This window comes from Euprymna scolopes, chromosome 3 (genome assembly GCF_053919585.1).
Source record: "Euprymna scolopes isolate OS-2025 chromosome 3, ASM5391958v1, whole genome shotgun sequence".
Taxonomy (NCBI): Eukaryota; Metazoa; Mollusca; class Cephalopoda; order Sepiida; family Sepiolidae; genus Euprymna; species Euprymna scolopes.
Window position 1 is genome coordinate 178,036,300 of NC_136484.1, and position 72,089 is coordinate 178,108,388.

Here is a 72,089-nt window from a genome sequence, read left to right on the forward strand (position 1 = left end):
TATTAGCAATGTATAAATGTATTTATAATTACATATAATAAATTTATATAGTTAAAAAAAAAAAGAAAAAAAAAAAATGTATATATGTAAAAAATAAAATATTTTTAACCTTTATATATCTAATTTTAAATAAATAAGAATGTAAATATACAAACTACTAACTATAGTTAGTGGGGGTGATAAGTAGTTAAATGGATTAATCCAAATCTTATAAATACAAGACTGATAAATTAAAAAATTAAAAAATGTATCCATTTTAAATGTGGAAATTGATGAATCGCACAGGTAAGAAATTCATTTTTATACTATGAAAAGGTTAGTAATTACAATTAAGAATAGGAAATTGGGAAAAAAAAGTTTTTGTAACTTGTCTTCTTCCTAAGATTAAGGGTGGTGGTGTTTGATCAACACTGCTGGGGAGCCATGATGTAATACACTGTTTTGTTTTTAAATCCCCGAAACAGTGTTTCATGGTAAACAACTGATGATCCCTTAAAAAATATAAAAATTGGTATTATAGTAAATTTGAGAGTTGATGCAGTGATTGCAGGTGATTAAATGACTTACTGACTAGATGTTTTTTTTTTATGAATGATAAAAAATAATTTTTTGTGTGGTTTCAAATGTTAAAAACTTCAAAGACTATATATATATATATATATACATATATATATATATATATGGGGGGGTGCGTGTATTTTAGGGGTGTATAAAGGAAAATAAAAGATATATAATACAATATACAGCAAACATATTAATCCTAATAAAAATATATTTTGTAATATCAGATGAACAGAGAATAATATGTATCTATTTTCAGCCGCAATGAAGCAAAAGAAAATGAAATACGTGATTATCTCCATGAAACGTAATTGTAATTTAAATTTTTTTTATAAAACCACTCTTAAGGAAAGATTACGAATGTTATTAAAAAAAAGACTAGAGACTAGTATATATATATATATATATTTGTACTGAAGAACCCAGATATACAGGTGCCCTAAGATACGGTTTTTTCCAATTTACGATTTGAAAAAATGCTATTTTTTGCGGCCCCAATGTTATGTTGTTTATCTCTCTCAGTCTTACGGTGTTCTGTATAATGTTATTCATTTTATGCATATGACTAGTATACTCTACTATATTGTCTTACTAAGTGCGGCGTTCTAATATATATATATATATATATATATATATATATTAGTAAAGGGAGAAAATGAATTTAGAAAACGAATGTAGTCACATATATAGATTTATTCTTTTATTTAATAAGGGTAAACATCCATTAGGGGTTGGGGTTGTAAAACACACTTTATACCATGAAATTTCTAAGCTTTATGCTATTGAAATCTCTTATTTCTTTCCTCCTGTTTTCCTTCATTTTAAGGCGTCGAGAAACTCACTACATGAATTAAAGGAAAACACAAGGAACTAAATAAGAAAGTCAAATTGCAAGCCAAAGATGCTGCTATCCCCCAAGAACAATGTTTTAGAAAGAGTTTTAATATGCGAAGCTAAAAATGGAGAATATTTCAAAGGCATTTTTTCACGCATAAATGTTGTTCGAATATTACATTTTTACAAACGGTATAAAATTTTAAAATAAATGTTGAAAACTCAGCAATATTTCTCGCGGCTAATGGTAGCAGAATGGATATGGTCCTTGCTAATCGATTCAGAGATTGTTTTGTTGCCGGAAATTAATCACTAAGCCGGTGTTATTCGTGACACCCTTCATTGATGATTACCGAAAGAAAGACATACTAGTATCTCTAGGTAGTTAATAATTATTATATAAATTACTATATACATATATATATATATATATATATGTATATATATATACATATATATATACATATATGTATATATATATATATATATATACTAGTAAAAGTACCCGTCATTGACTGTGTTCAAAAATAGCCTACAGAAAATGGACTCTGATATAGGAAAGTATGACAGGTTATGAAAAGGTTATGAAAAGAAATGGGTGTAAAGAGATAGCTTCGAATTTGGGGGTATCAAAACAAAAGCAATATATCATGAAAGTAAAAATAAAATAGATAAACCCCATAATTTATTATACCATACCTGTTCACACTGAAAAACCTATCACAATATTTTCTGGATCTATATTAAAAGGCCTTGTTAAACTTTGCAACATATTTCCATTCTATGGAGGTCAGGCGCGAACGAACACCCAATAATTTTTTTTATACCATATTTCTTCAAACTGAAACATAATTATCAAAGTATACTTACGCAAATAGATATGAAAAGTCTTTATTAAAGTATGTGCCTATTTCCATTCTATGGAGGCCAGGTGCGAACGCAGACTCCACAAGTTTATTATACCATGCCTAGTTAAGTTAAAACATACTTATCAAAGTATTCTCATGTACATCTATATTAAAAAAACACTTGTAAAGTTTTTTTGGTATTTCTTATGTCCATACCTTTGGGGACAGGAGCGAACACATACACCACAATTTTTATGAACCACTATTCTGCAAGATCAAACATACCTATTATTGATCGTCGATATATCTTCTATCATTATATGTAATCAGTTTTTGTTTAAATAGTCAACCATATAGGAGCTTATTCGTGACCAGACACACCCCCGCATATACACACACAGACGTTCAATATATATATATATATATATATATATATATCTATATATATATATATATATATATATATATCTATATATATATATATATATATATATATATATATATAGATATATATATATGTATATATATATATATATATATACATATTCTACATGATAGATACTTGCGTAATATTTGCGTATAAATATATATTAAGCAAACATTGCTCTCTCTCTCTCTCTCTCTCTGCCTATATATATATATATGTATATGTATATATACATAATATATAAATATATATATATATATATATATATATATATATATATATGATGAAATTAATGGAAATAGTATTCCGACAAAATAGAAATAAAAAGGACCAAATCATATGTGTTCATCAACGGTTCTTCTTTATTTCGAAATTTAATTTGGATGAATGAGATTTAGAAAACAAAAAAATACCAGTACAAAATATTTAAAACTGTTTCACGTGCAAAGCGTGATCCAGTTCTATTTCAGAAAAACGGAAAACACGTTGGAAATTCAAAAAGGAGGGGGAGGGCAGCCGATGTTAAAGAGAGGTAAATTTTAGTGACGTTATATAGTCGTTAATGTAATTTAAAGAATATTAACGCAATTAATATTATTACTGGAAAAAGATCTATCTGTTGAAATTCAAATATAGGTTTGTAACAGAAATGAAATGAGTGTTTTTTATGTTATTTATTGATTGAGATTATGTGTTAACTATTACAGGGGATGTGAATGGTGTGAAAAGGTTTACGTCTGTCTACAGTTAAATAATGTTCTTTTAATAAAATAATTATTCTCTTATTAAAAGAACATTATTTAAATGTAGACACAGGTAAAACCTCTCGCACCATTCAAACACCCCCTGTAATAATTGGTATTTTTTGTTTCTTAATCTCATTCATCCAGAGGAAGTCTCGAAATAAAGACGAAACGTTATAATAATACATAATACGTTTTATATATATATATATATATATATATATATATATATATATATATATATATATATATATATATGGGAATATGTATATTTAAAAAAAAAACTGACTTCCAAACTCCTCTGTCGAGCTTTATTCAACATACAAGATATAATATATAGGCTATTTGTACCTATGCAACATTTATGTGTTGATTATCACCGGGAAAAATCAATGCAAAATTGCAAAAGTTTAAAATAAAAGCATTTGCCAGAGGAAGGTCGAACGAAGGATTTACAAAAATGCATCCATAACGTAATCCATGATTGATTCGATTTTAATTGTTAGCCTTTATTGAAACATATATTCATAACCCAAGCATAAACGGCAAAAGAAGAAATAACTCGTAAGCTAAATATTTTAAGTTCGATTTTCGGTTACATTTTGAGCCATTACTTAACGTTCGCTCCAATATGACATAATGATAATATAAGATCTACATTACTTCAACTGGCACATTAAGCGTATTTTACAACTAGGCAATGCCAGCCGGCCTGCTTGCGAATATATATATATATATATATATATATATATATATATATATATATATATATATATATATATATATATATATATATACAACAAAAAAAAACGAAAAAAACGGTCAATATTTTTTAAAAAGTTTGACCCCTATTATGACCTATTACCATTTATTTTTTGGGATCAAATCAAGTTATTGAGTAAGATCGTTGTCCAAGGAACTTATATCTAAAATTTCCAGTGTTTTTCGGAGGAGTTTTGTAGAGTTTTTAAAGGTCATATCGTTGAACGTTGACATCTTAACAGCCAAATTTTGGGCCGACAACCGATCGCATAGATGTTCCCAAATCTCAGTACACTGTATATTTATTTCGAGTCTGTAGACTTAAAATTGACAAAGTTATTGCGTAGGGAAATATACACAAACAGATACACCCACAGACAGACACTCAGACACACAGGCATGTTCCTTATATATATATATATATATATATATATATATATATATATATATATATATATATATATATATATATATATACACGTTTTTTTAGGAGTTTTACATCGACCAATCATTATAACAACGCCGGCCGCACAGAAACAAAATTCTTCAACGTACTGATTATCGACATGAAGCTAAAACTATATTAATACGTGTATTGTGATGCAACAACATATGAAATGTTGTTAACATTATTAGCTGCCGAATTTTTATAAACATATATAGTTTTATGCATGAAATTGACTGTTAATTCTAAGTATGCTTATGAAACAATCTTTTTATAAATGTATTTCTTAAACAAAATTCTTAGAGATGAATTGACTAAATAGCAAAGTATACTCCCTACCAAAGGGGTAAATCATGATAACATCAGTACGAATATTCGATTGTCTCCATAGTAATACCGTAGTAATGTAAACATACGTATGTATGTGTATCACGGTTTTCGGATTATAAATTACTAGCATATGTGCCCGGCGTTACCTGGGTTTTTGGAGGCGTCTTTTGAGCCAAGAAAAGTGGTAGTAGGAAGGAGGACTCGAACCCGTACCGCTAAGGAGGAAAAAACGTGAAAAAAACGTTACATCTTTGATGTTACGGCCACCGCAAAACCGGAAATGACAATCGAAAAGAGGGTTGACTTTCGAAAATATCGACGGAAAAAAAGCGACCCCTCCTTGTCGAAAAGTGCCTAGTTACGGGTGAAAAAATAAATGTTTTTAGCCAATTTTTCGGAATTTGTCGTCTAAAGGGTCGGGCTCCAAACGATACTAATCTTGTGATGATCTATTGCCTTTCTCGAATTTTTTAGGCAGACATGCAAACATACATACATTTATATATTCCGAGCTCAAATTTTCGACCCAACATGATTAAAAAGAGTGTTCTATCTCTGAATACACTTTATGGAAGATGTCAAATGTTTAGAGCAGAAATTGTCTTTAGTAATTTGGAAGAGACCGGAGAGGGTAATCTTTTAAAAACTTTGACCCCTATTATGACTATGTCCAAGGAACCGATATCTAAAATCTCAATTGTTTATACCCAAAATTAGCGGATGAGTTTGGTAGTGTCCTCAAAGGTAAAATTGTTGGGTTTTGACACCGTAACAGCCAAATTTCTGACCGAAATCTGTAACACATATTTTCCTAATTCTCACTACCCTTTATATAAAATTTCGAGTCTGTAGACTTGAAATTGACAGAGACATTGTGTAGGAAAATCTACACATACAGACACAGAAACTCGTTCGTCTTTATATATAATTGGATCGGGGTATCATATGTATTTAAAACAGTGATATTTGATAAAATACTACGAGCATTAAAAATCTATAGAAACGCAAATGTAATCTTTGTAGCATGTTATCTCCTTCTATCCTCCTTTTTATTATATAAAACCGTCGAAGTCGCTACGGAAAAAAAATCAAGGGTGTCGCTTTTTCGTTGTACCTGAAGTTAAAATATATCTTCTCAGTCTTCTGACTAAGATCCAAATGTAATATATATATTACTTTAAAGAAAAAAACTTAACAGCCAGCCGTGGTTTTGTCCAGGGTGTTCTGCTGCTATTGCGCACAGAAATCACTTTTGCCACTGGTTCCAACGTAATAGATGTATGGAAACTAAAGCCGCTTTCAACACTGCTAGCAACAATTGTAAGAAAGTAATAAAGAACGCAAGAAAGTTATATGCTCAGTCCGTCAAGCAGCAGCTTGGTTCCCACCAGTTTTGGCAAATAGCAAACAGAATCCTTAGCAGAAGCGTGTGCTCTAGCCCAACTATCACCAATGGACCTGAGTTAATCTCATGAACATCCGAGAAAGGAAAACTCTTTACCATGAACTTTGCAGCTAATTCTACCCTCTGCGACCAAGGCCGCCAACACCCAATATTTGATCCTGTATCAGAAAACACGCTATTTATATACAAATATATGCACCTGATGTTGCCAAGATAATCAAAAACCTTGATTCCAGTAAAGCAACCGGTCCTGACGGTATTCCAGTTATACTACTCAAATATCTTCAACCTGAACCAGCGCCTATACTTGCAAACGTTGTCTTAAGGAGAATTGCTTCTCATCACCCTGGAAAATCTCATCAGTATGCCTTGTATTTAATAATTCAGGTGATCGTCAATCCCCCTCTCAGTACAGGCCAATAAGTCTCCTGTGCCTCATGAGTAAGTTGCTGGAATCTGTGTTAAATAGAGAAGTAATCAACCATCTCAGCAACAATAACATTCTTAGTGACACTCCATATGGTTTCCGTTCTGCTAGTTCTACAGCAGATGTGCTTACAGTTATATCTCATAGGATTAGCGAGACCCCCTCATTTCAATTTATATCCTCGTACGTTTTCCATCGAGTATTATTAATTTCCAGTTTTTTTGCTACTTGTAGTTATGGAAATATTGCGATGACTCATACTTGATGACTATTGACATATCTGTCTTATAATTCCCATGCATTCAATATTATCTTTTATTATTTAAACTTGCTTATATTCCCATGTATTCAATATAATGTTGTCTTAGTTTAAATTGAAGTGAGTTGCTTTTAACCAAACGGATACACTACAAAATCACGCGTGTTTAACTAATATTCTGTCTTAGTAGAGATGGACTTATGGTATTTTCGGTAAGAATCCCGCGCATTCTTGTACAATCGGACAAATATTTTATGAGGATTTCTCTTTAGATTCCCCTTATGTTTATCAATATTTTTTTGCATTTGATTATATATATATTCAGTCATCATAATACACGTTTGACAATATACTGCGTGCATATTGAGCTTTGACTATTATATATCAAATTCTGTTATTACAGCATGGAAAGGGCGAACATATATGAGCTTACATAGTACTTCATGGTACAGTCATGATGCATCTAATTATTTTATTTTATCTTTAAAAATTAAATTATAGTAGATTTCAAAAGCCGTTCTTATTTTAAAAAAATATTCTTGAAACATATCTAATGTGAAAAACATGCTAAAATGATTTCTGGGAATAAGTTAGTTCTGAGTTTTTTCAAATTCTAGCTTGCTCCGTAAAAGTGTTTCTGGTTCCTTATAAATCAAAATGTATCTATTTGTAGTTTAGTAATAGAAATTGAAATATACATACACATATTATCTCTCTATATATTAAAATAAGCAAAATAAGTTAATTATAATAAGATTTATAAGTTTATAATATATATATATATATATATACATATACGTATATATATATATATGTATATATACGTACATATATTATTTTATTATATATTATTCATGCGCATAAAAGTATACTTATCAACTTGCATGTTTTAAACATTTAGCCTTCGTAAATATAGGTTATGGTAAAACTCATGAAACCAATGTCCGCAGTTTTATACTGTACAACGTTGTACCCTCGATCATCACTTGATCGATTTTATATATCCCATTCTTTTACATCTGTTTTACATATCACATAATGTTACATCGATTTTACATATCACATAATTTTACATATCATATCATTCAACTAGGACCTAAGATACTAAAGGAATAGGACGTAAAGCGTCGTGACACCTTGCTTCAAATACAAACATATTTATGTTTACACCAAAAATAATAAAAACGGTAAAAGGTATAATTAAACAAAATCGATGATATAATTAACAAGTTTGCTTTGTATGTTTGTATATATATATATATATATATATATATATATATATATATATATATATATATATATGTATGTATATGCATATATATATAATATAATATAATTATTGTAAACATTAATTTGAGAAATATATATTGGCATAAACCGATTTAACAAACACACACGCACACACACACACACACACACACATATATATATATATATATATATATATATATATTAGCATGAAGGGAGATTTTAGCTCTTCAAACACACAAGGGTAACAGAACAAATCATAACAACGTTTCGAAATTGTTGTTTTCAAGAAAATATAATAACACATACTAAATTTAAAAGCAATAAACCACCATATGGTAAGGTTGTCAGTGCCTCAGTTTGCCTTTGATTGTGTCATGATTTGGATCCTGGTCTAAAAAAATGCTTATAAGGGATGGGAACTAGAAACCTGCATGCTCATGAGTATACATTTACATTTTGTTATGTTATAATAATAAAAATAATAATAATAATAATAATAATAATAATATATATATATATATATATATATATATATATATATATATATATATATATATATATATATATAGCAAAGATGCCCGCGCATCGCACGAGACTTGTCTGCACACTAAGGTACGCGATTTGTGGGCACCTTTCCAGTAAGTGGATCTTGTAAGAGGGAAGTAAATTTCAACTCGATGCTTAAATCTTATCTAAAACATTGAATACTGAAAACATACCACAATCAGATCATATCAGTTTTTCATCATATCCTTTTATAGAACTTTTCATTGAAGAGCCTCGTGGTAAACTACATGTCTGCTTCTTTAATTTGGAGGTAGAATATAGAGTTTTTTCTGGACTTTCTGGTCAGCTGATAGAGACGTAGAACATACCGTGACTGAAGCAGTCTGATATCAGGTTTACGCCAATGGTTTTAAACGTCTGAGTTCTCTTTTATTTATGCTCATTGCAAAACACATATTCACAGGAAACATTTCTAGATAGTACAATTACAACAACGCCCGAACATCTCCCCAGGCGCCGCCGACACCCCCCTCCAATATATAGTAACTGTTTTTTTTTTGGGGGGGCAACGTGTGGGTGCTCATCTTAATCTAAATTATCATAGAAAAGTTATCCCTCACTTTATTGAAACCAACATTTCTTTAAAAAGTCGCAGGGTCCAGGAGTTCATACCATGCGAACCGTAAATTTGCGACGGGTTTGATCATCAGATTTGGTGTCAGAAGAAAAAAATCGGTTTGTGTAAAAAAACGAAATTAAATGTCAATTTTTATCATACAAATAATAATTTGCCCAATTATGAGAATGTGAAAGGAGGCCCGGGGTCATTTTATGGCTTGTGTGGCTCTTTTGGTGTTTATTAGTAAATGCACGGGCGGCCATCTTGCTTGCCCAACTGTAGTGATTACGTTGGATACTAAATGTCTTCAAATATGAATAACTTCTCGTTTGCGCAAGACATAATGCAATATTCGTTCTCAGCGTCCCCCAAAATGTATAAAAGTCGACAATTCAAAGGTGAATGCCCAGGGGTCGGTAAACTAAAAAAAATCCCGATTCATGGTAATAATTATACCATAGCGATGTATGTGATATTATGTATGGTTAAAAGTATATATTTTATATTAAATCTATATAATTATAAAACTCAAATTACCTTGTAATGGGTATTGTAACCTAACATCCGGTTTACGACTTTCGGTTGCGTATGCGTACATAAACATAAACCCATAACAGCGTAAACAAATAAACATAAATCGTTACTTTTGCGCACTAAAATATAAATGCTAATATTTAGAAATTATTATTTTACATGGGAAGGGGAGTGTTTTGCAACTATTCTGCATTACTGTTATACTGTCACAATTTTCTTACAAATAAATCAACTTTAACCCGTTGACAACGAATTGTTTTACTGTGTACGTTTAAAGCGTCCCCATTTTTTTTCGCGTTTACATTATCCAAATAAAAAATTGTTAATACTTTCTGAGTTTTTTTTTACATCGTTCATTTCCGTATTACGTTTAAGTTATTTTAACGCAATTTTATTACAAATAAATCTACATTAATCCGTTGACAACCATAAAAGCATTTTACAACGTATTGTGTTACTGCGCACTTTTTCAGAGTCCCAATTGTTTTTCTTTTTCGCGTTAAAATTAAAATTTGAATTTTACTTTAAGTATTATAATATCTGTTCAGTACACATTTACCTATATGTATTGCGAGCAAACCACTTATAGTTCAATTATAAACAGAACGATGAATTATATCGGCGAAAACTACTAAATATAGTGAAAAAAAACAGATAACTCTACACTAACAAATAAAAATGGTTTGTACTTATGCAGAGAGTTATCCAGACGTAACTCAGCGCACGCCCGGCTTTCTCCGGAACACGACGTCAACAGCCGGGGAAAGCTTAGCGTTGTCGAGAAAATTAAGCGGTCTGACGAAACATAAAGCTGAACCAATACCAATGTAGCGCGATGGTTTTCAACGCAACGCGCGAGTTGAAAATTCAAAGCAGCAGACGACAATTGGGAACAGGGAAAAAATAGTAAAAGAAGGCACCCCAGTTCTTACTTGCACGCCAGAAAAAACACACACAAAAAGACATGAATTTTACAGCCTTAAGTGAGCAGCTGGAAACACCATCTCGAGTCCCCGACTTTTGTCAAGAAAAAATACTAGCACGGACGAAATCTTGTGCATCATGTGGACAAGGAAAGGTAAGCGATGGCTATGCCTGGAGGGGTCAGGCTACCACATGCCGAACCTTTACATCATCCAGACTGGTACATCTCCCAGTCTATACCTACAATTGCCATTGTGGGCGTTTGAGCGAGCAACACAGAAAGCTCTCCAGCAAAATATGGAATACAGTTTACGTACAAACACCATTAATAAAACAACGGTTTGAAGAAACAAGAACCCTACCTGTTTTAATAGTGAAAAAAATCTATCCCCCAATTTTTGTTTCATTTTTTCTAGTTATAAGGTTTTTCCTTTAGACAAAAAGTAAAAATGACAACCCAAAAACAAACATATTTTTTTTTCAATTTTTCTTGAAAAAATCTTTACAAACAAAAAAGAGTACCTTATAACCTTTTCTCGAGCAAAAAAATCGGGCAATGCCAAGTTTCTTTTCAACTCCTCACATAAAATGTGTATAGGTTATCGGTGGTGCTGATTACGAATATCACATAAAATTTGGGCCAGATTAGTAGTTTTCATGTTTTGAAGAATTTTTTTCAAAAAGTTGGGGATCACTTTCCTATATAAATTTAACGTAAAATGATCACCCACCTTCTTGCCACGTAGTAATTTCTTCATATCAAAACAAATTTAACTGATATTCGTTTTCAGCATCTCCGAAAACCGGCGTTGCTTTTTTTTTTTTTCTCACTAAGATCCGTTCATTTTTTCATCTCATAATTTAGGACGCTTATTATGCTGTCAGTAAGTTTACAAAAAATTCTTTTTTTTCATTATACAACTTGTATAGTTGTTAACAGGTGCTTCAGCAGTTAAATATTTCACAAATATTATGTTTACATTAAAGGGCTGTGGAGCATCCTAAACAGCATTTATGTGAAATATAAAACGATTCTGCTTTAATGGTGTAATCGTTACTGTCGGCACGTTACTTACCGAAAAACGGTGTAACGCACTAGAGAAGTACTTGTTAAAAACTATACAAGATCTTTAATTGAATACCCACCTAAAAAAAACCCTCTCAGGTAAGCTTCCTGGCGGCATTATTAGCGTCCTAACTTATAAAAAAAAATGAACGAATCTCTTAGTAAAAAAAAACAAAACAAAACAAAAAAAAACAGCGCCGGTTATCTGGAGTGCTAAAAACGACAAGCGTAGTAAAATTTGTTTTATGATATGAAGAAACTTTTATATGACCAGTAAATGGGTGCTCATTTTATGTCAAATTTATATAGGACAGTGATCCCCCACTTTTTGAAAAAGTAATTTCTTCATATCATGCCCCAAATTTAAATGTGATATCCGTTTTCAGCACCACAGGGAGACTTGGGAGCCTTGGTTTTATCGTTACTTCAATGACAGGTTTTTGTCTTAGCTCCAATCCCTGGACCTTCCTCGCCGATCTTTCACGAAAAACACCCGTCTAGCTTAAACCACTGTCAAAAATGTTCCCCACTTTTTATCTGTGCCCAAACCAAAACATAGATTCCATTAACAAACTTCTTTCTTAGAAGTGCACGCTTGTGGAACTCTGTTCCGTCTGCGTGTTTCCCACCTGACTACAACTTGGATGTCTTCAAATCCAACATAAAAAAATTCCTAATAGACCGCCCCCTTAAATAGACACTGTATCAACTCACAACATAAACGTACTGTACACGCAATAGCCCTTATCCCCGAGTGGCTTGCGCGCCTTAATAAGTTGTGACCACCTTGTATAAAAAAGAAAACACACCGAAATCCTATAAAAGTCGTCATTTTAAAGTTTTGAGAGGAGTTGGAAAGAAACTTGACATTCACCAAAAAATCTTTAACGTTATTTATCTAAAAAATGTATGGTGCTAATGCAGAGAGTGATCCGCGCTATTTTTTTTAAAACGTATGTCCACGTTTAATTAAAGTTTCATCATGTTTTTTTTTTATTCCATTGTAAGGTTTAATTACAAAATAGCTACAAAACACCCTTCTCTCCCCATGTTTAGAATGTTTTTTTTTAAATACAAACGTGATTATCTCAGCACGGCTCACTCTCTACGTGAGTAGCAAATATATATATATATATATATATATATATATATATATATATATATATATATATATATATATATAACAACACAACAACAACAAAAAATATTATTATCGATTTTTTCTTTACAGTTAAAAATATTTAAATTTAAGGTAGATTTTCTTTTCTTGTTATGCTTTTATCTGCGACGCTCGGCTTAATTTTCTCAGCGACGCTCAGTTTATTCCGACTGTTGACGTCATGTTCCGGAGAAAGCCGGGAGGAATCTGAGTTCACTCTCTGCATGAGTACCAAAAGGTTACTTAAAAATTAAGAATAAGCGAAAAAAATTTACCACCGAATTAAAAATAAAAATAATAATTCAACTTAGAAGAATATTTCGAAATGAAAACAAACCTATTATAGAAAATATTTAATAACGTGCTCAAAGAATTAAACTATCACAGTTATCCCCCTTGGTTTTCTGGTTTGAAAATTTTCAGGTTTCAGATTTACAATAATAATAAGTAAATTTAAGTTCAATAAAATATAAATTGAAATAAAAATAAACTAAATAATTACATTTTAAATTATATTTTTAAATATAACAGTATTAACGAAGCTATTATGTCGAATAAGTCATATAATAAAGCTAATTATTTAAAATGATTTGATGTAATGTGATATGCTAATAACCATAACTCAGTTGATTTATATGTTATGTGAAGAATGCTATATCTAGAAGTTACACAAAAATAAATGGTTTCTTTGACAGAAGTATCCTACAATGAGTATTACTATTTCTTGACCAGGGTCTACAAATACACACACACCCACATACATATACATGTATATATATATATATATATATATATATATATATATATATCACGTTATTGATATTGATAAATATAACCATTAACAACATGATTTTATGTTTTTGAAAGCTGACCTTGATTGATTTATCATTAGAGATAATTAGTAGTGTTATAAAAATGAAAATATATAAAATAATTTCATTTAACACTAAACACGTTCACTTTTCAATAACTGTTGAATAGACTGTTATATGATTGCTTATGCTGTAAAATATTCGATGCATGTATAAGTCACTGTGTATTGCAAATGAACTGAGTACTGACCCCCGAGCGTTGACAGCAAATTTCATAATGGGAATGAATTCTCATTGCTATTAAATTTATTCGGTTCAATACAATAGCCAACGTCGAGGAAAAAGAACGAAAGCTTAATTAAATTTACAGAACGAAAATATTAGCCAGGATCGTGTTTGTTACGTCGCAAACGCAAAAAAATGTAGTAATAATAAAATATGGAAGCGATAATATCTCAAAATCACGCTTGAATAAATTGATGATATGGTTTCAGTACATACTCATGTTAATAAAAACATCTTTTAGCAGAAATATGGCTATTCTTTATTTTTTTAGATGGGTATTGATAATCTGTAGTTTCCCTATTCTTCGGACCACTGGTACTACCTTTAATGTCATTATTACAAAGATTCGGTCGATATCGGTATACTTTTTATCGAAGTTGGTAACGTTTACTAAATTTCGACCCTAATCATTTATATATTCTACAAATCTAGAAGGATCTCGTTTCACCGAGAATCACTTGCGAAAAGTTTCAAGCATTCCGAAATTATATAGTTCCTGTTGTCTGCAACCTAGAGAGGAGTGTAGCTTTATTAACTAGGCTATATTTTACGCAAATTACATAATATTTTTCTAAACTTATATCTCAGAAGAAAATGGCTAGCTTTGTTTTGATAAAATTTATGATAATTTACTAAGATGACGATGTTGTTACACTAAGTATGTTGAAATTGGTTAAAGAGCTAAAATTCCAGATCAAGTCCAACGTGAAGTTGGGTAGTCGAGTAGTAAGATTCCTATATACATGTCATTAAAACGTCTGCATGAGAGGGTAGCAGGAATATGAGACAGGGAGTGGACTCCACTGTGTCGCTCTCCGAGAAAAAATATTAGTAGAGGTCATTCATGAATTTTGAGATTTTACAATAAGGAAATAGGATGTTGCTGCTTTTTATGGTTATTTTGGGGTAGTTTAATTAAGTTGTGGTTCCAGATGGTATGATTTTATCAAACCAGATATTGGTAAAGTATTTGAAAGACATGCACATGGTTAAAAGATTTCGAGGATCGGACAAAAATCGGAGCTGGTCTTATAGATAGAAATATGTTATAGTTCGAAACTACTTTTTGATTCAATCTAATGCCGTTTAATTAGTGAGAGAAACGTCAACTTATATTAATCAATTAAACCCAATGCAATATCAAAATGTTAGGTTTGTGGATGTATGATATAAATTACGATGTCTAATTTTCTTGCACTTTACAGAAATTCCTCACTTTGTATCACCATTGACAATTGGCTCAATACATTTTTTAAATTCATGTTGTACATTAGAGGATTGGAATAATAGTTTGAGCGATGAGCTTTCATGTAAGGTCACATTGGAGAGGTTGATCCTTGGGTTAAAGGCTTTTATGGAATTCTTATTAGACAGAGATATAATAAGCGCCCCATTCCACGAATTGTGTATCGTTTTCTAAGTGTTTTGCAATTTCTTTGGATATATGGTTTATTTCTATGTTTACGATAGACTGAAGTGCAACAGGAAGTTGATCTATCTTAGAATTTATTAAATGCGGAACGATATATTCCAAAAATACGTATCCTGAGACACATTCTAATTAGCAACCGTTGTTAGATTTATGACTGCTGTACAACCAGAAAATGTATCTGATTTTGCTAAGCATTTGTCCTGAACTATCGTATAATTTCATTTTCCTCTTTTAACGCTATATTTATTTATGCCACACAAATATCCGCCAAATTGAGTATGTAATTGGTGGGGCAATTGCTCAGCAATTATGCCAAAAATATTGAAAGCTAGTACGCTGAGGCAATTCCCCAGCTATCAAGAAACAGGGACTGCCCAACCATTTGTTTAAGTGTTAGGATATGACTATTGCTTGCTCAGCGGAGCATTCCTCATTAGTATAGTGGGGATATCATACTGTCTACAGGTTATGAATGGAATTTCGTTTAAATCTAGAATTTAATAAAACATGCACTATTGCAATAAATTGGTTTTTCGACAGAGTGCAAATTAAAACAAAATATTATCACTCTTTTTAGTGACTTTAACAATACACATGGGGGAAGAATACAATGTGGAACAGTAACAGTTAGAAGATAAATAATAGTAGCCCCGTCATGTGACACGAGATAAATCAAGAGAGGAGTGTGTAACAAATATGATGTCGCCATTCCACTAAAATCTAATCAGTAAAAAACTTGCTTTGTATTTTTTATGTAAGAGAAATTCTATATAAAATAATGCTTTCGAACACGCAAGGGTACATTTCCAAGAAAAACAAGATTTTCACATTTTCCCCAGATGTTTCACGAAAATATTAGCTTTTTTTAATAAAAGTATCAGTAAAAACATCACGCTGCAACATTGGCTGAATTTTACAAACTTAGACATTTGCCCATCTACGTGTAAATGCGTACGCTATAATATAGTAAGTTTATAAATTTATTTAAAACTTACAATTATCATTTAGAAAAAATATACCGTAATTTGCCATCATTACTATTACATTCATCAATATAACTACTGTTATTGTTGTAGTTTTAAGTTTTTTATATAATTTATTTTTTTTATATTTGCACTTGTTAGTTTTTACAACATATTAATAATTCAATCACATCATTCACATTAACATTATAATGTAGAATATTTTGTGAACCGAGTTAAAGTATTCGTTAAGAATTATATATATATATATATGTATATATGTATAATATATATGTACACACATACATATATCTATATCTATCTATCTATATATATATATATATATATAGATAGATAGATATTATTCATTAATGATATCCTGTTTTAACTAACGAAGAAAATCAGCTCCTCCTGCCAAGGTCAATAAAGATTTCCCGATTCCAATCATCTAAACTCCATTTAAACATACTAAAAAGATATTGCAGATATTATGAACTATAATTGTTGTGGTGGCAACCACTTATTTGCATATGCGAATAACATAACACTATAAATGGCAAGCCTAGGTTGGCCTTGGTGTGTCTTACTCAAATGCCACCAGAAGTGACGCCGAAGAGCGTACATGCCCTCCCACCAAGACTCTCTGACTCGACACCGTCATTTGTACATATTGTACATATACCTTTTCTTTAATACACTTATTATTGCGTTATCTTGTTGTTTGCATCTTCATTGTATTTCCGTACTAATTTTTGTTCAACCTTGCCACCACAACAGTTGGCGACGAGATATGAAGCGTCAAATATAACAGTTTGACGAAGAACTATTTAAAAAAAAAAGAACAACGCAAAGGTTGAACATTTTTTAAGGAATGAAAAGTGTTGACGAGCTAACGGATTTTACGCTAAAGAGAAGTTTCAACTCAAGTGAAAATAAAAACTCTAACGTGGCAAAAGCGACAATTTACGCCGTTTTCTGGGAATCCGACTTGCAAACGAATGTAAAAGTGAATTTTTGTTTGTCGCTACACGACAAATCTTACTAAAGGACCAACTTGCAAACGAAAAGCGAACTTTGTTCTGTCGCAAAAACGACAGGTCAGACCCGTATTACGAAAAGCAAGGAAGTAACATACGAAAAAAGTTCACCAGTGGATCCTAATTACTGTTCTCCGTAAACAAAACAACAACTAAAGGACTTTTTAAATAATGTTTTGGTTGACATCGGTACTAAAAGGAAATACCACAGCTAAAACTAAAATTCAAGGAAAGGATTTTTTTCTTGAAGTTGTCACTGAATAACGGATAATACAGTAAAACGTCACGGAAAAAAGGTAATCTCAATTTAAGAGGTATTTTAATTACTAAAATACTAGAGGAAAAAACTCAAAGAACTAAATGTACTTCATACATTTATTCAATTGTGACTCGATTAAAAAAAAACAAAAAAAACCCAACATTTTATATTGTGGAAAGAGTTACTTATATTGTGGAAGAGTTACGTAAGTGCCTAAAAACGGAAAGTCAATTCCATTGCTTGATTCCAGATAAACCTGTTTTATTTATTTTTTTTGCAGCGTGACTCGCAAAAAGAATATATTATTGCAAGCAGCGATATTATTATTGAAAACAGGAGCTTACAGCAATTTGCTTTTTTGTTGTAACCCAAACCGGTGTATATGGTACATGGTACAATTTTTTTACTACACACTAAAAAAAAACAAAAAAAAACATGGAAGACTTATCAAAATGTTCATGCAATTTTTACAAGCACAGGCTGAGCGGGATGAACGCAGACAAGCTACACAAAACGAGCTTTTGCAAACACAAATACAGGCACAGACTGACCGCGAGGAAAAGAGAGAGGACAGATTATTGAAATGGCAGCAGGAACAAGGAGAAAAGCAAAAAATGGCACAATTAAAGCAGGAAAAAACTGCTATTGGAACAGGAAGAAAGGCATGAGAAACTACAATTGGAACAGGAAGAAAGTCATAAGAAACTACAATTGGAATATGAAGAAAGACAAGAGGAACGTTTTGCTAAAACGCTGGAACTACTAAAGAGTAATCGAGAAAATGTCGATAGTGTTAATTTCTCCCATACAACTATTTTTAATAGCATGGACACATTTCATTATGTGCCTGAGGAAAGGAAGAATTTTAAAGCATACTACACAAGATACGAGGATGTTTTTCAACTGGACTGTAAAAATTGGCCAAATAGTCAGAAAGTGAGCCTCTTACTCAGAAAATTGGGTACATCAGAACACAGCAAATTCGTAGATTAAATATGACCTAAAAAATTGCGGAATTAGAGTTCATGGAAGCTGTCAAATTACTAAAAGAATTATTTAATCCAAATATATCTCTTTTTCATAAAAGATGGTTGTGCATGAATCTAAGAAAGATGGACAATCAAGATTATTTGACATACGCATCAGTTGTAAAAAAAAAACTGCGATAATTTTAAGCTTGCAGAACTAACGGTAGAAGATTTTAAATGTCTAATCTTCGCTCAAGGGTTAGTTTCCACGAAAAATGCAGAAATACGCAGACGAGTGTTGTCTAAGCTGGAATCTGAGCAAGATTTAACCCTCCAGAAACTAGCAGAGGACTGTGAAAGGGCCATTACACTAAAAAAGGATTCAAAAATATAGAAGAATCCGGAGTGGCATATAGCAATGGACAACGCCTCTTTATCTGAGAGTCCATCTTTCAAACTCCTTGGCCTAAAGCTCACAGGAAACATGAGTTGGAACAATTACATTGAAGGCATTGCCAGGGCCGCTGCAAGAAAGCTGGGCTCTCTCTACCGTGCTAGAAAATTACTAACACCCGAAAGTATCCTGTACCTCTATAAGGCCACCATTCGCCCATGTATGGAGTATTGCTGCCACATCTGGGCTGGTGCATCTGCTACTAGTCTCTCGCTCCTTGACAAGGTTCAAAAGAGAGTCGCAAACCTGATAGGCCCTGAACTGGCATCTAAGCTTCAGCCTCTGTCCCATCGACGAAATGTTGCATCCCTCTGCCTTTTCTACAAGTATTTTAGTGGTGAATGCTCTGACGAACTGCAATCACTTGTGCCCCCACGACGTGAGCACCCTCGACAAACCCGACAGGCTGATAAATCTCACCCCCACACTGTAGAGATCCCTAGATGTAAAAGATCTTTTTACTCCAATAGTCTCTCCCCCAGAACCGCTCGACTCTGGAATTCCATTCTAGGTCCCTGCTTCCCCAACAGTACTGACGTGCAGAAGTTCAAGTGTACGTGAACCGACACTTTGCTGCCCAAATTCCTACATATTACCCCAGTAGTGTTTGTCCCTAATAGTAGCCCCTTACACCAAAGTGGCAATTTGCCTTGTTTGGGGTGAAAAAGTTAATAAAAAAATAAAAAAAATGTAAGAAAAGTAAGAAAACCATACGCACCAACCAAGAACTTTACAAAGAAAAGCAATGGAACTGGATATTCCAAAGATAATAACCATAAATATAGTACACAATATAACGAGCCTCTTCATAGATTTAATTGTCAGAGATGTGCAGAAAAGCATTGGGAATCAGATTGTCCTTATAAGAAGAAAAAATGCTACATTTGTAAGAAGGTGGGACACAAAAGCGATTGCTGCAGATGTAAAGATTACACCAGAAAGTGAGTACAGCAAACAAAATCAAATAAAAATTAGACAAAGATCGGCGAAAATACGTAAAAGTGGAAATATTTAAAACATCAATAAAGTTACAACTCGACTCCGATGTTTCTATAATAAACCTGAATACGTGGAAAAAGTTGGGAAAACCGGCCATGATGAACACTAGTAAAGCAGCCCGGACAATAACTGGTGGTGGTATAAAATTCGAAGGAGAAGTTGTCCTCCCGATAAAATTGAAAGGGATTTCGAAGAAATTAAAAATATTCGTACTAAAAAATCGTGAAAATCTGTTTGGAATAGATTTAATTGAGAAATTCGGACTATGGGATAAGCCAATCAATACATTCTGTAAAAAATTAGAAGGCCCTTCTCCAACAACAGTAAATATAAAAGACGATTTAAAGGAGGCATTCACGACTAACTTAGGTCGCTGCAATAAATTCAAGGCCTCGTTTGAACTTAACGAAAACGCCAGACCAATTTTTAGAAAAAAGCGAAATGTTCAGTTCGCTTGGTTGGAAAAGATTGATAAAGAATTACATAGATTGGAACAGACGGGAATTCTATCCAAAATAAAACACAGCCAGTGGGCAGCCCCCACCGTATACGTAAAGAAAAAGAATGACGAAGTTAGAGTGTGCACAGACTTTTCGACCGGGGTCAACTCCCTATTAAAAGATCACCATTACCCCCTACCAAGCCCAGAAGAAATATTCACGAAGTTGAATGGGGGGTAATATCTTCTCCAAGATAGACTTGAGCGACGCGTATTTGCAAATACCGGTCGAGGAGAATTGCTCAAAAATACTATGCATCAATACGCATAAGGGATTATACAAATACAACCGATTGCCTTTTGGCATCAAAGTAGCGCCTGCCATCTTTCAGCAAGCGATGGACACCATGCTAAGTGGTATTGAGTGCGCATGTTCATACCTGGACGACATTGTTGTCAGGAGCATATCCCTAGAAGAACATAAGGAACATTTGAAACAAGTATTTACTCGAATACAAGAATTCGGCTTTAAAGTAAAAGAAAGTAAATGTGACTGTTGTATGAGCGAGATTAAGTATCTTGGACACATAATAAACCAACATGGACGACGTCCAGACCCAGACAGATCTGCGGCAATAAAAAATATGCCAGCACCCGATAATGTAACAACCTTGCAGAGTTTATTGGGACTCACAAATTATTACAAATCTTTTATTGAAGGAATGCATAACTTGCGAGCCCCCTTAAATAATCTGCTTAAAAAGGATACACTGTGGAACTGGACGCAAGAATGTCAAACCGCTTTTGACAAAATAAAGAGCGCACTAACATCCGAATTATTCTTAACGCACTTTGACACAAACTTAAAAATAGTCGTCGCTAGTGACGCTAGCTCCTACGGCTTAGGAGCATGCATTCAACATATTATGCCGGATGGGTCTAGAAAACCAATAGCGCATGCTTCGAGAACGCTGATACCAGCCGAAAGGGCATATTCACAAATCGAAAAAAAGCATTGAGCATAATCTTTGCCGTGACTAAATTTCACCGATATTTATATGGTAGACAATTCATACTTGAAACCGACCATAAACCGTTAGTCACGATCTATGGATCAAAAAAAGGATTGCCGGTATACACCGCAAATAGATTGCTGCGCTGGGGTACAATACTACTTAATTACGATTTCCAGCTACAACATCTAGCATCAAAAAAGATTTGCCATGTGGATGGACTGTCAAGACTGATACCACAGAAACACAATCTGGAAGAATCAGTCATTGCAGCAATTCGGACAAATGTTGAAGTAAAAAATACGGTAGCAAACATCATTAAGGAACTACCCGTAACTTCGTCGGACATTAGAAGGGAAGCAGAGAAAGACGAATATATAAAGGACACAAAGGTGCAGGAAGTTTTCTCCATATGTGACGATGTGTTACTGTACAGCGAGAGAGTGGTAATACCCAAAACATTGCAGAATAGGATGTTAAGAGATTTCCACACAGGACATCGGGGGATAAATCGAATGAAGTCGTTAATGAGAAGCTACGTGTACTGGTGTAACATGGACACTGACATAGCGACAACAATTGATAAATGTAAAGGATGCCAGTTAGCGGCAAAATCGCCACTCATAATACACAAACCTTGGCCGAAAACCGACCAACCATGGTCGAGAATCCACATGGACTTCGCTGGTCCAGTAGGTGAAAACTATTATTTAATTGTAGTGGATAGTTTCACAAAATGGCCGGAGGTAATGCGTTGCAGGAATCCAACAACGAAAAACTCAATAGGGTTCCTACACGAGCTGTTTGCAAGTTTCGGTGTACCAGACACACTGGTCACTGACAGCGGAACGCAGTTCACATCCGCAGAGTTTAAGGAATTTTGCGACACGTTCCGAGTGAAGCACATCACGACTCCGCCGTATCATCCAAGGTGGAACGGCCTCGCGGAAAGGTTCGTGGAAACGCTAAAACAAGCGTTAAAGAAATCCATTGGAACACCAACAGAAAAAGCTTTGCAACAATTCTTGCAAGTATATAGGATTACACCACATCCTAGTACACCATCAAACATATCACCAGCTGATCTAATGTTTGCCAGAAAGGTAAAATCAGCGTTTGACAAACTATTGCCAAGGCAGGCAATTATCCGAAACACTTCACACACGAGAAGAAAAAAATATAACTCGGGAGATCGAGTATATTTTAAGTTTTACAGAAATAACACATCTTACTGGGAATGTGGAGTAGTGGATAAACGCATTGGTGATTGTACATACATGATTAAAGGTCCACAGAATATACATAAAAGGAACCTAAATCAGATAAAAAAACGTCATATCTAAGATGATGATGATACGACAACAGTCGAGGAGGAGGACACCATAGATATCATATACGAATATTTTAATTTGGAACCGCCTCAAAATGCACCTGAACCCCGAAGATCAGGTAGGAAAAGAAAAGTGAATGAACCATTAATGGTAAACCAAAAAAGAAAAAGATATTGAAATCTGTGTGACTTCAAATCTTGGGAGGGGGGGTGTTGTGGTGGCAACCACTTATTTGCATATGCGAATAACATAACACTATAAATGGCAAGCCTAGGTTGGCCTTGGTGTGTCTTACTCAAATGCCAACAGAAGTGACGCCGAAGAGCGTACATGTCCTCCCACCAAGACTCTCTAACTCGACACCGTCATTTGTACATATTGTAAATATACCTTTTCTTTAATACACTTATTATTGCGTTATCTTGTTGTTTGCGTCTTCATTGTATTTCCTTACTAATTATTGTTCAACCTTGCAACCACAACTACATTCCCTATAACATGTTCAAATAGTAGGAGCATGTATAAAAGTAAAACTACTTAGAATAATATTTTTATTATTCTCGAGAATACTATTGGTAGAATTATGACTAGAATATGACGTTCAATTAACATACATCACAGAATAATGCTACTTTTAAAACAACAACTAGATTTGCATGTTCAGAATAGTTTAGAATACTGTTCGCATCTTGAGTGTAAGTTAGAGAGTATCAGGCAATGTAACCTCCAGATTCCTCATATAAAACACGGAAATCAATCTGTTGGCCTCGCGAAAAGGCAGGTAACGATATATTTAATTTACATGATATATTACATATGTGATAGTTAAAATTTTATTAAATACCCAGTTTTAATTCAAACATTTCTACGGGTGAAATACCCAATCATTAGTGCCGGCAATACTATCTATAAAATTGTATATTACTCAAGACATAACCTACTAACCCAATAATTACTTAAATAGTTGTTGTATATCTCGCAGCATGTCATTGGCACGACAGCAGTATTCCCCCATTTTTAAGAGTAACATTCTCGAGTTTTATTACATAATTCTAAAAAAATTACAGGTGTTTATTCGGCTGAAACCCTGTAAAAATATTGCAAAGGATAAAACCAATAGATTGGTTGATCCGAATAATAATAATTATCAATCCCTATCATGAACATATTGGAAACATATAACATTAATCATTCGCATTATATTATATTACAATCACTTTCCAAAGTTTAATTAGATAATGTTGCTTAAACAAGCACACATGCCTTCTGTTCGTATTACTTACTATTGCAGACATATATGTGTTCTATATTGATTGTATGATACTTATTAATACGTAAAGCAGATATGAATTCTATTCTTTATCTACGTTCAAACAATCTTAAAACATGATACCAAAGCGCATGCATCAATCAGAAGTTTTAGATTTATAAAATGGATTTCGTTGTTTGTTGTTATCTGAGTATATACGCACTTACTTATGACTAGCTAAGTACCCAAAAAACAATATGCCAAAATACTAGTTATAACGACTAAAGGAAAACTATTTGCAAAGCACTTTGCAGCTAATTCTACCCTATGACACGAAGGCCATCAACTCCCCATATTTCCTCCTATAACACAGAACAAGCTAGGTAACATACACATATCCGTGAATGAGGTCGCCAAACTAATCAAGAACCTAGATTTCAGTAAAGCAACTGGCCCTGATGGCATCCCAATTATAGTGTTAAAAAGCTTCAACCAGAACTTGTTCCCATACTTACGAAACTATTTAAGCGATGCCTTAAGGAGAAGTGCTTTCCGACTCCCTGGAAGAACTCATCAGTTTGCCCTGTATTTAAGAATTCAGATGATAAGTCATCTCCCTCTCAGTACAGACCAATAAGTATCCTGTGTGTTATGAGTAAGTTGCTGGAATCCATATTAAATAGAGAAATAGTTAACCACCTCAGCAGGAATAACCTTCTTAATGACACACAATATGGTTTCCGCTCTGCAAGATCTACCGCAGATGTGCTGACGGTTATACCCCAGAGGATTAGTGAATCTCTTGCCAAAGGCTTCCTTTCTAGGGCAATTGCTCTTGACATATCAAAGGCCTTCGAGAAGGTATGATATAAGGGTATACTTCACAAGATTTCACGCTACGTTATAACTGGAAATGTTTTCTCAATCATTAAATCTTTTCTCTCCTATAGGTTCATAAGAGTAGTGGTAGATGGACAAAAATCGGAGGCCTGGAATATAAATGCTGGAGTCCCTTAGGGGTCAATCCTGGGTCCAACTCTCTTCCTGATCTACATCAATGACCTCCCTAAACACATATTAAATCATTCGTTGACACCTATACTGATGACACGACCATCTACGGCAACACATCAAAGGTTGTAAATGACATAGTTCTCTCTGATTCTCTCTCCTCTGACCTCGAGATCGTGGTTCAGTGGGAGAAGATGTGGCTGGTTACCTTTAATGTATCCAAAACAAAACTACTATCCTTACACCATCAACGCTCTGACCCCCATCTGGCATCAATTCTGATGAATGGCTCTCGTCTGGGTGAGGCCCTGTGTTTTTACAAGCTTCTGGGTGTGACCTTTACTCCTGATCTGAAATGGAACACGTACATTAAGTCTGTTGCCAAGGTCGCTGGAAAGATGGTGGGATCCTTCTACCGCTCCAGAAGATATCTCACTACTGATGCAATTATCTATCTATATAAAAGTCAAGTACTTCCAAAGATGGACTACTGTTGCAATATCTGGGCAGGAGCTGCTAAAACAGCCTATCCTGCCTTGACAGAGTACAAAATAGACTTTGTGGCTTAGTGGGGGATGCCCTTTTCTCTACCCTGTAACCTCCCTCCCACAGAAGAGACGTTGCGAGCCTATCCTTGTTTTATCGTTATTTCCATGGCAGGTGTTCGTCTGAACTGCAATCTCTGGTCCCCCTCGCCAATCTTTCACCAAAAACACCCGTCTAGCTGAATCCACTGTGAAAAATTTCCCCCATTCTATATCTGTGCCTAAATCAAAACGCAGATTCCATGAAAAAAGCTTCTTTCTTAGAACTGAGCGCCTGTGGAAGTCTGTTCCTCTGCCTGCTTCCCACCGGACTACAACTTGTATGTCTTCAAGTCCAACGTTAACAAATGCCTAATGAACTGTCCCCTTAAGTAAACACTTTATCAAATCTCCACACTAACGTAATGTACTTGCATTAACCCTGATCCCTGAGTGGCTCTCAGGCCTTGATAAGTGGTGATCACTGTGTAAAAAAAGAAACTCATTTGTATGCATATAGTTACAATTAGTTCAATGTTTATATTGTTACAAACAGAAAATCTTGGAAGTCTAACCCTCTTTCTACTTAATTCCATTTCGCGTTCTTTATTACAATATAGTAATAGTCCGTTTCGGGGCTACGAATATCACGCTGACTTCGATTCTGTTTTGTTCAGGAAATTGTTGAAAATTGCCTTTCCTGTAGGGCTTCTCATTTTTTTAAAATTAATGTGAGACTAAAAATACAAAATCTATATGTGTATATAATGTTTTTGTTTACATTTGTCTTCAGTATAAAAAGAAAAGAAAAAAATGTAACTCTAAGGAAAATATTATTTTAAACATTGTTACTTGTCATATAAACAAGTTAAGACCCATTTTATATTAATGAAATTATTGTAAATGTTTATTATAAATACGTCTATAAGAAACATTTCTTAACATCGCGTAGACGTGCAGTTCATAACCTTCGTGCTAATATAAGGGATGTTAATCGAGTGTGTAAAGATAACACTTTTATGAATTTAGTGTTATTGTTTACATCAAGAGTAAAAATGTGTCGACGGAAAAATCTGACAAATTACATGAGAACATATCAACTTTTCATCGTGTTACACGAATTCACGGAAGAAGAAGGTTGGTGGATGTGATTCAATGAATAAATATTACACGTTGTCATACACTTCGAACATCGTATTCTCAAAACTATTGAGGAAATAACCATAGCGAAATGGTGTATTACTATAGCTATCGGTCGACATGCGGCCATATGTGCTAATACGAAGCAGGCTCGAAGAAAATGCTTTCTAATTGATAGTAATAAGCTGCAGGCCACTAAGAAATAGTCGGAGCCTCTGGATTATCTACTGCTGCACGCCTGAGCATGTTCGGCATATTATTGTATAGTGAATGTCGAGATTAAACCTGCAATTAGAAGTAGTAGAGCTAGTGCATACAATGAGGAAAAAGAAAAATGATTCATAGTTGAGACATTCTTCAATGTGCTACAATATTGACTATCAGAAGAGAACCTGCAGCCGATCTGTAAAGTGAATGACATGGATTTCCACGAGAAACAATCTCACATGATTTACAAAGGACTGTGTATAAGATGATCATTTCCGAAGTAATGCATTCTATATATTTATTCCGCTCAAATGGATCAGGGCATTTACAGATTGCATTGTTATCCTTACTAGGCTTTTGTTGTTATGGAATTTTTATCTACTTTTTGTAGATATTTACATATAGAAAGACTCTGACAAAGCAACACCGTCAATATATGCGTCGGAAACGTAGCTGCGTTATTTGATTCATCCATGTGAAAAATGGAATCGATTAACATTCATCGCAAGTTCTTGAACGTTTATATCGGCTCAATTAGAAGATGTGACTGTCGATTGCATTGTGGCGATAGATTTGACAAAAACAGGCTTAAGATTCCTATGAACAATCGCTACACATCAACTACTGTTCGCCTAAAAAAAATATATATATATCTGCACAGATTGACGGCTAGCAGTTAATAAATTAATTTTGTGGATATCAGTGCACTGGAAAATATGTGGTTTTCAGGATACATCCAAGTGGAAGCAACGTACGTTCAGCGCATATTCAGGCAATAGCCATTAAAGTTGGAACACTTTACATTAAAGAGAAGATATCTAACTACGAGGGATATAGAAAAATGTTACATCTGAAAATTTGTCATGCAAAGTGAAAACTGTAATAATGTATTATAAGTTTTGAAGGATTTTAAGATTAGACACCTATACTTAAAGATTCGACACAGTAAAATAAAATAAATATTGATGATCATGTATTTATCATGCTAATACTAGGAATATGCGTATGTACGAGTATGTATGGCTTTTTGTATAATAGATGTCAGGTATAATTTGCATTTAGTTTCATTGATATTGATTTTATCAAAAATTATACAATGAACATAAGCAGCTATAAGATTTAAATGTCTTCTTTAAAACTTGAATGCTTGCTTAATACCAGTGAAAAAACTTACACCATAATTTTAGATATGTTCGCTAGGTATTCAGTTTTTTTCATTTATTTATACGAATTATTTTGTCCGACCATAACGGTACTTTGTGTATATGAATTAAAGTATTTATCTGCATATGCTTTATCATAACAGTGTTGCTTATTGATAAAAGAGAGTGGAAATGTTTCTCCTTTCCAGCTCCGTTATACCGTCATGTCGTGTGCAGTTATAACTAGCCCTACGCGAATAGGCACTTAAATAAGTGATTTGAACTTTTTAAAAGTTTATTGACTATTTTCACATTGAGTTTTGAAAGTTCGCCATATGTATCAACATACACGGAAATGCAGCATTGCCGCAATCTTCTCATCTTTCAATTTATTGCTGGTGATGACGTGAACGGCGACACACGCGATTCGCTGCTTAAAACTAGATCACGTGACGGATTCAACATCCCGATTTCTGAAAGGTTCGAAGTTTCGTCACCTCGGGTTTCAATTTGATTGATCACTCTATTCCATCCCGACTGCAGCGACTATTAACGACTTAATAAGAGTACAGGGAACAATTTGAAGAAGTCAGATAAATTATGTGTTTCTTGTACGGAAAAGGTGTTTATGAAACACTTCTTATAAAAGCTTCTGTAAATTACGTCTGCAAACTATATAAAACTAATATATTTGCCGAAATGTTCAACGTGAATAATCGTTGAATAGTGCAGACTTTTTATGAACTATCATAAAGGTAACGAAAACTATACAGCAAACTACTTCAAGTAATGGATAACGTATGCAAAGATAACGTAAGTAATGGATAACGTATACTAAGATAACGTAAGTAATGGATAACGTATACTAAGATAACGTAAGTAATGGATAACGTATGCTAAGATAACGTAAGTAATGGATAACGTATGCTAAGATAACGTAAGTAATGGATAACGTATACTAAGAAAACGTAAGTAATGGATAACGTATACTAAGATAACGTAAGTAATGGATAACGTATGCTAAGATAACGTAAGTAATGGATAACGTATGCTAGGATAACGTAAGTAATGGATAACGGATAATGGATGAAGGCATAACGTAAAAAGAATTACTGGTCTACCTAGAGAATATCAAATACGCATAAAGTATACGCCCATAGAGAAAACACAAACACACACACAAATATATATATATATATATATATATATATATATATATATATATATATATATATATATATATATATGACATAAGCATTACCACTTTTCAATGCCAAGAGGCCACTCGAGGATAAAGGTTAAAAAGGGTACAGTAGAAATTTTGCAATATATTAATCGTTAGTAATCGAAATTCGGTAAATTTGTAAACCAATATGGAACGGCTCATGAAAAACTTGTTTACGTTAAACTTTAAGATAACCATAGTGTAGTCATCTGGAAAGCAGGAAAACGAAAGACAATTCATTAGGCGTGCAGTCCTAGGAAAGAAGCTTTGCTTATCGAATCTACGTTTATGTTCAGGCACAGATTTTTTTTACACGGTTGTCACCACTTATCAAGGCCCTGAATCCACTCAGGGATGAGGGTTATTGCGAGTACAGTACGTTAGTGTGGAGATTTATTGAAGTATTTACTTAAGGGGGCGGTTCATTCGGAATTTGGGTACTCCTGCAGTATTTTACCCACCAATTTCACGATCTTAGCCGAGCGTTGATCGACATCCGTCGGAAAACGCCGGAACATGGCGAGCGGTACGATACTCTATTAGCCAATCAGGGCGCTTCAATCGAACGCGCAGCAGACGAATAATTTTCATTGAATGTACACACACAGCGTTTCATTTCAGTTATTTTATTGTTCAAAGTAAAAATACACAGCCTTTCATTTCAGCTATTTAATTTAGCGATAAACAAAAAAGGAAGAAATATGAACCTAGGACTGCTGGAAACAACCTTGCACTACACTGAAGCCGTCGTCGAGTTTTGCCAGGAGAGAAAATTAATTCCTACATCGGTCACGGTCGCCTGCCCAAGATGCAAAAACCCTTTGCTCCCTACTTTGCCTCTACAGTCAGTAGAAAAGCTTCCAGTCGGAACTAAAGATAAACAGTAATTGTTGTCCCCCCCCTACAAACATTACTGGAAAAAAAAAACATTGTTCTTACTGTTTAATACCGTTTTGTTAAAAACAAAAAAAAACATTGAAGTGTTTATTATTACTGTTGCTTACCCGCCCCCCCCCAAAAAAAGCTATCGAAAACGAAATGAACCAAAAAAAAAATATTCAACAAAATAAATTTATTTTACTTTAAAAAAAACTTACGGTAAGTGTTTATGATTTATTTTATCCAAATTTTTTGTATTAATTTTATCCATTTTGTTGTGTGTGTGTGTGTAATATCTTTTCCTTGTAATGTTGTTGCTATTCACATACTTTTAGCGTTCTTGCAATCTTGCACCGTAGCTCCGAATTCTCGGCTTTCGTCGGCGTTAACGCCGAAAGCGTTCGTCAACGCTCGGCTAAGATCGTGAAATCGGTGGGTAAAATACTGCAGGAGTATCGGAATTTGTTTACATTGGACTTGAAGACATCCAGGTTGTACCCAGTTGGGAAGCAGGCAGACGGAACAGAGTTCGACAGGCGTGCAGTTCTAAGAAAGAAGCTTTGTTCATGGAATCTACGTTTCGATTTAGGTACAGATAAAGAGTGGGGAACATTTTTGACAGTGGATTCAGCTAGATGGGTGTTTTTCGTGAGAGATTGGCGAGGGGAGACCCGAGATAAAGAGTGGTGGGGAATTAGTGATCGTTTTTTTTTGTTTTTTTTTGCTTGACGGGTGTTTCTGTTGACAGTTTTGCGAGGGGGGCCATAGAGTGAAGCTCAGCCGAACACTTCTATGAAAATTATGATAAAGCAGACAAAGTCGCAATATTTATTCTGTGAGAAAGAGGTTGCACGGAAGAGAAAAAGACATCCCCTACGCGCCAGGATAAGTCCTTTCGCGCAGCTCCTGCCTAGATGTGGCAACAGTACTCAATCCTTGGACGTACCTGGCTCTTATATTGATAGAGTTGCATCAGCAGTGAGTTGTCTACTGGATCGATAGAATGATAATACCATTTTTCCAGCGGCCTTGGCAACGGATTTAATTAATATTTTCCATTTAAGACCAGGAGTAAATGTCAAGCCCAGAAGTTAGTAAACACATGAATCCTCCCAAGACGAGAGCCATTCATTTCAATTGATGACAGATGTGGATAAGATCATTGATGATTTAAAGATAAAAGCTTGGTTTTAGATGCATTAAAAGTAAAAACCAACCTCTTTCCCCACTGAACTACTTGCTCAAGATCAGAGGAGAGAGAATCAGAGAGAACACAGAGAGCTTCTGATTTCTGCCCATCAACCACCATTCTTATGAACCTATAACAGAGAAATGATTTAATAACTGAGAACGTATTTCCAGCTATACCGTAGATGTAGACCCTGCGAAGTAAACCGTTATGGCATACTCTATCAAAGGTCTTTGATATGTCAAGAGCAATTGCCCTAGAAAGGCAGCCTCCGTCCAGAGATTCACTAATCTTTGCGATATAACTGGAAGCACATCTGCTGTAGATCCAGAAGAACGGAAACAATATTGCGTGTCACGAAGAAGATTATTTTTGCTGAGATGATTGATAACTTCTCTATTTGACACATATTCCAGCAACTTACTAATGACGCATAGGAGACTTATTGACCTGTACTGAGAGGGAGATGAGCGATCACCTTAATTCTTAAATAAGGGCATACTGATGAGACTTTCCAGCGTGATGAGACGCAATTCTTCTTAAGACAACGTTTAACCATTGTTGTAAAGATGGACGCTAGTTCTGGTTGAAGTCTTTTGAGTACTATAATTGAATACCGTTAGGACCGGTTGCTTTCCTGGAATCAAGTTTTTTTTATTAGCTTGGCAACATCAAGTACAGATATTTGTATATTACATAGCGTGTTTACTGATACAGGAGGAAATATTTGAGGTTGGCGGCCTGGGTCGCAAAGGACAGAGTTAGTTGCAAATATCTTGGCAAAGAGTTTGACTCTGTCTGATGCTGACGAGATTACATTAGATCCATTAATGATAGTTGTGATAGAGCACACGTTTCTGTTCAGGATTCTGTTCGCTATTTGCCAAAACTAGCGAGGACCAAGCCGCAGCTCAGCTACTTTAGACTTAACGGACTGAGCATACAAGTCTCTTGCCTTCTTTATTACTTTTTTACAGTGGTTGCTGGCAATCTTGAAAGCGGTTTCTGTCTCAGTACATCTATTACGTTGTAAGCAATGCAAAGGGGTTTTCTGCGCGCAATGGCAGCAGCACATTCTGGAGAGTACTACGCCTGGCTGTTAGGTTTTTGCTGGAATTTCTTGGAGGCTATGAAACGGTTTATACCTACAATTAACCATTCCGTCAGGTAAGATACTCTAGAGGACACATCCTTTTAAAACATTGAACGCAGAGGTAGATCTGATATAAATGTATGGAAGCTATCCCAGTCAGCCATAGAATATCGATATACTGTACGAGGGAGATGCACAGTATAGGGCTTATTACATTTCATTTTTATCTTAACTGATACAACAGAGTAGTCGGAAGATCCAAGAGGAGACAGAACGGAAGCTGAACACAGTTCGGGGCAAGTTGTAAGAAAAAGGTCTAGGAGACTTGCATACTTGCCCTCAGTAGCGGGGACTCGGGTGGGTTCGTGAACAATCCGAGTGAAGCCATACGCAATGGAGAAATCATGACAGAACCTTCCCTCATCATCGGTCGTGCTTGAGTGAGTTAAGCATTTCACATTGTTAACGTTAAAATCTCCACAGGCATGAATATTTGCTGAAGGATAAGAAGATAGGACGTGTTCAAGTTTCGCAAATATGCTTTTAAAGATAGTAATTCGGCTGTGGTGGGGGCAACAGAGAGCAAATATAAATGCAGTAGTTTGAGCAAGTACAAACCAGAAGAACATATAGGGTAAGTTAGCATGTTCTCTAGAGGTGTCCCTGCCACATGGAAAGCCATCTTTTATATAGGCACATATTCCATGCTCTTGGCGATCTTGGGGGTCATATTTGGCAGTTAAATTAGAGTATCCTTTTATTACGAACTCATCTAGGGAAATAGTCTGCCAAATGCCAGATTCGCTTAGAAATAATATGTCTGGTGTAGTCTCCTCCAATTGGGGTTCAACCTCTGGAAGGTTTCAACGTAGACCCCTGATGTAAGAGAAGGAAACATGTTTTGTTGTTTTTTTTTAAATTACATTTTCACCCCAAACAAGGCACATTGACATTTTTGTGTAGGGGGCTACTATCAGGGGCAGCAACTACTGGGGCCCTATGTAGGGATGTGGGCAGCAAGATGTCGGTTCACGTTGCACTTGACCTTCTGCATGTCAGTACAGTTAGGGAAGCAGGAACCTGGAATAGAATTCCAGAATCTAGCGGTTCTGGGGAAGGAACTACTGGAGTAGAAACATCTTTTACATCTAGGGATCTCTACCGGGTGGGGTGGGATTTAGCTGAGTATCGGTTTGTCGACGGTGTCTACGTCGTGGGGGCACAAGTGTCTGTAGTTTGTCAGAGCATTTGCCATTAAAATACTTGTAGACCAAGCAGAGGGATGCAACGTTTCGTCGATGGGACAGAGACTGAAGCTTAGATGCCAGATCAGGGCCTATCAGATTGGCGACTCTTTTTTTAACCTTGTCTAGGAGCGAGAGACTAGTAGAAGATGCACCAGCCCAAATGTGAAAACAATACTCCATACATGGGCGAATGGTGGTCTTATAGAGGTACAGGATACTTTTAGGTGTCAGTAGTTTCTAGCACGGTAGAGATTGCCTACCTTCTTCGCAGCGGCTCTGGCAATGTTTTCAATATAATTGTTCCAGCCCATGTTTCCTGTGAACTTTAGGCCAAGCAGTTTGAAAGATTTACCCTCAGACAGGGAGTCACTGGCCATTGCTATTTGTGGCAGAGAAGGTGTCTTGTAATTATTGTAGTGGGGTTTACGTTAGAAGTTGGAGATCCGGGTTTAATCCTGTATTTTTTTATTGAGAATTTTCATTATGGAGTTTTGGGATTTGTGGACTAGGTCGACAGACTTGCATGATGGGCAGAGAGCGAACGTAAGAGAGAAGTAGAAATGAATAAATATTTTTGTAGCATATGAAAAGATAAAACCGTAACAATTACCCACTAATATGACATCCAGAGACCCCACCAGAAGCTACTGCATGGTCCAGAATTCTTTCACCAAAAGGCAATACCCCATCCCCATTACTTTGCACCTACTGATAGGAGTGCTACCTTAGTGGTGAACACAAGGTTTAGATCCTGACTATCAGGAGGATAACGTCAGCCCAGATAAAATGTTTACCTCCAGCACCCGTATCTAGTGACATGGCTACAAGAGGAGACATAGGAACAGAACATTTTAGACATATCTTGCTGCTTTTCCCGCAAAATACTGCCAACATAGAATACACCTTTTTCTACTCCCGTTGTCAGAGAAATCATTCATGAAAATATGAGGACTGAGTGACAAAAAAAGAGAAGCGAGATAAACTGAAGCTGCCGATAACGCATCCACAATGCGTTGTCTACTCTCCATTAAAACAATATCAAGTATTGTACTTACTAAAAGTACATTCAGCGTGTTTAAGGGAACGTATGGTGAAAGATTCCCCTCTCACTAACTGAAAATGAATTGCCTATTTATTTATATTTTCGTCATCAGTACATCCGATTTCAAACCCGATAATTAAGGACGGCTTTAGATAGCCATATAACACTCTGTCCCGCCAATACTTCTATTTTTATAACCGAGGCGAGACACACCCACACACACACACACACACACACACACACATATATATATATATATATATATATATATATATATATCATTAAAAAAATTATTACAGTTTTAGAGGCTATTTCACAGCTATATTGTGAAGAAAAATAATTTTCGTTCAGTAAAAAAAAAAGTTATGATGACTTTTCTGGTGTTCAAAATTGGAAGAAATGTTAGGAGGTGAACGAAGTTTTTTATGACTGCTTTCCGTAGGACCCATGTCGTTTCAGCGACTAGTGTTGCTAGTAATAAACCGCTAACACGAATATGGAAATAGCAAGTTAACAGACAAAATTGAAAATTGCAGGGAAATAATTGTGGGATTTTATTAAGCAGACGGATTCCGTACATTGTTATTACATATGTGTATGTTATGTTTATGGGGACAAAAAATAAGACTGATATTAAACAAAACACAAGTGAATATTTCGGAAACCTGGAAAAATCATAGATTGCTATAGAAAAGTAATATGATTAAACTTAAAAATGGAAAATAAAGGGCAAGTGGCATAAACTAGAATAGGAAAGATATATATATATATATATATATATATATATATATAATATATAATATAATTAACATATCATAAGATTTTAAGTTGAAATATTGCAGCATAATAATGTTTTTCATTCAATTCATAACATTATATAATCGAGTCTTAATACTGCAATATTTTAATTTATACATTATTTATATATATATATATATATATATATATATATATATATATAGTTTTACTATTAATACCTTGTCTTTTATTTTTCAGTTTTTGCATTTAGTCCTATACTTTTCCATATTTAAGCTTAATCATATTACGTTTCATGACTACTTTTTCATTGTAAGATATATATATATATATATATATATATACATATACATATACATATATAAATATATTGTTAGATAATTGTTAGATACATTTTATTTTATGTTATAACAAATTTCAGCTGTTTATTCTGCGATGATATTTGATAAGTCATATATCGGAGTATTGTAGTAATTGTATGTTGAAGGAAAATTAAGAATGCATGGTCAGATCTTATTATGTATGAAAGTTCAAATTTACCTTATTCAGAATAATTGCACGGTCAGTATTATTTCATATTTCCAATGTTTGTATTTTATAAAAGACATTTAAAACTTTCTAAAAAAGAAATCGAAAAAAATCATGAGAGTATTTTAAGTTCATCAGCAAGAAACTAAAAAAAAAACTTGCACTAATCTTTCTGAAAATAAAACTTGTCTTGAGTCTGCTTGAATTATTGTATATGAGAATATACCTGTAAGAGTTCTGTATCGTGCAGTCTTTTATTCACGATCATAAAGAAAATCTCTTTCCCGAAAACCAAACATGTAAAAGACCGATTACAATTTGTCAAAACATATATATAGAAAAGTATGCAATTTGTGGGAAAGATAATTTGGGCAGATGAAATTGATAGACAATAGCGATATGTGTGTGTGAAAATACTACTTCATTTAAGTAACGCAATACTACTTAAAAGTTTTAGGGTGGTATTGGTAACATATATGCACTACAATCCATTTTCCTTCAAATCGTACCAGATTATCTTACATCATTTTTACACTAGACTTCCACGTTTTTTGTTTTTGTTTTTTTTGTTTTGGAGAGATATATTATTTAAGAGTCGAATGTTAAAATTACAAATCCTTGGATCTATAACATTTAATATGTAAGAGGATCTTGTTCTTACATTCATATTTAACGATGTTTCGTTTTATTTTATTTTTATTATGCATGTGCTTACTAGCAATACTTCATTTTGTACGGTAATACATTCTAAACGTTTGGTTCATATGTTTCTCCAGCTTCAGAAAGCAATTCCATCTTTACTGATCGATTGTTTTCAAACTACCACGGAAATCACTCCGACAGTCAAATACACTATAAGCATAATGAATCCGTTACAGTAAACAAATTGGTCGCTAAACGCCAATTGAATACTGACATGATTTCAAGTGAATATCAGTTTACCTAATTAACAATAACAAATGCAAACACCAAAACAACGATGTCTATTTTGAAATGTTTATTTCTGCTACCAAACAATGTTCGATGCAATGCGTGCAACCCAATTCTATTTATTGTCTATACTAGATACTAGGTCCCTGGGAAATGGTGGGATGCTTCTATCGATCTAGTATATATGCTACTGCTGATGCACTACTTAGTGTAACTGCCAGGAAAGAATCATCGTGGCTTGTTAAAGTGTACAATAGATTTCGTAGCGTCGTAGGGGAATGCCATTTTCTCTTCCTTTCAACCTCTTTCTCACAGAAGAGATGTTGCGAGCATGTCTCTGCCTGATCATTATTTTTCTGGCAAGTGTTCGTCTGAGCTTCAATCTATTTTCCCATTCGCCAACATCTTACGAAAAAGAGTCGTCTATCTGAAAACACTATCAGTAAAGCCCCCCACATTTTATCTGTGCCTAAAACTAAACGTACATTCCCAGTTTTATTTTTCGTAGAACTGCACGTCTGATGAACTGTCTTCTGTTTGTCTGCTTTCCAGCTGTCCGCAATATGGTCGTCTTAAAGACAAACCTAAACATTTTCTTGATGAGCGGTTTCACTTCAGTTAATAAATTAACTGAATTTCCATTCGAATTGACTGCTTTACACTCTTACCCCTAACCTTGGAGTGCCCTCTGGGCGTTGTAAAGTGGTGATCCTTATGTAAAAAAACATTTGTAACGCTTCAGATGTTAGTGATTTATAAGGTTTAGATGCCCGATAAAGTAGGAGGCGCCGGTATGATTAACCACTATTAGTATATGAATATAAAAATCATAAATTAATCCGTTAAAACACCGAACGAGTGCTGAACCTTTTTTCAATAAATAAAAATATATTTTATTTAAATTAAATTCGATATTTTACTCTACATCGGAATCTTCATCAGGAACAAAAACACAAGTTTTTACATGCCATTGCGCTAATAATAATAATAATAATAATAATAATAATAATAATAATAATAATAATAATAATAACAACAACAACAACAACAACAGCATTAATAATAATTGGAAAGTCTTCCTTCAGCTGTTTGTGAAGTGTTATATTTAAATGGTCGATACAGTGAGAAGCGTCGGTCGAGCGCACACAAGGAAAATAATAGATGTTCACTACTTATAGCAACGACTAGTTATAATAGTAGTATTGTAATATTGTAAAATATTATAAATGATTTTATATGAATACATCAAGTAAGACGCGTATAACAGAGAAAATGAATTATTAGACACTTCCTACAATGCAATATACAAATATACACCCACCCACCAACCCACCAACACACACCCATATATATATATAAATATATATATATATATATATACATACATATATATATATATATGTGTGTGTGTGTGTGTGTGTGTGTGTGTGTGTGTGTGTGTGTGTGTGTGTGTGTGTGTGTGTGTGTGTGGTGAAACTGTACATTTCACAGGTGGACAAATGGTTTAATTCTATTGAACCAAAGATTACCGGCTAAATTACATCAATAAAACTCATCTGCAACTTTTACAAAGCAAAATAACTCGCAAGTAAACAAACAGTTTTAAAAGGCTGTGTCATTGCTGGAAGCTTTGTAACCGCTGCTAATAGAGTCTGTTTACGGAAGGAACGGATGGATGGCACCAAGGGCAATGTAAAGGATGTGTGTATGCGCGCACGCGCATGTGTATTTGTATATTTACCAGAGAATGATCTAAAAAACGCCGCTGAAAATGCACGTCCTGTTATGAACGAACAGGTTAACCCATACATATATATATATATATATATATATATATATATATATATATATATATATATAAATATACAACAATTGAATGTACATAAATAAATATACCTCCCAATACTACCCAATATATACCAATGGAATAAACACTTAATATTTTGAAAAATATATATAATATATAATAATGATAAAATAATAATAAATAATTGAAACAAATGAAAACAATTAATAAAAAATATGTGCTAAAAATAATAATAATGTTAATAAAACATTTTATTAATTAAAATATACAATAGTAAATAACACTTAAGTATTATTAAGGAGTATCTCCACATAAATATATATATATATATATATATATATATATATATATAATATAATATAAAGATCAACGCTTGTGTGTGTGTGTGTGTGTGTGTGTGTGTGTGTCTGGTCACGAATAGGTTCCTATATGGTTTAGTATTTAAAAAAACTGATTAAATATTATGATAGAAGAGTTATCGAGGATCAGGAATGGGTATGTTTAATGTGACAGAACGGGGGGTCATAAAAAATTGTGAGGTCTGCGTTCGCGTCTGGCCCCCAAAGTATGGGAATAAAAAATGAAAAATAAAACGTTTACATGTGTTTATGATATAGGTGTACATAAGAATACGTTGATAAGTATGTTTCAATTTAAATAGGGATGGTACAATAAAAATTGTGGGGTCTGAGTGAGCACCTGTACTACATGGAATATGGCACACAATTTAACAAAGACTTTTCATATCTATTTGCGTAAGTATACTTTGATAATTATGTTTCAGTTTGAAGAAATATGATATAATAAAATTATGGGGTGATCTTTCGCGCCTAACCTCCATAGAATGTAAATATATCATAAAGTTTTACAAGTTTGTTTTTTTTAAGGGGCGAGGGTCCACAATAACACCTTAACTTTAATCTTAATTCACGTTAGCTTTTATTTATTTTTTTAGTTGAATCATATTGCGTCGAATAAATTCACGTGATTATTTCACTTTCTTATTAAAGCGAAAGCCCACGGCCTAAAAGTCGGAACTTTTGACCATTCTCGACACAAATTTTGCGTAATTCTGTTTGGTCCTTCTCCACTTGTCGGGGCACTCTTTCGAAGATAGATGAATAGATAAATAATAAAAAATAAGAACGTTACTTGTTATCGTGTCAAAAGAAGGCAAACTATCCTGCGCACGTGATTACGTGTCTTTTTAAATACATTTCCATAACCTTTTTATTTTTATTTATTTATATGTTTAAGATTTTTTGTCAGTGTCCTAGAAGGAATTCAGTTGATTACAACCCTTCCTGCGTGTTCTTTACATGAACATAATACAACAACGAATCCGACGGCGCAATAATACACCTTTCAATACTGTAAAACTGAAACGAAGCTGTTCTCTTGAAAAGGGTGACATTTTCTTCTTAATCATATTCATAGCGATTCTTTTCTTTACAAAACTAAAGTAATTACGTGTTTAATTTTTTAAATATCCCATTTTGCTGTTTCGGATTATTTTACTAAATTAAGTAAAGCTTCATTATATTCAAAACTGTTTTTGTTTCTTTTCTTTTCGATATTTCGTCGATATATATTTAGTAAGAGTGTTTAGTAGAAAACTCAACAAACGACTACCCGAGAAAATAATTATTCAAGAAATAAATTTTACCATATTCAATAACATTTCATTTATGTTTATCTGTGTGTTTTGAAATAGTTTTTATGCTCTTTACTTGAAATAATTCCAGCTAACCGAAATTAAAACGAAATTTGAGGCGATAACTACTTAAATTAATTTTATATAAACTACACATGCCATAATCGAATATTCCTCAAGCACAAAATAACGGAACGCATAAAAATATGTTTATAAATATTCATTAAGTTGACGGAACTCTCTTTAATTGTTAACACAGAATGCTCAGGTGCCCCTTCTTAAAATTGAAAACGGGGCTCTCCATTTCAAAGTCGCTGCCATTTTTATTTTATTTTTATACCGGTTCGTTTATTTTAAAAAATGTAACAAACTACTTAAAAATACAAACCAATGAACTTTTCTACCATAAAAGTAACTTTTATTGACTATGGTAACATTTATGCCTTGTATATTTATATTATTATATATACATAAAATTTTCTCTGTACAACCCTCTACTTTTTATAACCTATCATACTTTCATCAATCACAGTCCATTTTCTGTGGACTGTCTTAGAACCCACTCAACGATCGGCACTTTTGCTAGTATATATATATATATATATATATATATATATATATATATATATATATATACTGATATTTATGATAATAAGGAACCTTCTACTTTCATTAAATATTGCTATTGTTATTGCCAGCACTCTTACTACTACTACTACTACTACTACTACTACTACTACTACTACTAATAATAATAATAATAATAATAATAATAATTATTATTATTATTATTAAAATGCATATATAAATAACAGTGATGAAAATAAAGATAATAAAGTTAAAATACATAGGGTGGAGGATAATAAGATCGATTGTATTGTATATTAGTACTGAACATTAGATTAGGAGAGGTGGTCAATTCACGTAACCCGGTAAGAAGACTGGAAAAGTTACGAAGATCAGGGGGGGGGTGAATATAAATTGCGAGTTTCCTAGTTAACGGGGAATATATCACGTTTGATGATGCATTGCATAATTTATTGTAATGTGGTAAGGTATGGAGGTTAGATAGCGATATGATTTAGAACAGGAATAATGAGTGGGTCTAGATTAAGAGATGTGTTCGACATTGCCTTCGTGTCAATTAGGGTGTATATTGCTTAAGTCATGTTATTTAGAAGGAAATTCTGTGGTACAATGTTTAAAGATCTCGTTTTTAACGGTCATACAAGCTATGGGATGGTTATTGATAGCCAGAAGAATCCCATGTTTTTCGCCGATTTATCTAGCTGCAGGTCATAAAGGATGGATCATAATATGCTCCTATAAATCAATGATTCTTCATTTTATTTTATTTGATTCTTTAACCACACTTTGGTGATGCGAGATGTGTTACATCACTTTTCGGGGTATTTGAAGGTGAAGTTGTGTGCATGTAGTCTCTGCTTGAATGAAGCCTGTATCATGCCGATGGAATTTTTTTTCTTTATTGGATTATTTTCGAAAAAAAATTACATCGGAATATAATTATTTACTATACTAATCATTAAAGATACTTACATATATATATATATATATATATATATATATATATATATACATATATATATTTTGAATATATATTTTTGAATATATATATATGTGTATATGTATGTATGTGTATATATATATATTTATATATATATATATATATATATATATATATATATATATATATAGGAATATCCGTGAGTATACAAATAATATGTATAAATATAGTTACATTTTAGTATAACCATTTAATTATAAAAGCATATATGTAATATATATTATTTATATTTAAAAAAATCGAGCCGTTATAGTACTGGTCTGTGTGATTTGGATTTCGTCTGATTCCTACGTCCATTAATTTGTAAAGTATCACCACCAATTAAACGAGTGACTGTTTCTAGTACAAATTGTTTGTCTTGGATTTTTTCTCTTTTTTATACATGCCAAACTCATTGAATTGTACCCATCACCTTCATCCTGTTCATTGGGGATTTATTACTTTTGGAACGCTACCTCATGTGTATTTTACATATATGTGTACGTGTACGTGGTTATATGCATATGTATGTACATTCGTATATGTGTGCCTCTATGGGTGTATGTTTGCACGTGTGTGTACATACATATGTACGTTTGTGTGCATTCTGCATGTATGCATATATTATGCATGCATGTGTTTATTTCCATGTATATCTGGGGTGGAGAGAGCTCCCATAAGACATGGTGAAGGCAAGCACTCTAGGAGAAGTAAATCTCTGATTAAAAAAAAAACATAAAACGGGAGACTAGTACCCGCATTAAGCTGGTCTGCAGTTTAACTTTTCCTGGCTATCTTGCTCTTGCCTTTTGTTGGGTCTCAACATTTTGAACCGAGAGAGATTTATCTGTCGTACAAATCTAACACTCCTGTAGCATCATTTTTTTTATAAACCCTACCTCAGGCATTTGTGTATAAAAACATCATGTAGCGATTGAAAAATTGTGACGCGTGTAAGCCTGATATGCTGAAAACATGTAATAACTGATTTGCCATTATCGTATGTATGTATGCATGTATATATGTATGTATGTGTGAATGTATTATGTCGGTAAATGAGTGTGCATGTTAATATATGTATATATGTTTGTATATGTATGTATTTCTATGTGTATATATATGAATACACGTATGTGTGTACATATGTGTATGTGTGTGTTTATATATACGCATATATATATATGTGTTTGTATGCATGCATATATATGTGTATATACGCATATATATATATATAGATATGTGTATAAATGCATATATATATGCATGTGAATGTATATATATATATGTTTATGTATATGTGCAGATGTGTACGTATTTGCATGTGTCTATGTATATATGTGTGTGTTTCTATTTGTATATGTGTGCATATGCATGTGTATATTTATGTATTCATGTGTGTATGTATAAGTGTGTATATATGTGTGTATATATGAGTATTATGTTTTTTGTGGGTATGTATGTTTGTATCTTTATAGATATGTATGTGTGTACGCGTGTATGTGTATATATGTATCTATTCGTGCATGCATATATATATATATATGTATATGTATGTATGTATGTGTGTCTTCTTGAGTGAGTGAATTCGCCGACACGTCTAAATCAGTAATTTTCGAGCGCATGAGCACTCAGTGTCTTAGGGAGTGATACTCGTCTGACAAGACGTTGCAATCATCATTGATATATGGATTTATATATATACATATGTATAAACAGAAATATGTGTGAACATATATATATATATATGTGTGTATATATGTATATATTTATATACTATAGTGTATAGTAAAGATACATATTTTTATGCATGCAGCTCATAATTTTTTTTACTTTGTTTTATGATTATTATGTATGTTTTTTTTTTATATATTTATATATTTAACTGTGTGTGTATATATCTTCATCGATCCTGTATGTTTTTTTTATCCAGCATAAGTGTTTACACGTGGTGCTAATCAACTCTTGGTAATCTCTAGCGATAATATCAGTTTACTCGTGCCTGACAGGGATTTGCTTTTGATCAGCAATTTTAACTAAGTCTTCTCCCCGTAAGAGTTCATGATTTCTCTCTAGTTTCATCGCTTTAAATAAGTGAGTTGAAAAATATGTAAACTCTCAATATCAAATGTTTAATAGGCTTGCTGGGAAAGTGTGGTTTCACCACGGTCATCAAGATATAGAAGGGCTGTTAACTTAAAAATGCCTGTAGGAAATGTTGGTAAGATTTGTCGAACTATCACTGTCGGTACTATTTAAAAAAAAGAGATGTAAAACATGTAAGAGCATTATTCGATTAATAATAAACTGAACTTCATTCAATATAAAATATAAATATTATTTATGTAAAATTACGTAATTTTAAAGCAATATTCAATCTTATACTTATAAAACTGAAATAAATTAAGGGAAGAAACAATTAAAGAAACATAAAACAAAAACAATTCTAAGCCTTCGGGGCAAGGACACAGTGTGGTATATGTTTTGGCGCTACACTTCAACTTTTCTGACATCGGTGGTGAAGGAGAAATGTTTCCTCTCTGAGATTATTTGTGTTCCTATCCGGAATGCCACTTGTTGGGAAGCTCAATTTTTCTGACAATATTATATGTTGAAATATTTAAATCACTATTACTTTAAATACAGAACTTATATTAACATTTTTGTTTTCCGTTCTTCTATGTCCATTTTCCCCATGCTATTTTTATCAACATGTGTAGCAAATTTTCATCAGTTACATGGTTAGGAATCCTATAGTCCGCTATAGTGTTCATTTTCATATTAGTGCAGAATATATGAATACGAAAATTAAGTTCACATATCTACTAAAATACAACGATATCATAATGTTAACATTAGTTAAAAGCTAAGAAAATATAGTAAAACTCTACTATATTAAACCAGGGTGGTGGTGAATTTTTGAAGGGGCAATTATTATTATTATTATTAGTAGTAGTAGTAGTAGTAGTATTAGTAGTAGTAGTAGTAGTAGTAGGATGAGGAGGAGGACGAAGAGGAGGAGGGGAAGGAGTATTTTTATTCTTAGTGGAAAAGTTGTCAAAAACAAATGTATAAGGAAAAAATGTTCTCAAAGGCAAGTTAAGTTCTTTTTTACCAAACTAAATAAGGTTTTAGTGCTTTTATTTAATGTAAAATATTTATTCGGGTTGAAAATCATACAGTGTCTATCGATATATTTGAAAAGAAAAATGGCGACGAGCTCGCTATTGAATACGTTTATTTAAGGAAAATGAGTTCAAACTAAAAAAAATTATAAATTTACTGTTAAAACACACTCAATATATTTCAGCCTATGTCAGGGTAACAGATATTGAGAGAGTTTTCATGTATTTTTGTGACAACTTTTTTTCGAATCTATATGTATAGTGAAAATACCCCCCTTTTTATTCAATAAATTGTTAGGTGAAATGCCGAATATTTAGAAAGTCCACCTGTTATAAAAAGCTTTCTGAATAATATTATTTCAGCAGGATGCAAACAAGATTTATTTATATGATAAAAGGCAATAAAATATGTTAAATAAAATTTAATGTAAACTTTTTTTTAGTTCATATCAAAACACTAATAAAAACTGTGTAGTTAATGATTTTTTAAATAAATTTGTGTTGTTCCTACGTCCCGGGAGAAAATAGAAAATCCCTATTGCATTTCCACTTTTAGTCCTCTAAATTATTAACGGTTTAAATGTTATGCAACAAAGAAACAAAAACAATAATGTTAAAAAGATGTCACAGGAATGAATTAATCTGGTGCTAAAATATTGAATTCATCGATCGTTTTAGTTACAAAAACCCACTATGGTGAAAAATATAAGGAAATCCTCACTAAAATTTTTTATTTATTATTAAAAGAATGGGCTGAAAAATATCCTTGTATAAAAATTGTTTGTTTTGCAGTTTAAAATAATTAACATGAAATTTCCGACTTTCTTCGAGAGAAATAAAAATCTAAAATCAAGTTCACTTACTATATTTAGTTAGAGTAAAATTATCTTAATATGCAATTATAATAATTATCCAAATGGAGAATTGTTATTTTAGTTTAGAAGAAGAAAATGCATGATTGTTTTTAAATGGCCGTGGAACCCGCCAGATTTGAACGTTATTGAAGCCTTGTGGGACCAAATAAAGAGAAAGCTCCGCAAAGAGAAACCGCCTACCCTGTCAGCCATGAAGATTGCAATCCAGAACACACGGGATTCAGTGTCTACACAGGATTGCAAGAAGCTTGTTGATTCCATGCACCGACGAATTGATGCTTTTTATCAACGCAAAAGGTGCTCCTACTTGATATTGATTACTTTTATTTGCATTTTTGGTAATAAAAAAAAAACAATTTTGTTTACTTACCTGCCTTGTTGTATTATATTGAAACAGGAAATATAAAAAAAATGGCATTGCAATTGATATGAAGAAAACATTCTGCCGTAAAACAACTATTTCAGTTAGTTTAGCATGATAGGGATATTTTAGCATTACTTACATCTCACAATGTTCTATTTTTTTGACCAGCACGTATATGTATATATATATATATATATATATATATATATATATATATATATATATATATATATGTATATATATATATATATATATGTGTGTGTGTGTGTGTGTGTGTGTGTGTGTGTCTGAAAATGGGGGTGTCTTTCTGTTTGTCTGTCTGTGTATTTTCCTTACCAAATAACTGAGTCAATCTCGGTCGACAGACTCGAGATTTTAGGTAAGGTGTATTGGGATTTGGGAAAAGTTAATGACTCGGGTTTCCACCATTGATTTTTCTTTTAGGGGGTCTAAGTTCAACAATTTGAACTATAATAACTCTACCAAACTCCTCTTCAAATTTTGGATCTAAACACTTGAAACTATAGATGTAGTTAACGTGGACATGAATCTAACTTTATAATTGAATGTGACCCCAAAGCAATAATTGTTTATTTTTCATCATTGCGGTTAAAGTTTGAAAGAAAATGATCTCAACGGTCTTTACCAGATTTTTTGTCTACACATTATACATTTTCCATGAAGTGTATTAAGACATAGGACAAATTTTTAATCAGTTTCTGGGCTAAAATGTCAGTTTGAATCTCTACGAGCTCCCCCGATATTTTGGGTCGAAACACTTGAAATTTTAGATGAGCGTTCCTTGGATACGAGTCAAACATTTCAATTTAACTTGACTCCCAAATAATAAATGTTTAGGGAACAAAATTGGGGTAAATTTTTTTTTTCAAATATTCGACCTCTGCGGTGTCTACCAACTGTACTCTATGGCATATAAAGAAACCTATTTTATAGAAAGCCATTACCGTACATATTCACACTTTTTAATATATACATATGCACATCAAGTTATGAACAGTACATAGGACCCGTGCAAAGCATCGTGAAACTGCTAGTGTATATACAAAATAAAAAAGTATGTGTATGTGTATGTCTGTCTGTGTAAATTTCCCTACCAAATTACTGTGTCAATTTTCGGTCTACAGACTCGAGATTTAACATGAGGGATGTTGAAATTTGAGGGCATTTTTAATCGGTTTTCGGACAGAAATTTGGCTGTTAAGGAAGTTAAGTTCAGCCATTTGACCTTTGCGAACTCTACCAAACTCCTAAGCGAATTTTGGGTCTGAACACTTGAAAATTTAGATATAGGTTTCTTGGACATATATCTGACTTAATATTTCAATTTGAGCCCAAACTAATAAATCGTAAGAAGTAAAAATGTGTGTAAATTTTTGAGAAACATGACCTTTGCGGTTTCTACTAATTATTCAGCCAATTTTTGGTCTAAACATTGTATATTTTCCATAAAATGTATTCAGAGATAGGGCAAGCTTTTTCTGAAAATTTAGTTTGGAAGGGGTCAAAATTCAAAGGATTTTACCTTTGCGGTCTCTAGCAAATCATTAAGACAATTCTGATCTAAATATTTGAAATTATACATACAGAGTATTCAGAAATGCAGCAAGCATTTAAAACAGTTTTAGCGCGAAAATTTGGCTGGCAAATAATCAAACTTCACAAACTGACGTTTACAGACTCTACAAAACTGCTCACCAAGTTTTTGGTCTAAACACTTGAATCCTTTAATCTAGTTTACTAGAACATGTTTAAGCATTTTAATTCAAAATGAGTCCAAAACAATAAATGTAAGATGTAAAAATTAGGGTCAAAGTTAAACTAAATTGACGTCTTCGCTCTCTACCAACTTTCCTTTATAGTAGTTAAGGAAGCCTATTATATAAATGGCATTACCGTATATATTTACACCTTTTAATATATACAAAATCACATTAAGTTATGAACAGTATATAGGGCCCGAGAAAAGCCGTACAGAACTGTGTATATATGTATATATATATATATATATATATATATATATATATATATATATATATATATATATATTTATATTTATATATATATATTTCTGTAGAAATATATTTTCTTATAATATATACCAATTCTTATTTAATAAGCCCAATGTAATCACAGAGCAATATATATTGAATAAATAGCAAAAAACTATATTCCAAACTTCATGATGTTGACCATCTCATAATGTATTCCTTTAATTCAGTTGAAGTTTACAAATATTGTAAATACAAGTTTCTGGGATATACATCGATTATATATATATATATATATATATATATATATATATATATATATATACACATATATATACACACACATATATATACACACACACACATATATATATATATATATATATATATATATATATATATATATATATATATATATATATATATTGGTTGGTTGGGTGGTTGCTTTTATTTTACGACATATCACCCCTTTTCAGGTTATTTAATGACGAAGCCAAAGATTTTGAAGAACGATTTTTTAATAGAATATATTTGTTGTTTTCAAGTCGGTTTCTATTAATCCCATAGTTGGAACCCTAACAGGTACTACTACACCGGGTCAGAGTGCGCCTAGGAGTAATGGCAATGAAAGGGTGGCTCCACACTCCCAAGTTCCGCAAGCTGGGACCTCAGCACTGGATATAGTTTAAGGTCATATATATATATATATATATATATATATATATATATATATATATATATATATATATATATATATATATATATATAAAGTGTATATCACAGATATATCTATTAAATCAAAACATACACTTTTATTTCGTACATTAAAAACTTGAATAAATTAAAATACTCATAGTGTTTCGTGTTTAGTACTTCTGTCTGTATGATATCCATTTTCTTATCGCCGTCCTCTGTCTTACTACCGATTTCTACACTCCCCCTTATTATGTAAATTACATAATTTAAAAATCCGTTTCCTTGTCGTTTCATAGTGCGAGGCTTGATAGACTCTAACTCGGTAAAAAGTCGACTATTTTTATGGCCTGTTTTATATCCTAATTTGTTTAAGGAAACCAATTTTACCGCCTTTCTGGTGGAACTCTGATGGAAAATGCTGATAGGTAAGCAGTAATTTGCATTAGCATGTTAGATGGGAGAGAAATCGAAGGGACGCGAAACTGGCAGGATTAGATACATGATAATAAAATCTGCTGGGCGGGAATAAATTTTATTGTCGGGCATCGCAATAAAACTGACGCGGATGCGAGAAAAGGAATACATATATTAAATGTGGATATAAAAAAAGGAAAGTAAGCATTTATAAGGAAACGAAATACAAATGCATTGTTTAAATCGTGGAGGACATAAAACGAACAAATGTTGGTGCGTGATAATAAAACTAGAACATGTTCAGAATTATGATAGCGACACCTCCTTTGCTATTTTAGTACTAAAGTAGTAGTAAACGAAAAGATTTAATAAAAAAATAAAAATATACAATTTGAAACACGACATTGCCATGCGTATTTTCCTGATATCATCAAACATACATTGAGCAAGATTGAGCAAGATTCCGCGATTCCAATGTATTTTTTTTTCGGCGCAACGTGTTATTTTTCCCACTTTTAAGCTTTTTGCACGTAAGATAACTTAACACCTGTAACTATTCTACCGCTACAATGCCCAAGTAAAGTTTAACGTGTAAGACACCCACAACAATAATTTTGGTGCATATTACGCAGTAAAGAATTCAATCTTCTCAAATACGCTACTTCCGAGAACATGCCAACCGTGAAACAAAATACGAACTCGTTGTCTGACTTGCAATATAAGACATGTTAATGTATAATTTAAATTAAGCCAATGTGTCTTGCATCGTGAAATAGTTTTAATTCCCTCCGGATAGTATTTATTATCTAATTGAAATTGTAACTACATGATAGTATTCAGGCAAATGTAAATAGCACGGTTATAAAGGTCTAATATATAATCATTTTCTCTAAATATATTCGGTGTGGTGAAATACAATTGTAAAAAAACAAACGCAGTGCCGAAACATGTAATAAATGTACTTTTTTTTAAAATATATTTACTAACTTATATATATATATATATATATATATATATATATATATATATATATATATATATATCAGTGGCGAACGTATGTAAGATGACGCCCATGGCAAAGTTTGAATGTGCGCCCCTTCTTAATAATTTATAACTTAGATATACCTAACCTACATAATATTATAATACAGGCACAATTTTAACGAAAGATAAACCATGAAATGAATGTTTTAATAAAGTAATTGTATGGTTATTCTTGCTTTAAGTAATAAAATTCTAAATTATCCAAAAAGAAAAGACTACAACATACTTCATTTATTTTTATTATGAAGAAATTGAAGGATCACAAACATACCACAATAAACCTCAATAAATCCAGCCTTTTTTGTTTCAATAATAACATTCTAAAATAACACTTTTCGTGCCTTTATGGAAGCAAATTCGTCTATGATTTTATCAAGGTTAGTTTTCTCTACTTCTTCCCTTTCTATACTCATCAAACCTAGATCACACAATCTGTCCTGACTCATTGAGACTCGGAGACATGAAAGAATTAGTTTCAGTTTACTGAAACTTCGCTCGCAGCTTGCAATAGATACTGCCATTGTCAACATTATTTGCAAAACAATTCGAAGATTAGGAAATACGCTCTCATCACCATATTCAACTATGAATGTCAGAAGGCCTTCAGGACGCGATAACTTAAAGTTGGCACGACTTGATATCAACATTTTGCAATCAATAATCTCCTCATATAATTGCTTGCCATCTATGTCTGAACTGTACACAGCTCCTAAAGTTTCACACATAGACTCTAATTGTTCACAGTCAGATGAGTCAGGACCGTAACAAAGGCCTTGGACATCCAACAGAAAGTCAAATTTGGAATCGATGTCAAATAACCGGGAGAATCGATCATCCATCTCTTTGTGAAGGTGTCTAGAGCTCCCTTCATGACTCGTTTCATTTCATCTGTTCTTGATAACCCGGCATCTCATGCATTTTCACCAGCCATTCTTGTTTTTCCCCTTGTCCTTCTTTTGATTTCAACGTCCCATTTTTCACAAAGGTTTTTGCCATCTTCCAAGCATTCATCAACTAAATTTTCTCTTGCATCATTGAAATGATCTCTAAGGCCTTTTATGTCTAGGGCAGCATTGTGAAAATTCATTGTCTTGCAATCGTTTTTGCACTCTATCTATTGGCGTAAGTATTTTGTGCCAAAAACCCAACAATGTGAGAAACTCGTATGTTAGTATGCGATTTACTAGTTGTTTAGCGTCACTCTGGGTATCAATTGTTTGGCTGACATCTTCTATCATGCTGTTTAGTACATCAACGATTTTGTCAAGATACATTTGTACAGGCTTCACTGCTTCTGTTCTAGAACTCCAACGGCTTTCTGCTTCAGCCTTTAAAACCAGTGGGACAGCATCTTTTAATTTCTCCCATCGCTGTGTGGAACGGGAAAAGAAGCTATACAATGAGTCAATAACTCCAAAGAACGAGACCATTTCTGTGTCTTGACTGGCTGCCTGAACACCTACATGGTTAAGTGAATGGTTATCACAATTTACAAAACCCTGCCAGCTTGTTTTTTCATTTATTCTTTGCTGCACACCACTTCTGTGTCCCGTTATCACAGCAGCATTGTCATAACATTTCGACCGACAATCTTCTATCTTCATCTGGTCTTTCTCCAGTTGTTGCATTATAACTTCAACGAAGCTTGCAGCATCCTTCTGACGTATATGGAGAAACCCAGAAAGGACTCTCTAACACAAACTGTTTTCTTTTCAAAATCAATATACACAAACCTTACAACTTCTGAAATCTTCTCACGATGTGCCTGGTCCGAGGTTGAGTCGAATAGAAGACCATAATACTTAGCTTTTTTAATGCTGTCTAGTAAATTCTTGCGAACGGCAGATGCCATAATATGACTAAATTCATTCTGAACACCTGGGGAAATGTAAGATAATGCGTAAGGATGACTTTCAATAAGAGCGAGGTGCTCTCGCATCACAGGATCAAAGACGGCAAGAAATTTCATTAAACCAAGGAAATTACCCACATTTGAGTTACCATCTACCTGAAGTGATTCCCTGTGTCCTCGCAAAGCAAGGTTCTGTTTTGTCAAGTATTTGATACCGTGTAATATTCTCATGAGAATGTCACGCTATTTCTGCTTTTCTTTTTCAATTTGTAACTGGAGTTCTACGTCAAGAATCCCTTTTTTCAGTCAGATTTCTTTCCAGTTCTTTCCACAGTGTAAAACACTCTCGATGATTCTTAGCATTTTCATGAACGGTCATCCTTTCAGGTGCTTTCCACTGACTAAATCCACCCTCCTGCTGCAATGTGGATTGATGCTCTGATCGGGAATAGAGCAGGCAGCAGATGCAATATGCATACTTTTTGGAAGACGAATACACTAGCCAAGAGCGAGTCACCTCCTCGCCATTTGCTAATTTCCTCTTGAACCAGTTACTACTCATTGTGCGATTATTTATAGGCAGAAAAAGTCCATGACTGTTCTGAAAATATTTTGAACCGAGCTTTGTGATTTCGGTTCTCATTTTATCTGACAAAATAGGTTTTCCAGTATCCTTACTAAAATTTAAGAGTCCAATATCGTGTTCTGCAAGGAACACTTGTGCATCAGATTCCATAAATCTATGTACTTTGTCGTTTTCAGATTCCATGCTCCCAACATGACAAGCCTTCTCCCTCAACTTAGGATATCCATTAGATTGTGCCTTTGAACCATCTTCATATTCAACAGTACTAACAGAAGGTGCAGGCTTCTTGAACAAACGCATTAAGACTTTACTTGACTTTTCAGCTTCTGCTGCTTCCCGCTTTCGCCTTTTTCGTCCTTCAGCACCACTTTTCTTTTTCTTTGTTATGGTTCGTTTTATGGTTTGATCTGTAAAAATAACCTCAAGTCCTGATGGTAATACGAATAATGAAATTTAATAAAATTAGCAAAAGATAAAAAGTATATGCGATGTGGATGTAACAGGGTTTTTAATAGTTAATTTAATGAATATAATTCTGGCATTTTTATTGGGTTCGCTTATCTTTCGCGGAAAGACAAAACAAACGGCAAAGTTGACAAAATGCGTCCTAGCCGCTAAAAACTGATGGGGTGCAGTTATGACAGCCGGCTTATCATTATAAGCCTCTGAGTAGTTTTTGATTGTGTTTGAAAGATTAAAGTCTAAAATAATCTTCAAAAGAAAAAAAAATGTATTTTCAGACGTGAAAAAAAGTTATGAAGAAAGATACGAAAAATATAAAAATATAGCTAAATTTCAAAATTTTAGAATTTTCGTAAACATTTTCATTATAACGTTTTTGTTGTTGTAAGCATACATGATTTCTTTTGGAGATTAACTTTAGGCTTTAATCACCATCAAAATAAAAAAACTAATGGGAAACTTATAAAAAATTATAATAACCTGACCTTCATAACCAAAACAATAATTATTTTAGCATGCAGATTGAGAGATGAGTTTTGCATTTAAATTTAACAAAGAATTGATGTCCCATACCATGACCATTCTTACTTTTAAAGCAATTAACAATTTTTTTCCAGATATTATTACAAATTAATATGCTCACGGTCACTTATATTTCTATAGTAGCAGATGAATGGATGCAAAGTAGCTTGATTTTTATTCTAGTGGAATCTTTAAGCCACATCTTGCAAAATAAATGAATAATTCTCAAAAATGCCCAGAATTTATTTCCGATAACACATTTATTGGTGATCATGTAGAATGCGGACCATGATATTTTTTGATAAGATCAAGTTGTATTTACAACATTTTTGTTTATTTAATTGTTAGGTGGAAGAAGAAAAGTTATAAAATGCCATCTCTTCCTCCTTTAAAAAAAAATGAATTTCTAAATAACATTATTTCAGCACGGCTTATAGTCTGCATACATACCAAATTTATTTTATTAACTATCCGAAAATACTTAAATTAACTAAGAAATATTTTAAATTAAATTTACGTGTGAATAAATTCTAAAAGAATTGATATATTTCTTTGTCAAGTTTTTCAGCGTGTTCATGTGTAATCTTTTAAAATAAAATGTAGAATACCACTTTTTTATGAGAGAAAATTTTACTAAAAACTTATTTTAAAATAAATAAATAATAATAATAAGAAGAAGAAGAAGAAGAAGATAAATAGTAGTTTTATATAGTGAAAATATCTACTTAAATTCTACATTTAGATTAAAATATAACTTACATTTTTATGGTGACTGACAAAATTTCAATCTTCTAGTCTGTATTTGTGAGTCTTGTCAGTTCCAAGACAAACTCAACTGGCAAAACGGTTTCAGTAAAATTAATTTTTATTGCTTTTTATCTCCACCCATCCCCCTGTTATATATTTAGAACTTGGTTTGTAAAACCAGTAAACAGAGAACAGCCTCAACCAATAAATAACCAGCAGCTTAAAAACCAAAGTTAAGACCTTTTAGCACCTTCTTGTTAGATTTGTCAATGCTGAAGGACTGGATAGAAATCAAAAGGTCATGTTTTATGGTTGTTTTTTTTCCTACACAGCTAAAATAAATCCACATCATATATTTGTTATTAGGTTTTATTTGTACTGGTAGCTTAAAAATAAATATTCCTCATTTTATCTTTTAGTAGCAGCTATGGAAAAGTTTAACATTTTTTTTTTCAGAATCGTTTTTGAAATTGGAAATTAGGCTAATAATTAAGATCATTGTAGGTCACTTTTATTATTTTGGAATTTCTTCAGAATTTTATAGGAGTTACTCTCAAGGACATCCCTGAAAAAATTATTTTGTAAATTTATGATTTTTTGACACTATATGATAGGTTAGAAATATTCAGGAAGCTGGAAGATCGGAGCAAACAATCGCATTTTCAGGAAGATAGACGAAAGTTGTAAAAGTTGGATCAAAATACCGTGGTATTTTGAGGGTTAAAAAGATTCTGAAGAAGTTTTCTAATAAAAATTGTTGGATTGAGATAGTACTAAAAGTTTAAGATTTTTACCATCCTTTTACTAGTTTCTTATTTAAAAAATAGCATACTTTTATCATAACTTGGTGTTTCTAAGCCTTATCAATTAATTTTGAAGACTATAGGCCTGTGAAATTGTTGAAATTGTTATTAGAACTTTTTAGTATCTGGCTTACTTGCAAATGTATTCCAAAATTAAGGTGTGCTGTCAGTTTATCAAATGTCTAAATTAATTATTACATCTAATAGGGGAGGGAATATTTTTCATTATCATCGAAAATAGACCCGATTTCAACAGAAACTGTGAGTGAACGGAACAAGAACTTTTTACCATTTTTTGACCAGAGGTAATTTATTGTGTCCAGAAATAATATATGAAAAAAAATGCATTACCATATCAGCCACGCTCCTTTTTATTGGATTTTGGTGCATGTGGGTAAAAAATCCAAAAACCCTTAATATCTCTATAAGGATTCACTTTTTAGCAAATCTGATGCCATTTTTGGATTCCTTGGGTCAAAATACTTACCTGTGCAAATTTTCAGAACCACACGATCTTTCACTCAGAAAATATTCAAAGAAATGACATCACAAAATTTATCCCGAGTTCCACATTATGCAGCAAAAACGCAAACAAAAAATGCTCACAATCGGAAACCGCTTGGAATTAGATGCTCAAATTTTCAGGATTTCTTAGTTTCTATATTGTCTACCTGCACTGCAAATTACAGTCAAATCTGAGGGTATGGGTGTCAAGCCCTGGGTGATTTGACATGGAATGCATAAAAAAGGGTGGTGGCCTTCCGTTTGTTCCAGTAGATAATATACCGTACAATATAATCTATAATGTAGTGTGGATTATGCCACTGTGGTCAGCAGGACGATGATGGGGAGCGTTCAACACGATCAGGCAATCAAAGGTTATTTATAATAGGCGATTCCACCGATTTACATGATAAAAAATAACATATACAGCACAAGAAGTATTTCTAAGTATTAAAAAAATGTTTGGAACTTCATTTCCTCTTCCTGCCTCACTCCACAATATTTGACAGCTTGCTAAATATTACGTGTCTTGTTTACCGCTACTTATCTGAGAAGTGGGTGCCGATCTAACTGCAATGTTTAAAAGGAAAACTGACCCAAATCCAAAATGATTAATATTATATATATATATATATATATATATATATATATATTATCTTTTAAGACGGTTGGAGGAATTCGCTTATAAAATGTAGATGTTTATTTAGTGTTTAATGATAGACTACTCTGTGTTATGTCACAACAATTTCGTTTAATATTTGTGTATATAAAATTTTCTTGTAGTTATTTTTGTTTCCTATATTTTACATTAGAGAAACATCTGCTTTTTTATTTTGTTTCAAAACAATTTCAACTTGCAATGAGCATACGATCAAAGTAACCCATTTGAATATTTGGAAGGCTAAAACGTACAATTTGTGTATTATTTCCGTTATATAGATTTCTTTTTATATTAGAATGCTTTAAAAAATATATATACAAGAATGTAAGGAAACAATGAAATACGGAAACAAGCATTCGTAATATTGCCGGTGTAAAACATGCAGCATTAATTTACAATTTCGCTTTATTTGCATATAGCAACACACAAAAAAACTAAACACGCAATTAATCGCAGAAACATACATTTACCCTTGTTATGATACCAGTAAATATAATTTTTATCTATTCTATTTTTTGTAATACATGAGTATATAATTATGGTAGACTCTTTGTTCTTATATCTACTTTACAAATTCCGATTAAATGTTGTGTGTATTTTATTATTTAAATAAAACAGATTAAAACAATTAAGGTGAACGATTTTACTTTTGTAAAACAAAATTAAAACGGGCTTTTCGACACTCATAACAAATAATTTGAGCAAGAATTTTAAGATAATATTGATTACTTGTAGATTTTGCAGTTTATCAAGAAACAAAATTTAGATGTTCTTTTTTTATTCTCCGTTTTACATGTGAACTTCCATAACATTCCCTAAAATCATACAACGAAAAAATTGGAATTGCGTGTTATTTCGACACACTTAGAGAAAAACAATGAAAACAATGCGATCAGTGGAATTTTTCCTAAAACAAATAATTTATTGTTAATATTTTTACAAATTTAGTTATCGTTAATATTTTGACAGACTTATTTATCGTTAATATTTTTACAGACCTATTTATCGTTAATATTTTTTGACAGACTTATTTATCGTTAATAATATTTACAGACATATTTATCGTTAATATTTTTACAGACTTATTTATCGTTAATATTTTTACAGACATATTTATCGTTAATATTTTTAAAGAGTTATTTATCGTTAATATTTTTACAGACATATTTATCGTTAATATTTTTACAGACGTATTCATCGTTAATATTGTTACATACTTATTAATTGTTAATATTTTACAGACTTATTTATCGTTAATATTTTTACAGACATATAAATCGGTGATATTTGTAACGACTTATTTATCGTTAAGATTTTTACAGACTTATTTAAAAATCACTGAACTTTACAAAAACTACAACAATTAACATGCAAAAAAAAACAAACAGATAGTTTTCCTCCAATTATACGATCTTATAAGTTTGTTGGGATCTACATATTAAAATATAGAGAAATGACTAGATAAAATACATTTAATTTGTGGTCAGAAACATTGGCAGATATATTCGGTTATTAATATTTTGTTTGGAAAAAGAATTTGGAAAATATATGAAACTTACTTTACGAAATTTAAAAAAATAAACATCATTTGCATTTGACATTGTTAAGTTTTGTAGTTAAAACTACAAAACTTATCAATGGCAAATGCAAATGATGTTTATTTACGATTTACGAAATAATTTTATATTTTTTAAATCATTGAATTTATCAAGCTTCCTTTAAATGAGAGAGGTCTGCTGGTCTTTATACTTATGAATAAACTAACAAATGTCTTACGAGTTTTAAAACCATTTAAATCGATACGTTTTTTGAATTATATATATATATATATATATATATACATATACATATATGTGTGTGTGTGTGTGTGTGTATACACATAATAAGAAATTGAATATGACTATTTTTCTACGGAAGGCCGTAAATGCAGTAATCTTGTCGAACATCGCTGTAAAAAAACAATGAAGCGTTGTGTGTTTCTTTTATCGGAACGAATACAATCTAAACGAAGTAACTAAAACCATTATGGTTTAAGAGTTAATTTAATTTCTTTGTTTCTGTGCACGTTCCACAATCTGTTAATATTAAATAAAAAAATGTGAGTTAATTATAAACCATTGCAAACAGTTAAAATTTTAAAATCAGCCTAGTTTGGGGTATAAGGATTTGATATTTTCTAGAATAAATAGGAATTTAATAAAAAGTAATTTAAATATTATGTTTTGATCTACACATTATAATATTGAAAATTATTATTAGAGAAAATTCTGTCAGTTTACGGGTTGACAGTAAATCGGAAGTAGATTATTTTCTTGTTGTTTGTTAATATATAACTTTTAAGAGATATCCTCTTTATATATCTATTTTATAATGTTTTCTTCAACGTCCATGACTCTTACTGTCATATTTCACTTGAATAATTATTCAAAAAATGTTAAAGGTATAATATGGATTTTATGGATTTTTTTCATAGATTTTCTATGTTTTATACGTCTTGTTTTCTGTTTATATGTGACACCATGTAAATTTCTGATGATTTGATGTGTTGGCTATTTTATAACGTTTAAATAAAAACGCCCTCTGTTTTATTCAGTGTGAAATCATTTACACTCAATTCATGCCCACATTTATATATTTATATATTTATATATTTATTTATTTGTGCGATTGTTTGCTGTCCGTCTGTTTGTTTTTTGTTTGTTTTTTGTTTGTGCATTAATTATTTTTAATTAATATCAAATTACTTTAATGACGACAAATTCAAATAAAATTAGCTTTGTAAGGAAAACATTAAAAAAACAAAACGTGGTGAGACGACAACAACTACGGATGGCAGTGATTGCTGAGAATGCAGTTAGGAGATTCGAAGTTCCTGTCCGTCGCGGTTACCACCTGACGAAGGCCAGAGGAATAGTTGGCCGAAACCTCGCGAAAAACAACAGCCAATAAAGATGAAAAACAACAACTAATAAAGATGAGAAAGTAGTCCGAACGAAAAATAAATTAGCAGTTTAAGTTTACGTGTTAAAAATATATGAGAACATTACGCCACGAGAATGTTACAGTAATATAGACATGTTAAAAGCATCGAATTTTAAATTTAATGTGAAGAAATTTAAAAAAAAATCGGAATCGGATCAGTACTTTTATCTCACTGTAGAACAGAATTGATTATTGTATCGGAACTGTAAAACATAACCGGGTAGGCTTCTTAGGTAATTCAGAATTCTATTCTTATATCGTGAACAGTAACAGCTTTTCCTTCCCCACGGAGAAGAGTGACAATTTAGACTAAATGCTTTTTAGTAGTTTATCCGTTATACCACGTTTTCTTGACACATTTTGCATCGTCAGAAACATGAGAAAAGAACGCAGTATAAAACAGAAGTAAAAAAAAAACCGACGAATCAAAATACGCATTCTACAGGGTGTCCGTAAAGTTACTATACAGTCTTACAAGTTATTATAGAGACACCCTGTAATATATTAACAGTACAGTAAGATATTGTATCAAAATATTTATTTGTAACAAAAGACATTAAAAGAAATATCACCTTTATGTTTATAAAAATCTCAGAAAAATACACGTGTTACATCTGAAAAGACTGTAACAATCAAGGCAAACAATTTCTATGATAAATAGTCAAATTGGAGGCCTTCAGCTCCAATACATTCTTGAAAACGTGCCCCCCCACTCTGACAAACTTTGGTGCACAAGTCACTTGTAACAAATAAATATTAACTATTAATACAAATATGAAACAATAAAGCAATACTACTGTATAGTAACTTTACGAACAACCTGTATATCTTAACGATTAATACATATCGATTCCGTTATATTAAAAGTTTACTGGGGTCATATTATTTGTAATTTATTGAATAAGAAATTACGTTTAAGCAAGTAAATATCTTTACAATTATAATAAACGCAGATATAATCGTCATTCTATTACTAATCTTCCATCGTAATATTCTGCATATTTGCAGTCTTAAATCGAACAAACATTCTATTTAACAGTTCTTCATTTAATCTATTCAATTATTTGCCGTTAACAGTTGTACATTAAGAAATGCGGAATAGGCATTTACATCATGGCTCAAAAATTCCTAACGAAATTCTGGCAAAAGGAATTCCATGGCCAATTGCCAAAATAGCCTTTTTGGAAAAAGAAAGCTTTGTCAACTAAAATTCTCGTCTGGAAACAAGCGAAATGTAAAGTATTAAGACGAAAACCATCGACATAATAATAAGCTGATTTCTTGGGCATTAGCCAAACGCGTTCTTAAAGGATGGATTGAGTTGGAAATTCGAAGAAAGAATTGAACCAATTTCTATTATGCACAATACAGTAATGGGTAATACGGGCCCCAACTATAAGCAGGCCCTTTTTCTTAGTGTTTTATCCGAATGAAATGAAATTTTGGTAAAAACTTGTTTATTATATTCAACGCATCACATTAAAACACTAGAATAGTTGCCCTTTTTTCTCCATTGACTGTGAAATACTCAGAAAAACAATTGATGTTCTCTGTTTTTTGGGGTCACCCTGTAATATTAATATACATTCTATGACATATTATAAGGCGAGTATTTTATTGAATAAGACATACACTTTTTCTACTTGATATCTAACAAATGCCCCGTTTATATCTTGCATAATTATTAAGTTATTTCGATTAACATCGACACACTTATTTCGGTTAGATAACTAAAGTTTAGCAACGTTGAACATGATCTTTGGTGATGATTTTATACTACAAAATGTTGTATGTGGTCTCCACTTTTCCGCTATAGAATAAATTTGTTCTTTCTTCACAGTAACACGTGCATGCACCCTTTCAGAATGAATCCGTTGATTCTTGATACTTTCAGATATTTATTAGGTTATTTTAATTTATCATTAACATATCCATCTATACTTGCACACCATCTTCGTTTTTTCTCGTTTGCATATAGTGTTTATGTTTATGTATTGGTTGGCGCGTAGCGCGCATAAACGTGAGGTGTATCTTATTACACTCAGGTTCCTATTTTCTGTTATGAATGTGTTTCTCATGATTATTGTATTAATTTACTCAGTGGAGTTTTCATAGAATTCGAATTGAAAACTAGTATACATTGCATTTACATCTTTCTTCGGCTATTTCCCTAAGAGTTGAAATTTACATTCAGTTATGGCAGTAGCTGTTCATGTAGGATTTCTTTTGTTAGCTATATTGGAAAATATTTATCTTAATGTCTATTGCGGAACACTTAATTCTGACAACTACACTAACCTATTTTCTATATGCTCAAAATATTTCTTAAATTACAATTGAAAAATGAATTAAAGTGAGTAAATCACGAGTATTCTACTTAAGGGAATGATCGAATCAATAGATATATTGACACTAATAATCATTTATGAGGAATATATTTTAAGATAAAGACATTTAATATTGTTTCCATTTCGAAATCGAACGATGGTGCAATAAATAATTATTTCAAACATTTCAGGGGAATTTACAATCTCAATTTCAAACATTTCAGGGAAATTTACAATCGTACGAAGTTCGTTCCAAATACAAAGCCTTCTAATTTTTAATCCCAAAAGTTGACGAGCTACAAGAACTGGAGCGGCGCCGTTAATACAAGCAACCTGTTTTGCTCCGGATTTTCTTCTGACACAGGTAGCACCATTTTCCAGACATGTTTGTCAGCGAGAAACGATGATTGTGTATGGGTTTCATAAGCGTTTTTGTTTCTTTTTAAAAATCTACCAAAAATCAGGTAATTATCCGATCAATACGAAATTTTCAGCGATTATTAGGAGAAGAATGAACTTTATAACAGTGTACTTATTTTTCATAAACGATATTTATATATATATATTTTGCTTACAAAACCCCCCTTGTTTTGAAGTGGGAACAAATATGCTTAAAATAATCATCTGAAACTGAACAAAACATATTGTGTTGTTGTAAGGGACAGAATTATAGATTAAAAATAAAATTGTTTGCATACCTTATTTTGACGTCTGAATATCAGAACTTCGATTGTGTTTAATTATCCCGCTTTTGAGTTTTGAAGTGTGAAATTCGGCGAATATGTTAAGTAAAATAATTAATTTAAGTTAAGCAAAACAAACATTTTTTTTTAATATTTATACGAAAAAAGCAATTTTAAAATTTTTGATAAATAACTTAACAATTTTTTTAGCGAGCCGAATAATGCATGACCATTATTAAACAGGGCATGCTTTGAATAATCGATACAAAAAAAAATCGATAAATATTGTGCCCTTTGTGTTAAAAATAGCATCATTTTTTTCGATCTCGTTTGAAAACGTTTGCCGCCTTTCGGCTACGGTGGACCAAACGCGCTGAAATATTTTTTTTTTATTCTGCTTTAAATTGACCCCCCATTTTGGGGAGCCTGGCCCCCACATACATACACATTCAAAACCAAACTCATACAAATGGTCACCCATCTGGTACTGGCCAGCCTCAGCTTAATAATACATTGAAATTTTCGTCACTGAAAAATAAGTTTTTTTGGCCTGTTTGGTCTTCCATAGTTTTCTTCTTATCAAAAGAAAACGTAAACAGAGTCGATCTGAACTCTACGTCGACGCGAAATATCTGATTACCTATATGAATAAGTGGAATTATTTAAAATTCAGGTACTTATATTATAATATTTTTGCATATTCTCTTAGAAAATCATCCTAAATCTTAGACAATAAATAAATAAATTAATTATTTCAAAAACCCTTTTTTAAATATTTAAGTACGTTTTTTGTGCAAGACAAAAAATGTCAATTGTTAACTTTTTGGGAAAAATTAACATTTAAAATTGAATTAAAAATAGTAGAAAAGGTTTTACATTATTCTGTTTTCTATATGATAAAATTCAGGGTTTTATCTTTCTGGAAAAAAAAAGTTACTCAGAAATAATGGATTTTAACAAATGTAATTTAGTTTTAAAAAACAACAACAACTTGATTTTGCGGCCATTTTTGGCGGTGCCTAAGCTATTAATATGAACAAGAGTCCGATATTTCTCGCTTAATTTCGAAGAAGGTATTTTGAGGAAGTTGTTCATTCCAAGTCAGATAAGATTTGCACGCATTATTGAATATATTTAATTTACTGAATAGTCTCTGCTAAAATGAGAGAATTTAATTATACTAGTAAAATAATACGATACGTACTTATGCTTTTTGACAGGTTTGCTATGCAATCGATAAAACTGTCGTAAATACCCAACTAATTTGGAGATATAAATATTAAAATATTTTATATTTTAGTTAATTTATTTATCTGATTTATTTTGATAATTGTTTTATATTATATAATTCGGGAAATGATACATAAGATTATTATTATTATTATTATTATTATTATTATTATTATTATTATTATTATTATTATTATTATTATTATTATTGTTATTATTATTATTGTTATTATTGTTATTATTGTTATTATTATTTTTATTGTCATTATTATTATTGTTATTATTGTTATTATTGTTATTATTATTATTGTTATTGTTATTATTATTATTATTATTATTATTGTTATTATTATTGCTATTATTGTTATTATTATTATTGTTATTATTATTGTTATTATTGGTATTATTATTATTATTGTTATTACTGTTATTATTATTATAAGTAGTAGTAGTAGTAGTAGTAGTAGTAGTAGTAGTAGTAAGATTAACCTTTATAAAGACGTAAACTACATTTTTATTTTGCTAGATAACTTGCATGCGGATTTTGTCGGTCGCACACTATAATTAAACATAATAGATAGTTGTTTCAAGGTACTAGAATCACTCGTTTTCTATGTGCTCACAAAGAAATTATTTAATGCTAAAAAGCAGTAAACCCATGGAAATTCATGGAAATGAAAAATATATTTAATTACTAACTATGATTTGATAAAGCTTGATAGCAAAAAACAAAAAAAGAAAGAAAAATATATAATATTCACTAAGTATGAGTTCGTTAACAGTTGTGTTAATATAATTTCTACTGTATTTGAATACTAAAAAATAAATAAATTAATAAGTACTAATAAAACTTCATAAAACTTTAGTTTAATATATAGTACAACAAATAATATAATCACATCGTAATGAATGTCTAACTTTCCCCCGTTTTGTTTTTCAAATGTTTCCGTTTTACCGTAATTATTCACTGATTTCTTATACATTGAACAAATATACATGTGGAAATTAGTTTTATTTGTCACAACATTCCAGCAATGCTCATATAATATTAAGCATAAAAAGAAAATTATTTCTCAAATTCCTACTCTGGGTTAGCAGATTCGTATTTGTAGAAAGAAATATAACGTATTTAATTGAACTTCGCATTTCCAAAGAGTTAGGTACGTTTGATTGTTTGGTTGGTTGGTTGGTTGGTTGTTTTTGTTTTACGGCATATCAACCTTTTTCGGGTTATTTAATGCCGAATCCAAAGATTTTGAAGAAAGACTTTTTAATAGAATATATTTATTGTTTTCAAATCAGTTTCTATTTAACCCATAGTTGGGACCCTAACAGGTACTACCGCTCCGGGTCAGAGTGGACCTGGAAGCAATAGTAATTAAAGGGTGGCTCCACACTCCCCAAAGCCCACAAGCTGGGGCCTCACCATTGGATAGAGTTTAAGGTCATATCCAGGACCCCCATTGTAGGACTTTTACCCTCTGCAAGGGCCAGTCGGCGTATTCTAATGCCCCACCGACAGGCCCAAGTTAGGTACGGACTAAATAAGAAGGAACAAGAAGAAAATCATATATATGCCTGTATTATCAGCAAATAATAATAGCCGAAATATACGGAGATAGGCTAAGAAACTCTGTGTTACGTGTATATTTAATAAAAAAATAAAAATTAATGACTCTAATTAAAACATCCTTTAAAAATCAGTAATTGGACTGTGTATTTAATCAGTAATTGAATTGTATATTTCGCATGAAGATTTGGGCATTAAATATATAGAAATTCGTTTAGCAATACAAAAAAAAACATTAACGCACAGTAAGCCTTACATTTAGTATATACACGCTATCGAACCTGAACACATGCAAATAAACACACAAATACGCGCCTATATTATTTTCACAATGTTTCAAAATTGACTTATGGCGAAGTACAGTGGAACAGTATATCTTGATGTGCTCAATACTGAGAAATATATACTATGTTTTTATTAAATCAATTCGTTTTTAAATGTGGATATAAAAAAAGGAAAGTAAGGATTTATAAGGAAACGAAATACAAATGTATTGTTTAAATCGTGGAGGACATAAAACGAACAAATGTTGGAGCGTGATAATAAAACTATAACATGTTCAGAATTATGATAGCGACACCTCCTTTGCTATTTTAGTACTAAATAACAATTATAAACAATTCATAAGGACATGCTAATTAGATTAAAATAAATTATTAAATTCCACGAATTATAAATATTAAATACGAGTGTTGTTTACATAGTAATGCCTCTCTTATCTATTTTCTCTTAATTTATCAGAAAATATTGCAAATGGCAGTATTGTGATATCTAAAGTATGCATGCATAATTTGAAAGTTTAATTTCTGGCATGTAGATATTGACTACAATGGTGCTTTAATAAAGCTATCCATTCCATATTTCTGTCTCATAAGTAGATATGTGTGAGTAAATTCCGCCAAATGATAAGCACAATGTAGAAAAATCTGAAGAAGAAAATACCCGCACGTGTTAATGGTACCATTCTGCCTTCGCCACACATGCATTATTAAACTTACAAATAAGAGGCTTCATTTTTGGAGTGACCTACGTATTTGTCACATATTATTTTTTTAATTGTATGAAAAAAAAAACAATGCGTGTAACTAGTACTAAAACTATCAGAAATAAGGTTAAGCTTCACGGTTTGAAGAGTCAATTGATTATCTTTAGGTATAGGAATTTTTTCGTTAGCATAGAACCAACCATGAATCACAATACAGTCATATAATATCCATGGATATCAACTTTAAATCAGCGGAGGCATTCCATACATATGACGCTTTGATAGCGAATGTCAGAATCCGGGTTGCTTTGCGAAAGAGTCGCGGGAAGATCGGAAAAATAAAGGGCAGGATGCAGGTTAAGGGGAACGGGGTGCATTTCATTTTCGTATTCAAGAGGAAGGCAAGGTTGTATGAATGCAATAACAGCAATTCTGGCGCGAAAACTGCTGTCGAGCTGGATGATTGATCGGCTAGTTTTGTTGGCAGAAACACGTGGTTTACATAGGATGATTGATTTGTCGGTCGTAACCACGTGGTCAACAAGGTATGATTGCTCGATGATTTGTTGTTTTCCGTTTGATTTCATTTTCTGTTGTTTAGTTAATCGTTTTGGACAGTTGAATAAGGGAAAATGGTGGGTGAAAAAGAAAACACTTCACTAAAGAGAAGGGGAGAACCGAATTAAACAAAGCGACACAAAAGGTTAAGAAGAGAATTGAAAATGAACGCACACGATTATGGAGTATTGGAATTATATGATATTTCTATCGCCTTTATTCGTTTTGTCATAAAACAAAACACATTATTCGCTCGTGTAATATATTTATTTTTTTATTTGCTTTGTATAACTTCCTCCTTTTCCGAGGGAATTAAAACGAGCAATATAATGTGTACATAATTACATTTGGACACGAGGCTGGTTCGAACTGCTTGTGGAATTTAGCACGCCGAAGATTATGATAAAGCAAATGTTATGGATTGGTGCAATAACAATTGTTTATAGTTTCATAAACATAATACATGTTAATAGTAATACAAAATATATTTTAATCTCATAGAATTTGGGCACCTGATTATTTACATTAAGAGAGAATGGTGTATACCTGAGAAATAGAATCAATTCAGTGATGAGATATACAAATAAATCTATTTTTATAAACGATTATTAACTTACAATTACAATAATCGACCACACGCATCCGGCTTCTATGCCCCATTCCCGTAGACAGGCTGGCACGTGGCAAAACTGTTTCTATGTTCCATTTCCGACAGGCTGCCACGTTTCCAACAGGCCTTCGGGCTGATCAAAATTAACAAGCTTAACTTATAGATCTATTCCTGAACACCTTTTTTATACAAAACATACACGCGGCTTATTTGTAAACGTTGATCACATTGTGATAATTGTAAAATATCGCTGAACTATCGGCCACCAGTTGAACATCCAATGCTTAAAAGGACATGCTAATGCGGAACTGATAAGTGGGATATCGCCAACAATCATTTAAAAAATAGAGCGTGCATTCCGTAGATAAATCAAGTAGAACAATTTATAAATGCTGTAAATATTAGATTGGTGCAAAAAAATGCCGTTTATGTTTATGTATATATATATATATATATATATATATATATATATATATATATATATATATGTATATATATTTATATATATATATATATGCATATATAAATGAACGTCAGAAAACTATATCACTTTTGCATCAATCTAATAATTGTAAAAGTATCACAGCCTCAGCTAAGAGAAAGCATACAGAAAACACGAGAAAACAAAAACTAAGAAATTAGGGACCTGATTTTCTAGAAAATTTATAACAGCGTTGTAAATAATAGACAATCATTAATTTCCCCACAATCTAAAAAATCCTGCGGTATTTCTATCGCACTCGATAGGGTTGACGTACTTGACCAACACTTACTATCTATTTCCACATCGTACACAGCAACCCCCCCATAAATTTCCCATTGTGGGCAGAAGCTAACATTGATGTTCTGAACGTTTCCTTTACTCGTGTTCATGATATCAATAAATAAAAAACCTAGTACGACGATGAGTTGATTGGGCGATATATCATCTCCGTTTTACCAGAAAATGTTTGGCTGAGTTGCCCCTACTCCCTCCAAATTCTACAACAAATGCCTTACAAAATGGTGTTCCCTTGTACTGTTGGATTATTGATTCTGTAGTATTAGAATCTGAGGATTCTAGTGAAAGAACTGACCACTCAATTACCACGTCATTAATTTTATTCCAACGTTTGCACAAACCTTTTGTATAATTAATCCATCTAGCTATAGTCTCCCACCTCTTATTTAATGGAATTCTTAACTGTAAGTTTTTATTTTTACACAGGTATCACCATTAATCAAGGCCGGAAGATCACTCGAGGATAAGGGTCAATATGTATAAAATGGTAAATGTGCTTATAGCGATTTTAATATAAGTAATGTGATTTTTGTGAGTTGGATTACATTGGGGGACGGTTCACCAAGAACTTGTTTACATTCAACTGATGACAATCAGATTGTAGTCAACAGGGAAGGAGGCCAACGTAAGAGAGTTCCGCATGCGCGCAGTTCTAAGAACGAAGCTCTGCTCATAAAGAGTATGGGAAACTATTGGTAGCGGTTCTAGCTAGAAGAGTGTTTTCCTGAAATTTTGGCGAGGGTGCCCATAGATTTAAGCTCAGACAAGCAGTTGCAATGGAAATAACGATAAAGTAAAGATAGGCTCGCAACGTCTCTTCCTTGAGAAAGAGGTTGCAGGGACGAGAAAAGGGCATCCCCCACTAAGCTACGGAATCTTTTTTTAAACTCTGTAAAGGCATAATAAGCTGCTTCCATCAGCTGCAGCGCCGATGTGGCAACAATACCCCATCATTGACCGTGCCTGGCTTTTATATAGGAAGTAATTGCATCAGGTGTTAGATATCTTCTGGAGCGGTAGAAAGGTCCTACCATTTTCCCAGCGACGATGGCAACGGATTTGATATATGGGTTCCATTTCAGATCCGGAGTAAAGGTCAAGCCCAGTAGCTTATAAAAACATGAATCCTCCCCAAAACGAGAGCCATTAATTTCAATTTATGACAGTTGGGCATCAGAGCATTGTATAATGCGGAAAGGTCCGGTGTAATATATCTATTTGATTGGGGTTTGGCAGGAAAGGCCTTTCATGAAAATGAAATAAATAGTATTATTTGAAGAATACTGAATAAATTCAGATCAAACTTAAACATCGGTAAAATCTATTTGATAGTGACATCAAGCCTAAGATAGTCACGAGGTGAAAAACGATTGAACTCATATGTAACGCAGTAGCTGGAACCTTAGAGAATGACCTCCATCTTGTCGTGGAATGGTGACGGTAGTATTTTATACTTCAAAGTGTACCTCTTTTGTTTCATTTTACAGTTGCAAGAGGCCTATGATTGCCCTTAGTAATAATAAGCTACTGGAGTAGTTGTCTTCTTAAATATATTGCATACCATTCAGACTTATCATAAATTGAGAAAAATAAATTAAAGACATTGCAAGCGTTGCTATATAAACACACTAGGCTCTATTGTCCTACAAAATTACTCACAAAAAGAACTATTTTATGATTCTAATATAAAACCATTCACCTATGCGTAAAGTATAGATGTCGGAAAATAATACATAAACTATTAGCTTTCGCACGATTAATCTAATTACAACTCCTGTCAAATAGTTGCAATGTTGCGTCTATGTGCCTGTCTTATAGGGTGTTATACTGAGATTAAGACGGATACATTCGTAAAACTTGTGCACCTGGACGTACATAGTCAACTTTGGATTCAGGCAAACACTTCCTCTTAAATTATCCGTTGCAGACTTACACCGCAAGAGATGTTCTGAAAATAACTTCTTCTCAGGTGTAGAATATCATAAAAAACCTAGCCACCTCAAAATCATGTGGACCCGATGTCATAGCGGTTGTACTATTAACAAGCGCGTCCAGGGAGCTTGCTCCAGTGCTGTCCAAATTTATAACAAATGCCCTAATGAATCTGGCTTCCCTGACTGCTGGGAAACTGCTTCGGTGCAGCCAGATTTCAAGATTTCTGGGGAAAAACTGATTCATTAAATTATCGCATTATTAACTTCTTCATTTCGCCAAAATATTTTAGTTGATAAATAATCAAGCTCTAGATCATCCCCTTACAGTTGCTAAATTTCTGACCGACAAACTATGGATTTAGGCAAGCTTGTTCTACGGCAGATATCGAAACTGTAATCTCTGAGATTATATACCATGCACTGCGCAACGCGTGTTAAGGTAGGGCAGCAACCCTAGATATATCTAAGGCTTTTGACAGGATATGGTACGATGGTCTTCCCAGGAAAATCAAAACGTACGGTATCACTGGACGATTACTTAACATAATTAACACCACAGAATCCTTCTTTTATAAATAGAGGTCTACTCGACGATCATACATCAATGAAATATGATATAAGTGTACCTCTGGGGCCGATTACGAATATTCGTAAATGAGCTCCCTGATCAAATTATCTCGTAGATGGGTATATATTCCGTTGACATCACACTCTATAAGAGGCACAAGGAGAAAACTAATGAACACATATTTAATAACAGAAACAGTAGAAGAATCCCTCCAGTCTGTAGTGAAATGGGGACAAAAATGGATGGTAACATTCAATGCTACGAGGAATAAGCTTTTTTTCTTTCAATAATTCAAGAAACCTTCTCAACCACAAATAGTTATGACTGAAGATACATTACCTGAAACCATTCGTTCAAACTCCTTGGGTGGACACGAGTTGGAACAGATACATTATGAGCTTTTCTTAAGCTGCCGCAGGGAAGATGGACGCCCCTCACTGTGGTAGAAAAACACTTACCTAAAACAGTATCCCGTCCCTCTACAGGACAATCATTTGCCCATGTATTGTGTATTGTTGTCACATTTGAGCTGGCGCATCCGCTACTCGTTTTTGGCTGTTAAAAAGAGAGTTGATAACCTGATATAAACTTGGACCCAAGGAAGAAATACTGCATTACTCTGGTTGTTTTACAAGTATTTAAATCCTCCAACGAACTAGGAGCCCTTGTACTCAACTCGATATAAATACCCCCGTCAAACCCGATAAGCAACAGAGTTCCGCCCCTACACTGTAGAGATCCCTATATATAAGAAAGCCTTCTACTCTAATAATGTCTTCCCCATGACTGCAAGGTTCTGGGATTCCCATCCTGGTTCCAGCTTCCACAACTATGCTGACATGCCGGAGTTCATGTGTAATGTGAAGAGAGATTTTGTTGCTTTACTCTATACACAGTATCCTTGCAATTTACGTCCCT